This window comes from Antechinus flavipes, chromosome 6 (assembly GCF_016432865.1).
Source record: "Antechinus flavipes isolate AdamAnt ecotype Samford, QLD, Australia chromosome 6, AdamAnt_v2, whole genome shotgun sequence".
Lineage (NCBI taxonomy): Eukaryota > Metazoa > Chordata > Mammalia > Dasyuromorphia > Dasyuridae > Antechinus > Antechinus flavipes.
In genome coordinates, this window is record NC_067403.1 from 198,718,620 (window position 1) to 198,790,708 (window position 72,089).

At 35.7% G+C, this 72,089-nt stretch overlaps 1 protein-coding gene across 1 annotated transcript; it reads left to right on the plus strand.

Annotated features, from left to right (window-relative positions):
- Nucleotides 1-4,249: 4,249 nt before the first annotated feature.
- Nucleotides 4,250-40,348, plus strand: RNF212 (ring finger protein 212). The gene is made up of 12 exons (XM_051965970.1): nucleotides 4,250-4,607; nucleotides 7,789-7,850; nucleotides 9,497-9,571; nucleotides 21,254-21,310; nucleotides 26,438-26,496; nucleotides 29,138-29,202; nucleotides 29,298-29,367; nucleotides 30,065-30,110; nucleotides 32,106-32,169; nucleotides 36,566-36,629; nucleotides 39,515-39,699; nucleotides 40,198-40,348. The coding sequence occupies exons 1-12, from the start codon at nucleotides 4,496-4,498 to the stop codon at nucleotides 40,233-40,235; spliced, it is 897 nt and encodes a 298-aa protein (XP_051821930.1). The 5' UTR covers nucleotides 4,250-4,495; the 3' UTR covers nucleotides 40,236-40,348.
- The last annotated feature ends 31,741 nt before the right edge of the window (nucleotides 40,349-72,089 follow it).

A 72,089-nucleotide genomic window follows, 5' to 3' on the forward strand; every position in this document is an offset into this window, starting at 1 on the left:
GCTGTGTACAACAATCTGGTTCTGCTCATTTCACTTAGCAGCAGTTCATGTAAGTCTCTCCAGGCTTCTCTGAAATCAACCTGCTGATCGTTTCTTATAGAACAGTAATATTTCATAACATTCATATACCATAACTTATTCAGCCATTCTCCAACTGATGGGCATGCACTCAATTTCTAGTTCTTGCCACTACAAAAAGGGCTGCCATAAACACTTTTGCACATGTGAGTCTCTTTCCCTCCTTTAAGATCTCTTTGGTATATAAGCCCAGTAGAAACACTGCTGGAGCAAAGGTTTTGCACAGTTTGATAGCCTTTTGGGTCTAATTCCAAATTGCTCACCAGAATGGCTGAACCAGTTCACAACTCCACCAACAATGGATCAGTGTCCCAGCTTTCCCACAGCCCCTCCAATATAAGTCACTATCTTTTCCTGTCATCTTAGCTCATTTTTTTAAAAAGAACAGATATTAGTGTAAGCACCTCTGATTATGGGATGGGGGGGGGGGGGCTGATGTCTCAAGCTTCCCTTCAGTTCTCCACTCTGATCAGGAACCCCAAATCACCCCACTTTCCTGCAAGTACCTGAAACCAGCAGTGCCTCTGTCCCACTGCTCTGCATTCACCTGGTGCTGGTTTCTTCTCTCCACGGTTGCTATTCCAGATCTCAAACCTGACTCCACAAACAATCAGGGAGGTAAAAGTCTCAGCAGTTTTGGCTGAGGCTTCAGCCTCAACCAGCAAACCCCAGAGGGCCTCACGTGACATTTCTGTAGAGGTAGCTCAAAGGTATTTGCACTTCAAACAGGCTAATCTCCAGCCCAGGCCTTTCTTTAGATCTTCTCAGGTTATCAGGAGAACCCTAGTTCTGCCTCAAGTCTTCTTGATTTTTCAGCAGCCTCTCTTTGCCCTCAGGTGCATATTTGTTCCATTTGTGAGGGAAATCTGGATACCTAGAAATTTGTCAACCTACTCTGCCATCTATCCAGAATCATCCCAGAACAGAGAAGACCAGGGATCATCTTCAGAGGAGGACACTCATTTAAAAAAAAAAAAAAAAAAAAAAAAGCTTCTACTCCAAAGAGTAATATGAAATGTCCAGAGAGAATTTATAGAAGAACTCAAAAAAGAATTCAAAAATCAGTTGAGGGACATTGAGAAAAAACAAAATAAATGAAGACCATCCAAGAAAAACAAATGAAATCATTTGTGATTGTTTAAAGATGGCAGGTGCCCAAGTGGGCAATGGCAGGTACTCAATTTATGGAAGTTATGTTGGAAATATATGTTTAAAATATAAGATTTTGCTGTTTCATACAAATGCAGCTAATGAAGCTAATTAGCTAGCGTACAAAGATTAATTTGCAAGCTTTGACATTTGATGAATTCTACCAGATTTAAGTTATGTATGATTTCTGGTTGCTTTTGGATTTGTGGGTATCAACTTTCACTTTCTTCCCACACATTTCTTTTGTTGAGAATCTTATCCCAAATATTATAGCTATTTCTTAATAAGCACTGCAAAGATTGAATTTGGAAAGCTATTCAAACCAGTTTAAATAACTCCCTAGGTGTTTGGAGACATTCTATGTCAAATTTATTTTGGACTTTGGAAGACAAAAAGAGAAAACTTGGTAAACCAAGTTAAAAAATTTTATCCTATTTCTTCTGCCCATATAAACTTTTTAATAAGAAAAAGAAAACAAAAGAAAAAGATCAATATTCTGATTATCAGAGATCAGAAAACCAACATTTCCTGAATAAAATGAATGGTTTTTAATATCAGGAGACATGATAGTACAAAGGGAAATTTGGATTTGAAGGATTTGAAATCAGTGGATCTGGGGTCAAATCCTTACTCTATTACTTTGTGTGACTAATAGAAAGTTCAAGAGATATAGTTTGTGAGTGATTTGATAATTTTGTTAAGGCCAGCATATTTATTAATAAAAGGATGAGCGTTTGGCTAAGTCTCTCAAACCAAAGAAATACCCCTTATGGTAGTGGGCTCACAGTTTTGATACTCTTTAAAGAGGTATTCCTGAGGGGTGGAAATAAACTCTGATTGGTTAACAACTAATGAGAAAATGAATGTTACAATGAGAAGCTGGGCTATATTACAATGAAGATCTTGGGATAGTGCTTTGAATCATCTAAATCTTGGTCAAAGAGCCGTCAACTTCCATTTCACCTGACAAAAGGAGAGTTAACACTTTCCCCGATTTGTCTGAGTAAACACAAAGAACAGTAATGCACCCATTAGTCTATTCCTTTTATTCCCTTTGATTAGATCTCAGCCATCCTGGATGATTAAATTTCTGCCTAAGATTTTCCGTGTTGGTTGGTTTCTGAATGAGGAAGTAGAAAAGGGGAAAATTTTTGGTCCTAATACAATAATTAAAACACGAGAAAAATACTTATTTCTCATATCTGTCATCCCAGGCAAGCCTCTTTAGTATTTAGGTCCTTATCTTGCAATGGATAAAGTATTCTTGAGTTTAAAGTATGTCTTTGATATTTATGAGCTGTGTGACCTTAATCTCTCTCAGTCTCAATTTCCCTATCTGCTAAAATAGGGATAATATCACCTATTTCACTAGATTGTTATGATCCTCAAATGAAATAGTATATGTTAAGTGTTTGGAAAGTCTTAATGCATGATATAAATGCTATTATTATCTGAAAAATGAGAGTAAATGGCCCATGAGATTTTTTCAGCTCTAAATTTGTGATCTACTAAATTCAACAAATGCAATTGAATAAACATTATATACTAATACTGCTTCCAGCCAGGTAAGCAGAGTTACATACAAAATGTCTGTATTCACATACTCCTTTTCAACTACTGTCTTGCAATATTGCTGGGGCAATAATCTATTTAAACCCATTTCTCACAGCCTCACTCTACACTTATTCCTATCTCTTTACTAAGCCAAATACAAAAACAACAACTACAAAGTAAAGGCATTTAATGAAACAGAATAACAAGTAATAACATGAAATTAAATCGGGTATTAAATTCTGCTAGTTCTCTTTCCCAAATGGCTGCTATCCATCTTCTGACCCTTGGAGGGAGGAGAGGGGGAGAAGAGAATGAATGTCGCTCCCAATTAATCCATCAGCCTTCTCAGCAGAGTGGGAGGAGGCTATATCAGGTGCTCACCACTGGTGTGATGGGCTCCCTCAGCTCCTGCTTCTGCCCACCGGTCTTCTCCTCTCATACCCCATGGTAATTGTTGTATCCGATTTCACCTGCTCAGCTAAGCCCAAACAACCAAGGTCATACATGATAGGTGTGAGTGGCAGATAGTTTCAAAGGGTAAGCAACAGAGGGGGCAGAAAGATCTCTTGAAGAAGGTGGGGATTTCCAAATGACCACAGCAGAAACCTCCAAATGACTTTAAAAGTCATAGAAAAGGTACTGGGATTTTTTTTTTCCTAAGAAGGGAGATGCCAGCCAGAATTTACAAAGATCTCTTGGGAGAGGTTTTGAACTTAGCTTTCAAGGAAACTTGGACTCCTTTTTTATTATGCTGTTTTGATAATAAATTCTAGGTATTTAATGGTTGCCCTAGCTGCTTATTGAGTGACCATGAGCAAGCTACTTAACCTTTGTGCCTCAGTTTCCCCATCTATAAAATGAAAAATCCCAGGTTCTACAATCCCTCTGAATTCCAGTATCTTCCCTCAGCTATTTCTTACTTCTCCTATACTGTATATAATTTATTTAATTGTTGTCTTCCCAAGCATCGAAACATCAGCCCATTGACGGGCGCATAGTAGGTTCTTGTCAATATTGCAGAAATACTTAAAGTTCCTGAACTGGCAGTGTTGCTGGTGGTAATCTGTCAGACTGGAAGCTCCCTGAGAGCAGAACACCTGATTTTAAAAACTAAGCCAAAAAACTTTATAGTAATAAAACCGCAGAATCTCTGTCTTTACCTACCTACGTACTGTCTGTCTGTCGGTCAATCAGTCTGTCTATCTATCTATAGTTATGACGTGTCTTAATTATGTTTGTTTTGACTCCCGCTTCCTCCACCCAACAGGTTAAATATTTCCGTTGTTAAAAAAAAAAAAAAAAAAAATTGGGGCGCTCAGTCTGCCTCTTCAAAGGCTACCGCTTTCCCCCGGGAGGTACCATTATCGAGATGATAGGGGGAGATTCTGTGATAGGACAACATCCGCACGAATCCATTCTACATATATGCTTCGCAAATCGAGCAACAGAATGAAACTAAGAATACATTTATTATCTGTTTTCCCCAAAATAAATTGGGGGGGAGGGATATTATAGTTAGCTTGCTCCAGCTTAACATCCACCCCCTTCGTTTTTCAGTAGGCACGTCCCACTTTAATTTCCCTTTCCCACGGAGGGGAAGGCCAGTAGTGCGCAGGCGCCGCAAGCGCTCGCGCCTCTTTCCCTCCCTTTGTCCCGAGCCCGGGCGCCATTGCGGCGGTGTTGTTCCCGAGGCCTCAGACAGCGGCTTCTAGGCATGGCTGTCCGGGTGTTCTGCAACCACTGCTTCCAGCCTCCCGGCAGGTCCTCCTCGCATTTTAGCTTGACGAGTTGCGGCCACGTGTTTTGCCACCTCTGCCTTCAGAAAGGTAAAAAGAGGAGAGAGGAGGGTGGGGAAGATCAGTGCGATCTACGTAGGCTTCGACGTGGGGGGAGGGCTAACCCAGGTGTCGGAAGTGACGTTCGAGGTCTCGAGGCCTGTAATGATGGGAGCTGTAGCACCTGGTCTCTTAGGCGCCCAACCTGGGGATTCTCCCGCGTTCCTTGCTGGCTCTCACGGCGCAAGTCCAAGCTGTCAATTTCACTCTCCGCTTTTCTGTTACTGCCCCCATCCTGGCGCAAGTCCCGGATTTCTGCACTGGCCTGATGGTTTTAAGGATCTTTTGTGCTCTCTTAGGCAGGGACAAATAGAAGTACCCCCAGGGGCGGGTGCCTTAAGAAAATGAAGATGTAGACCATATGCGATGAGGATCAGTCATAGGAACTAGGAATATTTTTGCCTTCTATCCTTGATCTCATCCCTTGTAGCCTCCTCCTAGACTTTTGTCCCCTTATTCCCTCTTTTATCTGCAGCCTTTCTCTCTACTGGCTCTTTTCTTTCTCTCTTCAAACATTTCTTTAAAAGACCCTATTTTGACAACTAGCCTCTTAAATTGTCTCCAAATCTCTCTTCTTTTCCTTGTGCCAGACAGTCACGCCTCTATATTGTTACCTTTCACTCACCAATTTGTCAACTCTTGTATTTTCTGCCCTCAATTGTCTACTGAAGTGCTGCTTTCAAAGTCACCAATGACCTCTTCTAGACCTCTGCAATATTTTTAGTATTTTTGTTTTTATATCACTTTTATTTCCAAGCATTTGTCTTCCACTTAACCCTACCCGGAGAGCTAATATCTGTAGAAAGAATAAAAAGGGGGAGGAAAAAAGACAGTTGGGCAAAAACTAATCAAACCATAAAATAGATATAGATGTCGATATCTTTCTGTGTATCCATTTAGTTCTCCATTCTCTCTTTTCAGGAATCCACTTCCTCATCTCTGTGGCTTTTGATCCAATCACCTCCTCCTTCTGGATACATTCTTCTCCTTTAGATTCTTTTTTTCTTTTTCTTTTTTATATGGAACCTTCACAAATTTGAGTCTTCCTTGTATCATCCAATTTTAGTATAAGTTCTCAAAGCAAACAGTCTCCTTTTGTTGGCTTTCCTCTTAATAGCTCCTTCTCAGGCTCATCCACTCTTTATTGTTAGTATTCCTCAAGATTCTAGCTTTTGGCATTTTCTCTTCAATGTATTTTATTCACAGAATTGCAACTAATCCTTGTACTTTTAACTGACTAGCAAGTCTCCAATACAACCTGATCGTTGCCTGGAGATCCAGACTTAAGTCTCAGACTACCTTGAGAAACTTCTACTTAAATTTCCCACAAGCCCCTCAAACACAGGAGATCCAAAACTGAATTTCTTATCATTTACTAAAATTTCCCTATTTCTCATTTTCCTTTTTTTGTCAATGGCTGCAACTTTCAGCCATTCATCCATTTTTACACCTTTGAAATTATCTAATTCTTCTCTTCCTTACCTCTCATATCTTTGTTATCGAATTTTATGGATTCTGCTTCCACAATATTTCTTGTCTCCAATTTCTTCTCTAATTCAGGCCCTGTTTACTACCTTCTTGGAGAATTTCCAAGTGGTCTTCCAGATTCATTCTTCTGTCTTCCTTCTCTTTAATCCATTTTTCAGATTTCTGCCAAATGAATTTTCTTTGTGTACAAATATGATTTTGTCACTCCTTTGTCCAAAACCCTTCAGTAGCTATTGCCTATCAAATAAAGTTAATATTCAGTTCAATTCAAAACACTTATTAAACACTTGGTATGGGCAGCTGGATGGTACATTGGATAGAATACAACACCTGACATGGAGTCAGAAAGACATCTTCCTGAGTTCAAATCTGGCTTCAGACATTTACTAGCTGTGTGGCCCTGGATAAGTTACTTAATCATGTTTGCCTCAATTTCCTCACCAATAAAATGAGCTAGAGAAGAAAAGGGCAAACCACTTCAATATCTGCACCCCTCATAGGAGTTATGCAGAATCAGACATGACCGAAATTGCTGAACAACAGTGCGTTATGCACCATGCTAAGTAGGAAAGAACAAAAGGGATAATCCCTGTCTTCAAAGACCTTACAGTTTAACGTGGGAAATACAACATACAAAGAGAGCTTAAAACAGGATCACTACTAGTGGAAGTGGTGTGGGGAGATGGTAGTGTAGGACTTTGGTATTCTGGGAAGTTGAATCCAAGCAGAAATATTGAAGAAAAATGGAGATATTCTTAAAGAATGTGATTTTTCTATAAAGGAAGACTTTGGAAAGAATTTAATGTTCTGCCTTCTAGCCCTCTAATCTGAGGGGAGAGTTTCCAAACCTGAGTTAATATTCCTTAACTTGATATATATCCTTCCTTAAGTATTTTCCCAGTCTTCCCTTCTAGACACTGTGGATACTTGTATGCTTATTCTCTTTTCTTTGATCCTGTCTCCCTTATTCCTTCTATGCCTTTTCCCCACAAATTGTTTTCTAACCCTAAAATCTCTATCTATTGAAATCTTCCTTCTTTAAGGTCTCAGATCAGGTATTATCTCTTCTGTAAATAAATGTTGCTGACAAGAAATAGTGGAGGCTCTGTTTGGATTTAGTCCCGTCTTTTTTTTTTTTTTCCTTGCCAGGTGTTGTCCCTGCCCTCTCAAGAAGATGTCAGGGTACTTGCCCATGTCTGTGTGGAAGAGATATGCACATATTGATTGTAGGATACAAAAAACAAGTCATAGGAACATTGTCAATATTGCTACTTCAGTTGAATTCCAAGTTAGATGAATGACTTTGATCATATTATTCTCACCACTCATGCAGCATTGAAAAGATTGTATTCTTTTTACCCATATTCATAGTGATTTAGAATTAGGGAAGTCAGAAATTAATTCAGCCAATTCCTTAATTTTCTATATGAGGAAACTGAGGTTGTCAGAGGCTAAATGTTGCCAAAGGTCACCTAGGTAATGTTTATTAAAATTGGGATTTTAACTCAGGGCCTCTGACTCAAGAACTGACTAATCAGTTCAAACATGGAGAGTTGATTTTATATGCCATATTCATTTATGAAGAAATTTTGTAAACTCAAATCTAATTTTATATAGTAATGTATACTTAAACTACTAGCCAATTTTATACATACTATTATAAATTTACCTTTTTTAAATATAGGTAAAAAGGAAGAATGTTTGATTTGTAACACTCCTTGCCGCATAATTTTACTTTCAAAACAAGTAAGTTATTAGTTTTGCAATAATGTTTGCTTTTAAATGTGAATATTCTTAGTGACTTGTATATTAGAAACAAATTTATTCTATCAGTTGTACTAAAATATTTTATTAAAATTCTGAGCATCTAAAGTATATACATTAAAAAACCAGGTGATAATTTTTGTCTTATTAAAATGTTTTAATTTATAGTGTAATTAGTCTCCAGGGTATTGAAAATTAGTTGTTTAAATAATTTTCTTTAGAAAACAATTTTTGAAGAGACTTCTGAGATTTATAAAAGTTAAGGTTTTAGGTTTTTTTTTTTTTTTAAATACTTCAGACATAGTTCTTTAAGACATTCCAGAGATTTAGGCTACTTTCCTAGTCCTATATAAAATTAGAGTGTTTATTTTAAACCATCTAAATGTGAGATTAATTATCAGTAAATTATGCCTGATACAGTGATTTTGCTAGGATTATGCTATTTTGTTATAGATGTAAAGTTAATTCTGCATTGTAAAGTAGGTTGGTTATAAGTATAACTTTTTGTGCCCTTACTTAAAAAGTTACTCTTCTTGATGCAAAGCCCTCCTCAGAGAAAGCTTGCGCAGTGTCTTGAGTTTTAAATATATCTATGCAGATATTTATTGTTATAGCATAATGAAATTAAAAGAGAACAAAGTCTGTCAAAGTGAATCTTTTCAGATGATGGCTTTATTTTTGAAGTGGGGAACTCAAAATTTTAAAATGAGTTTGATTTGTGAATAACCATGTGAAATGAGTGTAAAAACTGAGGACCCCACATTCTGCTCAAGTAGCCTAGAAAAACTACCCTATATTGTAATAAGTATTTTAATCCTTGAGGACAATGGGGGGGAAATCATTTTTTAAAATCAAGGATTCTTAACTTTGTTTTTGTTTCAAACAAGTCTGAGAACTGAGAGACAGTCTGAGAGCCTTAATACTACTGTTTTGTTACCTACATTCATAATCAAAGAAAATGACTAATTTCATTGAGATTAGTGAAAAATAAAGATGTAATTTTTTCCCACCTATTTTCATAGAGCTTTTGAAATTTATCCATAGATCAGTTAAGAATCTTATAACAAAATCAGTTTAAAAAAAACAATTTGCAAAATTAAAACTTAAACAACTCTATCATATCCATAGATATAATAATTTTTGTGAAAAACATATTTAACATTTTGTGTCATTCATTTTTATTTTCCAATTTATATAATAGAATCATAGAATTTTTAAAATGGAATGGACTTTTAAGATCATCTGTGTTTATAAACTCAGGTTTTATGTTTGGTTTTCCTAAAGTTTGGTTAATCTGAAAAATGAAGAGTTGCATACTATATTTGTTAGGTCTAAAAGCACCCAGTAGGTAAGAGTAAATTAAGTTTACTTTTTTTAGGTTTGAGATCCCTGATCTACTTAATAGAACTTGCTGATTTTCTAGTTGAGAAATGGAGGCCAAGGGAATTGAAATGACTAGATCAAAGCCATATAACACTAATATTAAAACAAGCAATATATGAAATACTTTTGCTTTTAAATTCAAGCTCTATATATTTTTCTAAAATTTTGAAATAGAATTTTAGTGTCACCCAAGTCCTGTATTAGAAATAGTTACATGTAGATAATCTCTTTGTTTCCTTCTTCAGACTGATTTTAATATTCAGGCATTCTTTATGGGGATAGATGGATTATGCAAGAAATATTCAAAAGAAACATCACAGGTGAGATATAGGAATATTTTCTAAGACTATCAAAATGTATGTACTTTTGGCATAATGAGTCATGACTAATTTTGAGCTGTTATAATAAGATTGCCAATTATGTCTAAAGAGGAAAATCTAATTAAAAGACTGAAAAATTACTTTTATGGAGCTTTATTGCTATTTACTTTGCTCCACTTATAGAAATGAGTGATGTGGTTTTATGTCGATTGTAATTCTATTGATATAATAGAAATTTAGATTTCAGATATTTTTAGAAATTATAATTTTTACTTCCTATGATTATTGATTCATCAGGGACCTCAAATAATTATTCTTTAGTTTACTTTGGTAGTCTCAGAAACTTCCAAATCATAAAAATTAGATTTGAAAAAAATTAGTGGTTAAGAACCTGTATCTGACTCATCAATCTTATATTCAATGTCCCTCCAAAATGTATCTGACAAATGATTTATCTAGAATTCACTAGAATAGACTTCCAGTGATGGCAGCTCATCAGAGACAGAACAATTTTAGTTTTGAATATTTATGAGCTTTTTCTCATTGGGTTGAAATCTGTCTTTGAAACTTGTATACCAGTTCTAGTTCTGGACTCTGAAGACAACTTTCATCCATTTCATCCATCCATATCTTTCTATATAATCCTTCTTCAGACATTTGAAGTCTGAATTTATGTCTCTTCCTACTTTCCTATATTATCAGTCCTTCTACTTAACTGAGTTGTGGTATGATTTTAGTGCTCTGTATATTCCTCATTTTTCAATTTGTCATCTTTCTTAAGAAGTGGTATCCTGAATTGATTATAATATTCTAGATCTGATGTTGCCCCAGACCAGAGCTTGGATAGCTGTTTGTTAGGAAGACTGTTGAGAGAATTCCTGCTTTAAATATAGGCTGTACTACATGGCTTAAGGGATTTTTTTTCTGGAATTTTATGATTTATTGAGGTGTTTTCCCCTAGAAAAATATTACTGGATTATGTGAAATACATTTTTAAAGGGTAGTCTAGGATTTAACAATTTAAAAATTCCTTCACTCTTATAGGCAAACCTTAAATAACATTGTCCTAGGAAAATTACTGTGTAATAACATCCTTGATAGGCCGTAATACAATTCTGTTTAACAATTCAGCACACATTTGTTAAATGTCTACTGTGGGCAGAATAACATTATGTTAGGGGCTGGCGAGAAATAATTTAAAAGTGACAATCTTTTCCTTCAGAAAGATTGCAGTTTGGGGTCAGTGGAGAGTAAGACAGACTTAGAAATGTGATGAGGCAAAGAGTTATTAAAAAAAAAAAGTTTAAAATTTTTGTTTTGTTTTGACCCTAGTCACTTCCCTTTAATACTCCTCCGTTCCACATACATTAAACCTTTCCTGATAACAAAAACATTTAAGCAGAACCAACCAACATAATGATCATCTCTGACAATTTGTATTCCATACCTGTCATCTCCCACTTTTATCTTGAGAGGAGTGTTTCATCACAAATTCTCCATAACTCCTGTGACAATTTGAATTAAATCTTATCCTATTGTCCCTCTTGTTTTGCCAAACCAGCCATCTTTAACTCCCACCATCTGCCTTTGGAAGTCTCAGCCATGTTGACTGGGTTTATTATAAATTCATGCTCTGCAACCCCTAAGCTAAATCCTCACTATAGCCAGGGCAGGCCTTTTATTATACCTTCGATGATATCCTATCTCAATCATCGAAGAAGCTATTTCAGATCTTCTCTTTCTTTCTTAATACTGCTAACCCCCACTTCCTCTTCTTTTCCTCCTCACTTTCAGCTGAGGAGGAAACTTTTCATTAGGAGCTTCTTTGTTCCCTTCACCTCAAAACCATTTGGCACCATCTCTCCCTCTGTGCTCCTTTTTCCCTTTTGATAAAGAAATGACCTTTCTTCTTGCCAAGGCCAACCCTTCTACATGTGTACTTTATCCCACCCCTCCCTTTGTTCATCCTTAATCATCCCCTCTTTCCAATCTTTAGCCTCTTCCAACTTTTTTTTTTCCTTGTTACGTTCAAACATGCCTAAGTCTCCCCTATTTTAAAAAAACTTTCACTAGATTTCACTAGAAAAACATATTTCTCTGTAGTTCTCCCTTTCTCAGTCAAACTCTTTGAAAAATTACCTTTACGTGGTAGGAAAAGATAATGACAAATGTTGAAGGGGATGTGGAAAAACTGGAACACTAATACATTGTTGGTGAAATTGTGAGTGGATCCAGTCATTCTGGAGAACAATTTGGAACTATCTATGCCCAAAGAGCTATCAAACTGCTCATATCCTTTGATCCAGCAGTGTCTCTACTGAGATTATATCCCAAAGAGATCTTAAAGGAGAGAAAGGGACCCACATGTGCAAAAATGTTTGTGGCAGCCCTTTTTGTAGTGACAAGAAACTGGAAACTGAATGGATGCCCATCAGTTGGAGAATGGCTGGATAAGTTATGGTATATGAATGTTATGGAATATTAGTGTTCTGTAAGAAATGACCATTTCAAAAGATTCAAAGGACGATTCAAAGAGGTTTGGAGAGACTTGGATGAACTGATGCTGAGTGAAATGAGGAGAACTAGGAGATCATTGAACAAGGCAACAAGAAGATTATACGAGGATCAATTCTGCTGGGCGTGACTGTTTCCAACAATGACATGATTGAGGTCTGTTCCAATGATCTGTTCCAATGAGAGCCATCTACACCCAGAAAGAAGACTGTGGGTACTGAATGTGGATCACAACATAGTATTATCATTTTTTGTTGTGGTGGTGATTTGCTTGAATTTTATTTTCTTTCTCATTTTTATTTTGATCTGATTTTTCTTGTGCAGCAAGATAATTGTATAAATATGTATGTCTAGTTTGGATTTAACATATATTTTTACCATGTTTAATGTATATTGGATTACATGACATCTAGGGGAGGGAGTGGGGGGAAGGGGAAGAAAAATTGGAATACAAGTTTTTTAAGGGTCAGTGTTGAAAAAAATTATCCTTTCATGTTTTGAAAATAAAAACTTCAATAAAAAAGAAGAAAAATTACCTTTATGCCTTTAAGTGGTATGAAATGAAACCTCAGAGTTTTGATCTGCATTTCTCTTCTTAATAATGTTTTGGAGCAGTTTCCTGTGGTAAATGAAGGTTTATAATTTTCTTTTTTGAAAAGTTTATTCATATTGTTTGACCTCTTATTTATTAGGGAATAGTTTTTTGTCTTAAACATTTTTGTCTTCTCTATGGAGCTCATACAATGTAGGATAAGTTTCTTGGGGGAGACGGGAGTTTAGGAGAGGATAAACAAAAGCATTACTTTGTTTCATATATCTTATTGAAATTCAAGATCATACCTACTTTTCTTTTCACCATCTGTTTTTTTTAGTTTGAAATATATATGTATATATGTGTTTATATATATATACACATTTTTTAAGACATTTTCTGATGACTCTTACTTGGTAAGATCTTAGTTTATGAAAGAAATAGTGTGCTTGGACAGTTTATTTCCTGGTCTTGCTCCATGCCCCTGTGATTATTGTTTGCTTGTCCTCAGGACATCATCTGCTATTTCTGAACATATATCTTTCTGTTCACACTTGATGATGGTACCTGCTGACATGTACTTTTCCTTGTTTGGGACATAGTTCTGAGAAGCTTTATTATTTGGAGAAAGGGGAGCAGTATCTCTTGTGTTATCCAGGCCCCTCTAATAATACGAATTTTGCTCTCCCTCTGCTCACTGTGTAAGTGTACCTAAGTATCCCTTATCTATTTTAAGATATGCTTATTGGTTTCTTAATCCTCCTTCTCTTCCACTATTCTTGCCCTCTGTCCCATATCCCTCCAGGCAAGTCAGAGCTATTATAGAAATCATTTTATCCTATTATTGTTCGGTAAGAAATGATCAGCAGAATGATTTCAGAAAGGCCTGGAGAAACTTACATGAACTGATGCTGAGTGAAATGAGCAGGACAAAGAGATCATTATATACTTCAACAACAATGATATATGATGATCAATTCTGATGGATGTGGCCATCTCCAGCAATGAGATGAACCAAATCATTTCCAATAGAGCAGCAATGAATTGAACCAGCTACATACACCCAGCGAAAGAACTCTGGGAGGTGACTATGAACCATTACATAGAATTCCCAATCCCTATATTTCTGTCCACCTGCATTTTTGATGCTAATTGTACACTATTTCAAAGTCCTATTCTTTTTGTACAGCAAAATAACTGTTAGGACATGTGTACTTATATTGTATTTAATTTATACTTGAACATATTTAACATGTATTGGTCAACCTGTCATGGGGGGGAGGGGATGAGGGGAAGGAGGGGAAAAAATTGAAACAAAAGGTTTGGCAATTGTCAATGCTGTAAAATTACCCATGCATATAACTTGTAAATAAAAAACTATAATTTAATTTAAAAAAAAAGAAAAAATCATTTCATTCTCTCTTCTTCAACTCATGCAGAACAGAAGTATAATTCCAGCTAACTTCTATGATTTGTTTTTCTTCTTGCTTTTTGAATGACTTCTTTTGCATTAATTTCCCTTCCATTCTATAGATTTTGATTGCCTTATGAAATAATGTGGGTTTTAGTATATAGAATGTTAATTCAATTCTTCCTTCTATTTTTCCTCCTAACTAATCCCTCTAATCCCTAAGTGTATGAAGTCAAATATCTTGCTTTTATCTGGTTTGCCTTGGAATAACTACTTTAATGACTTGCATTTTCATTTACATCCTAATCTCCTTGGTTTTTCACAATATCTGATTCCAATCCCTTCTCTGCTTTCTTTTAGATTATCTTGGGCTTTTTGAATTTATTTTCCTTGATAGCTAAAGGCTTTATTTTTGGCTTCTTACAGTATTTATTATTTGACATTGAAATTTTGAAATGCAATGACTGCATTCCTTAATGAATAAAGTTTGGAATCTATGCTGATGATTTGTGGGTTCTGTCACAATAATTTGCTCTCTGTTTTCAGCACTTCTGGTCAATTTTCAAGTATTCTTATAATATTTAGGATTTTCTTATCATATTTTTCTTGAACTCTGTGATCTTAAAATTATTTCTCTGCATACTGTCCTGAAGATCAATATCTCTTCTTGAGATATTGTGTTCTTCACATATTATTTTTTGAAATATTGATATATATAGGGCATTCTTTGAAATTGCTTTGCTAATATTTCTTAAGATCTTCATTTTTGAATTCTACATCTGCCATTCTCAGAGATTCATCTCACAATGTGTTTTGAATCATCTATTTTCTAATATCCAATTAATTTCTCGAAGAGTTCTTAGTTCTACTTTAATTCCTTCCCTAATTTTTATCTTTATTTCCTTTTTAATTTTCTGTTTTCTCTTTTAAACTATTTTGGAGTTTCTTTTTTACAAATTATCAATAAAAACTGGAAAAAGTAATAAATACCATTCAAAATCATGATGAAACTTGGTAAATATAGAGGAATTAACTTATGAAGATATATGTACAAAGTTTATGTAAAGACAGCTATGACACAGCTTACAAAAAATAACAAAGCTATTAAATTTAGTAGGTCAAACTAACCTACTAAAGGTGACATTACTCAAATCAATCTATAGATTTAATGATATATTGATCAAAATGAAATAATAGCATGCTCCAAAGAAGTGGATAGGTAAAAAAAATGCAAAGAAAGAAAAGTTATTGAGAAAATAAAAATTATAAAAAATAAAAAGGAAAAGAGCTATATATTCCCAGATCTAAAAATACACTGTAAAGCAATAATTGTCAAAACTCTTTGGCACTAGACTTTTTAAAAATATAAAATATGTATTAGTGAGATTTTTTAATAATTACAAACTAGAATCAGATTTATATAATAGATTAGTGTTCAATTAATCTAGAATTTCAAAATACTGGAAAAAGTTTTCATTGACAAAAACTGTTGGAAAAATTGGATGGCAATTTGATAGCAGATGAAGGCAGGCCATTATATCATACTGTTACAATAAATTCTAAATTGATCAACAATCTATTTTTTAAATTGAAAAATAAGGCTGGAGAATAATAAATTAGAAGCCAATTTGTTAATTAAATGTGGAAAAAAATTAGAAAAAAAAGGTTAAAAACAAATGCTGATGTACTGAGGAAGTATACTTATTTCCTATATTATGAATTCTCTGATTTCTGGACTACCACAGATATTTAGGCAATAATTTCTCACATTTTTGTAATACTCTGTGGTTTACAAAGCACATGAATGGTTTCATTTTATTCTTTAGAGAATCCTGTGGGAAGAGCAGAGTTGATTGTTTTAATACAATTATGTAATAATAAGTAATTTTTACAATTACCTCTTAGAATCTTTTAGCTTTCTTTAGACCCCAGTTCTGAAATCTGTCCCATATCTGCTATGAAGACTTTATGAGATGGATTGTAGTGGTAGAGCCCTGGACCATGAAGACCTGGATTCAAATTCAGACTCATTTTCTGTGACCTTAGCAGGGCACTTATCCTCCTTCTACCTTAGTTTATTCAACTGAAATAAGAATAATAAAGCACCATGTTGTGAGGATAAAATAAAATCCCATTGGCAAAGCTATTAGCACAGTGCTTGGTACATAGTTGTTGCTACATATTGTTAATATTTACTACTGATATTATTATATAATAACCTCTGTAGTTAGTGCTTTCTCCATCTTGAAGTTGCATTGTATTTATGTATCTGATACATACAGGCTCTTTTTTGTTTGTTTTTTCTTTGGCTATACATTTTTTTTATAAATATAACTTTTTATTGACAGAACCCATGCCTGCGTAATTTTTTACATTATCCCTTGCACTCACTTCTGTTCTGACTTTTCTCCTCCTTCCTTCCATCCCCTCCCCCAGATAGCAAGCAGTCCTATACATGTTAAATATGTCACAGTATATTAGCTAGATACAATATATGTGTGCAAAACCGAACAGTTCTCTTGTTGCACAGGAAGAATTGGATTCAGAAGGTAAAAATAACCTGTGAAGAAAAACAAAAATGCAAATAGTTTACATTCATTTCCCAGTATTCTTTCTTTGGGTGTAGCTGCTTCTGTTCATCATTGATCAATTGAAACTGAGTTAGATCTACGCATAGAGGCTCTTTGAAGACAGAGCTGATTATTCTCTTTGTATCCCTAATGTCTGCTACTGTACCTTGCACTTAGTAGACATTTAATGTTGATTGAGTTGTTGAATTTATTTACTCTTACAGAAATGTTGAATTCTTAGGACTTTGGATTATGATAAATACTACAGCAAATAAGAGTTGAGATTGTATGTTTCAGTAGGGGTAAGGAGATGTCATTTTAATACACATATTGCTCTTTAGGTTATTAGTTTTCTGTTTTCTTCAGACATGGCTACTGTTAAAAGAGCAAAAGATTTTTCAAGACAACTCAAAAAATGAAGGATTAACATGATACTTTTAAAAAGAATGTATAAATAGTCCATACTTGACTTTGAGAAAATAAACTTCTTTTAAAATCTAACTAACTAGACCGTCTGGTCTAAAAAAAATAAAGTGATTTTTATAATGAAGATTATACTTTGTAAAGATGAGCAGAAATATATTAATCTTTGTGATTATGTAATGTAGATGTGCTAGGCAGGTGTACTGGTCTCTGTATTATTTATAAATTCTCTACAGTTTCTGGATCTCCATAGATGTTTGGGCAATACTTCTAAACATTTCTGTAACATTTTATAGTTTATAAAGCACTTTCACATTGTTGAGAATAAAATTTCTGAGAGATAAAATTCCAGGTATTAAATATCAGTTTATTAATTAGTTTGGTCAATAATTGTTTTTTTTTTTAATTGATGATCATCTCAGTAAACATAAAGAGGTCTTTATCATTGAGGGGAGGTAAAACATAGTTTGGGCATGAAGTTCAAGCCCTCTCTAGCCATCTGGGTGCCCCAGTCAGGTCTTCTCTGACTTAGTTTCTCTTCTTAAACCAGGCTTCCCCCAAACTCTAATAAAGGGACTAAGGACACACCAATCTCTCTGGATAATGGTAGGCCCTTCCATTTTGGCTTCTATTTACAAAGTAAACAAAAGCTGGGGTCCCATTTGGGTGGGGCCCAGCCTAAAATAGTTAAAGAGCAGATGCCTTAAGGGCTAGAAATGATCATATTACTCTGTCTTTGTTCTTCAGAAACTGGCCTTTTCAGAAGTGGGGTCTTGACAAAAATAGAGGGAAAAGGAAAGATCACAAATTAATAAATGGTTTTTGATATAATATTAATTTCCTTCAACATGAATGGGTTTATTTTATCTGTAAAACAACCCAGTATAAACAGCAGAAATAATTATTTCAGTTTTTTTTCAGGTGAGGGAATGGTCTCAGAGAGGTTTGTTGTTTTATCTAAGGTTAAATACAAGTCAGAACTAGAACAGGTTTCTCCCAACTCTTCCTTCAGTGCTCTTTTCACTAATATCAATAATAAATAATAATACTATAATAGTATTGGTATATTTACCAACATTTCTATAATGCTTTATGTTTTACAAAGCATTTTATATGTGTTATCTTATTTGATCTACTTTATGTTACCTTCTTAATGGGACATTCTTTTTCAATTACTAATTATTTTACTGCCTTATACGTTAGAATTTCCAAGTCAAATATTGACCCCTAAAAAAATCAAAGTGTCTATCTTAATCATGTATTCCTTATTTTTATCTTTCCTTGGCAGAAGCATTTCTTTTTAAGATTGTTTACATGAATTTCAGATATTATTCCCTTTTCTCTTGAGAACAGATAGTCTATATTCAAATATCAAACATAGAACTTCACCTGTCTCTCTTTGAAATTGGAAGAAAACCTTTCATATTTCTTATTAATAGATAGATCTTGAAAAATAGATAACTCTAAATGGATAAATAATTTCCTGATAAATCCCCAGACAAACTGACATACTTTCAAATATTATTTACAATTATTTGTCAATGTGATCTTAAAATTTAACTCAAACTTATAGTTGAATTTTTGATTTCCATTAAACCCAGCATATATTTGAGTCATCTCTTAAATACAAGGCACTCTACTAAATACAGACTGTAAAGACAAAAATGAAACACTTTCTGTGAGAACCTTTTTTTCTTTGGGAGGAAAATGTCATATATAGAGGTAACTCAATATAAAATAATTTGAGCAGTAAGGGTGCACCAACTATTGGGGACTTTACTGGCTTCAAGGAAAATATCTTCTCTTGAATTTTCGGGTTCTCATAGCGAAGACCAGAAACAAAAGACTTTTGGCAATCTTATGTAGCATGAAACCCCTCCAGAGGCTTTGCTCTGAAAGCCTTTTGGCTTGGAAATGATCCTGATTTCTTGAAGGTTATACCTGTAGGTAGAATTTAGACTGTCAGGTCCTATTGCTGTGTTTGGGATTTAGCAATAAATTATTAGATTGATGTTCAGGCACCAGATGTTGGGGTTTGGTCATGTGAAGAATTCACAATGGCCATTCTCTTTGACAAAAGATAGGTTTATTTAGGAAAAGAGGTTAAAAAACAAAATGAAGAGATTTAATAGACAGCAGGAATGGTAAATATGAAATAGATTTGGGAAAGCAATAGGATTAGACACCATGAGGGGAGAGAAAGGGTGAGGAGAAAGACAACATGAGGCAGAATGCCATGGTGGGCTAACCCTAAAAGAATTAACAAAGATGGCGTGGGCCATGGTCAGATTTATAGGGGAAATTTAATCTGGAGGTTTGACATAATTTGGATTTCTGACAGGACACAAAAAAGTGGACCTACTCATGCTCTCCATAGAAGATGGGACTATATGGATAAACTGATCCCTATTTTGCCCTTTTTGCTTGCCTCAGGGATCATTTTATCAGGCCTTCAGTCCCTCTATGTCAGCCTGACCTAGGGACCCAGAATCACATCACTACCATGCTGGAAGGATGTGAACCTGAGTCCAGCAGCAGCCTCTAAAGGTCTGGCCAGAGATCTGGCTTACTTCCGTGGGGCTATTGATTTAGAGCTAGCAGAGGCCCTGGAGACTTTCTAATCTATTCCCATCGTTTTACAAGGATGCTGTGGGTTCCAGAGATTAAAGAAAATTAGTGGTCAAGGCAGAATATGAACCTAAGTTAGCCACTAACAAGGGGAAAAGGCTGCTAAAATACCCTAAGGGGAATTCTCAAGTAACCAGGGAGAAGGTACCATAACTTGTGGTACGGTTACTTATAGGGGAAAAATCATTTCGAAGATTGACATCATAACTTGGCCTTCTGATTGGATACAGTAACTTTCAGTTCATGATGTTTTTGTCACCTTGGCTGTGAATTCACTGGGGGCTGACTGCAGTAAAAGTCCACTTTAGGATAACAAAAAGTCTAATTAAGATCAAAAGGTCCACTTAAAGAGATAATTGTATTGGAACTCCTTCTTAGTTGCCTCAGGGAATAGTTTGTATTTATAATTCAGACTCATTTCAGTCAATGCCACCCTAGTTACCTAGGACCCAGGACTCCATCCCGTAGTGAGCAAATCTATAGCACTGGTTTAAGTAGACAGAACCCCCTTTTTTTCCAAGTGGGACATTTTCAGATATTAGGGTCACTGACCTTTTATAAACTGGCCTTCCTATGTTTTAAACCAAATGGAAATTGGCTATCCCCTTTTTCTCTAATATCTTGGATTGGTCAATTCTCTGGGATTGCTTCTGTATCTTTTAAGAGAAAACCATCTTTACACCGACTGGCTTATGGGCTTTTTATTATTTCTACTACACTTAGACATCAGAAAAAGATGAATTTTGCTTCCTTAAGAAGACAGAAAATGTCATATTTTAGACAGATTTCCTTTTCAAATGTTCAGTTGTTTGAATTTCAAAGGATTTATAGGATTATAGATTTAGATCTGGAAGGGGACCAACCCCTTTCGTTTTACGAATGAGAAAACTCAGGTCTTGAACAGCTTGAGGTCAGGTTGTGGTAGCTTTTCCCTCTGTACTCTAGCACTTCCATGAATTTGAGTGCTTAAACGTTAAATTTCACTTATTTAGAAAATTGTTAATTGAAGTTAATAATAATAAAATAACATTTATAAACTTTTTAAAGAATTGCACAGTACTTTCTATATGATAAATAATAATAGTAATAACAATAGCTAACGTTTATATTATGTGCAAGTCACTGTGCAGGTCACTTTATAATTATTTCATTTGATTCTCAACTCTGAGAGGAAAGTGCTGTTTTTATGTCCATTTTACAGATAAAGAAACTGAGGCTCAAAGAGATTAAGTAACTTGTCCAGGATCCACAGCTAGTTAGTGTCTACGGCAGGATTTGAACTGGGTCTTCTTGCCTTCAAATTCAGCCCTCTGTGCATAGCATAGCTAGCTGTCTCATAGAATGCCAGATCAATGAGACATTACTGTAATCAGTAAAAATGTCATTGTATTTTAGTCATAGTTAGACTTATGCAAATTGTTCTCAGTGAAGCATACTGAAGCAGTGGGACAATTTTTATTTAAATTTGATGATATTTCATATAAAAATGACTTAAATAGTTTTCTTCAGACCATTTAAAGACTGCTAATAAAAGGATAATACTAATAAAGTAGAAATTTGGGGTAAAAACTTGTCAGAAGCTAAAATTTATATTTTATTTTTAGATTTCAGAATTTCAAGAAAAACACAGAAGGAGGCTGTTGACATTCTATAGAGAAAAGGTAAGTCTGAGTTTGCCTCTGAATGCTAGAGTTGCTATTCAGGATTGTGGTAGGATAAGACTTTGGTGTTGCTTTTTCAGAGTCTCTTACATGGCTCTCCCATAAGCATGGCACGTACTAGTTAGGCTGGGACATGGGCTCACTGTGACTTTTTTCTTTTCTGGAGACTCAGTATAATTAAGCTAAAATAGACCAAATGTTTATAGTTACTAGAAGTGTTGAAAAAGATTCTCATATATAATGTTGTATTACAAAATTGGAATGTGGTAGCACTTTGTATCTATGATACAAGCATCTTGATCTTAAGTAAAACAACAAATGGTTTTTAGAATTTTTATTCTCTATTGCATTGAGTTAGGGCAGGTAAGGAATAGATAGGCTTATATGAATAATGACTGATTGAAAAAAAAATGCCCTGACTTTATGCCAAATACTGTGCTAAGTATTGGGGATACAGATTTTTTTAAAAAGGATTTTTGTTCTCAAATGGTTTACACTCTAATTGGGGAAGAGAACACACATATGTAGGAGAAACATGTAGCTCTTGAGTGGATATAAAGGCTAAGGATCTTAAGAAGTAGGTGGCAGGTGGCAGGAGTCTGAAAGATGTGAGGTGTCTGCTATGGGCCTGAAGCATAAAGGGGATTAATCAGCATCTTTAGGAGGAGAGCAGAGGGCTGAAAAGTTAGAGTAGAACAGACATTCTGGGTTCCTTCTGGTAGAAGTGGGAGTGTCCAGCCAAGAGGGGAAGTAGGGAAGGGATCATTAGCAGGAAAGTTAGGGGTAGAGAGAAAAAGGAAGTACAGGGAGATGGGGGTGGGAGCCAAATAGACCCCAAAGTACTTCAAGAAGGAAAGAGGAGCAGATTATTGTTGAATAGGCTGTGAGTTGGATGTGTCAGCGTTCAACTGTTCTTGTCCTATTCTGCTGTTCACCTGGCTGTGAATGTCAGAGTTAATTACCAGGAGTTATCACTGTCCTTTGAAGTTCTGCAAAACCCTTGTATGCTTTTCTTTTAAGACTTCAAAGTGTATTTTAAAATAAAGCTCTTTTTTCATAGCTTTCTAAAGGTTTTTACTATATATGTGAAGAAATGACTTGGATTTAAGAAATTTACTTTGGAACCTTAGAATCAATTTACATAGCTATCAGCCTTAAAGTCCCTTTGACAGGCCCCAAATTGCCTCATCTTTGTTCTTTTCTTTGAGAAATTAGGCTGCCCCAGTCAGATAGTGCCTCGGTGTTACATTAGAGAGAAGTCTCCATTGGATTCTTATCCAAGTTGATGGAATGAATTAAGGTGACCTGAAGTTCTGAGGCCTGAGACAAAGAGGGGTGTGGATTGGTGAAAAAAGAGAGGTCAGCTTCTGGAAGGGACCACACAGAGAAGAGTATTTGGGATCCCACCTGACAATACCTCAGGACCCTGCTTCACATGATCCTTCACCTTCATTACCCATATATAGATGGCTTTATTTCTTTTAGTGAAATACAACCTGTGTCCTCCATAGCAAAAGCCAGTGATCACTCATGACCCTCAAAGTAGAGGAGGTAGATATGTTATTTCACTCAACATTGTGCAGGGAAAGAAAGCCTTCAGGAATTGTGACTTGCCTAGAAGAGCAGGGTAGTTACAGTAGAAACAAGGCCATAGTATGGGGTGGTGTGGCGAGTCAGTGGCAGTTGAGAGGATGAAGCCCTTAGTTTGTATTCTAAACCCAGATTTTTTTGCCCTTCCGCCCTCATTTTTTTATGGCACTTTGTGGCTGAGGTATCTTGGAAAGAATAGTGTTAATACTGAAACTTTTGAAGTTATTTTGGTAATCATACCCTCTCCTATTCTCTTGTCCTAGAGATTGGGAATTTTAAGATTTTTTTTTAAATATATAGAAGTCCTTGTCTTTTATAAGGGCAATAGTTTTTACACCTGAGTTGTCTCTATCTCATTGCCTAGCTAGCTGATTTGGCAAAGGGCAGTTAGTTTCAGCATCTTTGCCAAGAAAACCTCCAATTGGGTCAAAAGAGTTGGAAACGACTAAAATGACTGAATGACAGGCATTGACTAGCTTTCCAAGTGAAACACAGCTAGGAAGTGCCTGAGGCTGGATTTGAATTTAGGAAGAAGAGTCTTCTTGAATCCAGGTCCTGCACTCCATACATTACACCATCTAGCTATCCTCTAGCTACCCTCACTATAGTGGCTGCTAGGTATTAATAGGGGCACTCAACAATAACAAGGAACTAATCCGTGTGGATTTGACTATGGCCTAGGATTTGAGCTTTCTTATTCCATATCTAGCATTCCTTTCACACTGACCTTTTGACTTATAGCTCATTTATCCAACTCCTATATCATCTATTCAAGTCATTGCCTTGCCCAAAGATCTTTCCTGTTGTAGGAGAATACTTAACCTGATGTTGAACCAGGAAGAAAAGACCTAAGAGGTAATAATAGCTGTCTTCAAGTATTTGGGGGATGGTCATCAGGAGTGGAAGACATGAAATAGGTAAATCTTGAGGTTAGGAAAACTTTATAAAAATTTGATCTCTCAAAAAATGAAATGAGCTACTTCAGGAAGTAGGAAGTTTTCCCTCATTGAAGGTCTTCAAGTCCTTGATCTTGCTAGGCGATTCCCTTTGTGCTTTCTCACTTGCTGAAATATTGATCAACTAACAAGTGAACATGTGTCTGTAGTCTAAGAAATAACACAGATCCACAGAATTTAAGCAACTCAGAGACCATCTAGTCCAACCCATACATGAAAGGCTTTGTCTTGACTTGAGTAGAACACATAGGCTCTTCCATAATTCTTTATTTTAATTTTCTTATTCTGATCCATTTTAGATTTTCTTGATTATTGTTTCATTATTATTTAAATCTTCAGGTCCCATAAAATTATTTTCTTTTATTTCTGAGGATTTTAGAATTTTTTCCCTTCATATAAGAGTAATCATTCATTGTATTATACTCTTTTCTGGATTGAGTTAGTCCATCAGTACAGACTTTGGACAGGCATTGCAGTTGAAAAATTATTTGAGTCCAAAATTCAGATTCTATCAACTTACTATATATCTACTATGTCCTAGGATCTGTACTAATTGGTTGCTAGACAAAGGCTAAAACAAAACAGTCCCTGATCCTAAGGAGCTTCCATGCTATTAAGGGAAACAACATAAAATTAAATCCAAATTTACATAAAAGTAAATCCAAATAAATTCAAAGCAGATGACAAGAAATAGGACAGGGATTCAGGGATAGGAGAGACCAGCAGGTGGAGAAGGACATTTGAAAGAGGGAGAAATTGAGCTGATCCTTGAAGGAAGCAGACAGGTAAGAAGGGAGATCATTCTGTGTCTTGGGAAACATCTGTAACAAAGCCATGAAAATCAGGGGAGGGGATTTTTTTTTTTCCTATTGATAGCAGCTAGGCAGAGTTAGCTGAAATGTTGTATGGGAAGGGGCTCAGTGTGCAATTAACTTGGAAAGTTGGCTGGAAGCAGATTATAAAAGGGCTTTCAAGGTCAAGCTGAGGAATTTGTGTTTGATCTTAGATATTATAGGGGGTCTTTGGAGCTTTCTGAGTAAGGAAGGGACATGGTCAAGCCTGTATTTTAAAAGTATTTGTGGCTGGATTGGATAGAGGAGACAGATAAGGCAGAGATGCTAATTAAAAGGCTGGTGCAGTGTTCCAGGTTAAAAGTTATGAGGGCTTGTATAAGATGGTGAGCATATGAGTAGAGAGAAAGAGATAGTTATTAGAAATGCTATGGAAGTAAATCTGACAGGATTTGGCAAGTAAATTGGATGAATGAGGTCAAGGAAGGTAGAAAGATGAAGATGATTCCAAAGTTATGAATCTGGGTTCTGGAAAGAGAGTGGTTGTGTCCTTTACAGAAACAGAGAAATTAGGAAGAAGGAGTTTAGATAATGAATTCTGTTTTTAAACTGTTGAATTTGTGATGCCTACAGATTATACAGTTGGAATAGGAGGACGGAAGTAGTCATCTTCAGTTTGAGATATATAGCACACTGTATTCAACAACTCTAAACTCTTTCCTGATGAGAAACCCCCTACTTTTTAACTGTAGTATTTTCCTGGTAATGCTTTATGGTTATGAATTCTATAATCCCACAGTCTCCAAAGAGTTTTAATTAAGTCAGGGGCCATAGACAGACTCATGATAGGAGTAAGTAGGTTTAAATAATAACCTCTGTGCAAAAAGTAACATAACATAAGGGATATATCATCATAGAAATATATTATTGAAAAAAATAGTCAAATTAGGTAGTGAGAGCAAGGAATAACAAGTGGATACCTTGAATATTGCATGGATGTTCATAAAAGGTTGAGAACATTGAGGAAAGCCTGGATAAAGTCTGTGTTGGAAGATTTAGAAGAAACCATGGAGAACAGTCTTACATGAAAATTGACAAATAGGTTGGGATCTGCACTGGGAGTATACTCATATTGAAGAGGTCATGGATGTACTGAAGTGTGCAGATGTTATTGTTATTATTAAAATGCCCATTTGTTTAAATCATTATCAAATTCATCAAAAAAGGCATCTTAGGCTTTTCCATCATGTGGGACGTCACTGAAATTTTTTGTTGTTAAGAAATGGTAAATGATAAAAAATAGAGTAGAAACATTGCCCTGGTTAATCTAGTGCTATTTCTAAAAATTATTTGCAATATTAAGATTACTGGAGAGTCTTTTTGATGCTTGAGATGGACTCAGTATTTTTCAAATGAAACTTTCAAATACAAGTTCTAAAGAGCCTGATGTGGTGAATTTTTATTTTGAGCAGATGTTATCTGGATCCTGACCAATTTTTCCTGGAATAATTGATTCAGAGTTAAAATGCCAAAAAGATCTGGACTTTATATTATCTAAACCACTCTCTATAAAATATAATATTTTTCAATTCCTTTTCTTCAAAACAAATGTTTTCTAAATAATTGTAATGTAATTTGTCATTCGTTAAATATGCATATGCATAAATGCTAATTTTATGTAACTTTGGTTTTGTTATATAGTAACAAATTTCATTATCAAAATGTATCTTAAATATTGGTATTGCTGGCATACTCATTTTGATCCATGGGAATCATTTGATTATATTTAGATTTCAAAATTAGAAGAATCTCTCAAAACATTAACACAGCAGATACAGCAGATTCAAAGGTAAGGTGAAATTAAACTTTTAGTAAATCTTCAAAATCAAATAGAAAAAAATGCAGTTATGTAGGACTTTGAAGTTTACAAAATATTTTCTTTATGACCATTCTGTCCTATGAAATAATCAAGGCAAAGCTTATTGAGATAAATAAACTGAAGCTTAGATTATAAGCCCATGTCTGTGCAAGAGTTTGAATCTAGACTCTTGATTGCAAATCCAATACCCTTTACTGTGAATTTTGTATGTTAACTCTGTAATAACAGTAACAAGCATTTCTGTTGTTGAACTAGTATTCATTCACCAACCGTGGCTCTCATATTCCTTATCTTGATGTTACCTTTAACTTTTCCTCTCACTTCTCGTATCAAATTAATTACAGAATTTTATTGAGTTCAGTCTGCCACCATTACATCTCTAAAATCCTCTCTTTCCTTACTACCATCACTCTGGTGAAGATCCTCTCTGATCTGAGCAACCCCATGGGTTATGGCAGTAGCCTTCTCATGGGTCTTCTGCTACTTTATCTTCCAAATCATTCTTCATACCACTGCCAGACTTAATCTTTTTAAATCAATTCTGATGTCACATTTCTATTCAAACCCCTTCAATATTTCCCTTTTGAATACCAAGTAAAATTCAGCTTCTTTGCTTGATGCTCTTCCATTTCCTTTGATCTTCTTCGATGTCTTGATATATTCTAGAGTCTATGCCAGGAGATTTTGCCTGCTCTTTCAAATAGAAATTATTAATCCTTTCTGTGTCATGGACCTCTTTGAATTTTGGTGGTGTCTATGAACCCATTCTTAAGATAATGTTTTTAAATGTATAAAATACATAGAATTTTATAGGAAACCACAAATATTGAAGTACGAATGTCAAAAAAAGTTCAGTGACTCCAGATTAAGAAGCCCTCCTTTCAATCCTGATACAAATGCTTTTTCTTCCAACAGACTTCCTTGTTCCTCCCTTGCAATGATTTTGGATATCAGCTAGCACTTTGTTGTGTGTCTCTCATGTCACTTCATATGTTTTGTTTTCTTCTACAGTCATTCGTGTATGTTCATTCCTTCCACCTATTGGATGATAAGCTTGCTAAGAGCAGACTGTGATATGTCTCAATATTATATCTCCCCAGTGTTTAATATAGTATTTTTTCATACATTATGTAAAATAAAGCCCTACTGAAAGATTTAATTTATGCATATAAATAAATGATTTAGTATTTATATTAGTTTCTCCTGGTATAGTGGAAAGAGTACTGATTTTGAAGTCCGTGGACCCAAGTTCAGATTTTGTCTTTGGTATGCAGCACTTGTTAGTTGTACAGCATAGTTATTTTCCTCGGCTTCACTTTCCTCATCTGTAAAATGAGAAGGTTGAACCAGATGGTTTCTGACACCCTATTCAGCTTATTATCTGTGGTTATGTGGTCGTGAAAAAAAAGCCCTGGAACTGTGTCAGTTGCAACAGCTATAGGATGTTCGCATTGACAGCTCTTTTGATGACACCTAAAAAGTATAGTATGATGGATTAAAAGTAATGATTATTGTCACTTTTTAATTTCATGTGTACCAACCAGTTTGGAAAATAACTATTTATCAGTAATAATAATTATTTGTGTAGCTGTTGCAAACTTTAAAGTTTGCAAAGCATTTACCATCTTCACATATCTGTGAACTCAGTAGTGCAAATATTATCCCCATTTACAGATGAGGAAACTTAGGTCCAGAGGGATGAGCTTCTGAGCTCACAAGTAATTACAATTTGGTAAGTAAGTGAAATCACTAATGATGATATTATTGTGTTTCCCCTCAGTTTTCTAAGTAACCATCATACAAGACAGGGAGACAGAAAAGCATTTTGAAATACTACCTTTGATTTTTTAAGCATGACTTCTATAAATAAAACTTAATTTTCAGAAGTGGTTCTATTTTTTTTTAAATTAAAATGAATTTTTATTTCAAGGAATTCAAGAAGTTTTTTTTTAATTTTATTTTATTTAATAATAACTTTATATTGACACAATCCATGCCAAGGTAATTTTTAACAGCATTATCCCTTGCACTCGCTTCTGTTTCGATTTTTCCCCTCCCTTCCTCCACCCCCTCCCCTAGATGGCAAGCAGTCCTATATATGTTAGATATGTTGCAGTATATCCTAGATACAATATATGTTTGCAGAACCGAACAGTTCTCTTGTTGCACAAGGAGAATTGGATTCAGAAGGTAAAAATAACCTGGGAAGAAAATCAAAAATGCAAATAGTTCATAGTCGTTTCCCAGTGTTCTTTCTTTGGGTGTAGCTGCTTCTGTCCATCATTTATCCATTGAAACTCAGTTAGGTCTCTTTGTCAAAGAAATCCACTTCCATCAGAATACATCCTCATACAATATCGTTGTCGAAGTGTATAATAATCTCCTGGTTCTGCTCATTTCACTTAGCATCAGTTCATGTAAATCTCTCCAAGCCTCTCTGTATTCATCCTGCTGGTCATTCCTTACAGAACAATAATATTCCATAACATTCATATACCACAATTTAAGTGGTTCTATTTTTAATTGTATGGCATTTTATAATTCTTTAAATGAGTCCATTTATAATAAGTTTTAATGTTTTAATTTGTTTTTTTTCCTTACCTCTATTTAGTAAAAGGCCATCTCAACAAACTGGGCAGTTACCTGTTTCTAAGCCAGTAAAAAATTCAGTTTTAAGTAAGTATAACAATTAATAAAGATACATAACTTAAAAATATGTCTTAGAAGTACACTAAGTAACTTTCTGACATTAAGTTTACTGCTTATCATAGCTTCTTCAGCAAAACCACTTGGATATTCATCATATTCATTCTTGCCAGCTTACTCATCGACCTCCCAAATGTATGTATGTATCTACTAAGTCTAAAAATGAATATTTCTCCACAGAGTTGGTAGTGATTCAATTTAGCCTTCCAAAGAATTTGGAAAGAACTTGAATTACCTGAAAAATTTATGTAAGCCCTTTCTTCCTCTTTTTCTCCTAAAGACTGCATACCAGATAACACACTTACTTCACTATCTTCCTTTCCTAAGGTTCCCTATTTCCTTCTTGGGCCATATTTGAATCTTACTTTCTAATTTGGTAGAGAGCCTTAGCATATCCTGTGGTCATCTCTACACCAGAGTAAAACTTCATAGAAGGGCTTTTGTGGATGTTTTGAATTTTAGGCTCAAAAAATCCTTAGATAAAATGGTCCACTAATTCTGGGGCTAGCAACTCTTGGAAAAAGTGTCATTGGTTGACACAAAAGTATTTGTTGACACCATTCTCCATCATCGGGTTACTTTTCTCTTCGATTCCCTTTTGTTTGTCTGTGCTTCCTTTCTTCTTATTCTATGCTCTTATTTTTCTTCTTTTCGGATTTTTCTTTAGACAATCTATGTAACACGTAGGCTAGTTAATTCAGGTTTTTTAATGTCATTGTTAATATATCATTTTGAACTTTTTTTAATAGAGGCTAACTCTGATCCTTCATTGTAGCATGGAGTTAAATGTAATTCAGTGCTGGGGTTAATTCATATGTTGCATATTTACTAGAGTGGAGTCAATGGACATCGATCACTCACCTTCCCAAATGAGAAAAGTAAGTTAATTTATTAGACATCCTTCATACAGTTGTTTGAAAGTTGCAAGCAACTTAATAAACTTCATGAAAATGAATGGTATTTACATACATTTATCCAACTTTGTGATCGACAACATTTTTACCTTGCATTAAGCTGTGTCTGAGGGATTTGTTGGTAGGTTCACAAAATCTCTTCTGTCCTTTAATTATTTTCTTTCCCTTCCATCTTTGCTAAGTGCCTGAGCTGAGATGATAAAATCATCAAAAATTGGTGCTAGTAAATTGTCTGCTTCTGAGAGTGTCACAACTAGTGTTAATAGCCAAAACAGGGGCTTAAGATTTAGCTAAATAAGATTGCCAAAATATTTCAGGTTATGAATGCAAGCAGTTCAGTGGTTGTAAAGTGTAGCTATAGATTACTTTATTTAAACCTTTGCCTCTATGACTTTGCAAAATACTGGTATATTCTCTAGATCAAAAGTGTGCCCTCCCTCTCCCTTCTCTTTACTTGCTTCATTTTTACTCATTCTTTTAAGACTAGTTTCATCTCTGTCATGAAGCCTTCCCTGGTTCCCTGGTCATTTAACTAAAGATGTTGCATCTCAGACCGTCACACAGTACTTTGTACACTTTATAAGTGTATAATAGCTCATGTTGCTGTCTTGTGCCCTGACCCAGTGAAGGTCTTATCTGAAGTTGTAGCTCCCTAGTAATAAGCACTGTGTTTGAATCATCCTTGAGGAAGATTTTTTTTTTTAACTTGACCTGTGATTCCATCTATAAAAGGAGTTCTAGAGAGGCCTTGTTCTGAGTAGTAAAAGAACTCACACAGAGTCCTAGCTGTCATGCATCAGAATTGTCATTTAAATACAGCCACAGCCATATCTACCCATTATGCTGAGCTAGGGCATATGTTATGAAAGTTAATATTCAATTAAGAGTATAGAATTTTAGAGTGGGAAAGGGTCTTCAGTATTTTGTCTAATTATGCAGATAGGGACAGTACCTGTATTTTCATGGGTATAAGGAACTCATAGGTGAGCAAGCTCTTCTTTAGGCAGTTCAGCATCTTCTCTGAAACTTATAGTTGCAGAGAGTTGCCTAAAGCAATGAAAGGAGATTTCATCTAAATGTTCACACAGACAGCACATGTCAGAGACAGGACTTGAACCCAGATCTTCCTAGTTTCTAAGCTAGCTCTGAATCTCCTACACTAGCTTACCTTATGAGGTAATTATAATTAACTCCTTTGTATTTCTCTGCAAAGAAAGTTGGTTATATCCAGGCTAAGAAATTTAGACTGCATTCAGTGTATAATAAGGAGCCATTAAAGTTTTTTGAGCAGGGACATAACATGATTATTTCTGTGTTTGATGGAGCATTTAGCAAAACAAGAAAATGAGGAGGTTATAGTAATAGTTCAGGTATGAGGTGATGAGAGTGTGAAGCAGAAGATTAGGACAAAGCTAGAAATGAAAAAGTACCTAGGAAAAATGTTGGAGACATATACTTAGAAAAGAAGTGAGGGAAACTGGTGAGAGAAAAGAATCCTAGTCTCTTGAGTCATAGCCCACCCTCTTTCCATTATTCTTGGGATGCTAATTTAATGTAAAATCATATTTATAAATTTTCAGTGTATTTAAAAAATAAATCTTATTATCTTTGCTGTAATCACATTCTGATTTGTATTATAGAAGTTTTTAAATATCTTAAAACTGTCATACTTTTTAGATTGTAAAATTCTTAAGATCAAGTACTGTGTTATTTTTCACCTCTATCTTCAGTTCCTAGTATAGTGTTGTGAACATAAAAAGTGCTCAATAAATATTTCCTAAATTGAAAAAGAGACTTTGATTCTGAAATTGTTTTTACTGTCTCTTCAAAAAAATTGTCAATCATCAAGTATATATCAAGTAAAATATTATTCTAATTATGCCGTTGATCTTATTAAAATATTTGTAATGGGCAGTACTAATTTTATAATATTTCAAATTTTATTAATTCCTAACTTAGCCTGAGACAACAGCAGGCCCTGCAAGACTGTCACTGATCAGTCCACCTCAAGATGGACGTATGGGTATGTAAAAATATCATTTTTGCAGCTTTACCATAAATTGTTTCATGTGTATATATAAAGTATGATTCTAACCTGTAGCCATTGCTAAGAACAATTTTGGTACTCCTCTTTTGGATTTTTCTTCAGAGCCAGTTAACAAATCTTACAACAAATTCTAACTCATGATTTTATATTCAAATTGATTTCTTCTATTCTCACCGTTTTGCATCCTTAACCATACCCCATAGCCAGAGCTATGATGGGAAGAAAGTGGTAAACAACTTCTGGGGCTTTATGCTAATGTGGCAAAATGAAAGGATACTGAAAACACTTGCAGGGTTTTTTTTTGTTGTTGTTGTTTGTTTTTTAGCATTTTAGGAACAACTGGACTTTTACTTTAGTTAGTTTGAATAATTACTTAAATTAAGAAACCCCCAGGGTAGTTCCATGTGTCTTTTTTTTTTTTAATTTTTATTTAATAATTACTTTATATTGACAGAATCCATGCCAGGGTAATTTTTTTTACAACATTATCCCTTGCACTCGTTTCTGTTCCGATTTTTTTCCCCTCCCTCCCTCCACCCCCTCCCCTAGATGGCAAGCAGTCCTTTATATGTTAGATATGTTGCAGTATATCCTAGATACAATATATGTTTGCAGAACCGAACAGTTCTCTTGTTGCATAGGGAGAATTGGATTCAGAAGGTATAAATAACCCGGGAAGAAAAACTAAAATGCAGATAGTTCACATTCGTTTCCCAGTGTTCTTTCTTTGGGTGTAGCTGCTTTTGTCCGTCATTTATCAATTGAAACTCAGTCAGGTCTCTTTGTCAAAGAAATCCACTTCCATCAAAATATGTCCTCATACAATATCGTTGTCAAAGTGTATAATGATCTCCTGGTTCTGCTCATTTCACTTAGCATCAGTTCATGTAAGTCTCGCCAGTCCTCTCTGTATTCATCCTGCTGGTCATTTCTTACAGAACAATAATATTCCATAACATTCATATACCACAATTTACCCAGCCATTCTCCAATTGATGGGCATCCATTCATTTTCCAGTTTCTAGCCACTACAAATAGGGCTGCTACAAACATTTTGACACATACAGATCCCTTTCCCTTCTTTAGTATTTCTTTGGGATATAAGCCCAATAGAAACACTGCTGGATCAAAGGGTATGCACAGTTTGATAATTTTTTGGGCATAATTCCAGATTGCTCTCCAGAATGGTTGGATTCGTTCACAGCTCCACCAACAATGCATTAGTGTCCCAGTTTTCCCACATCCCCTCCAACATTCATCATTATTTTTTCCTGTCATCTTAGCGAATCTGACAGGTGTGTAGTGATAGTTCCATGTGTCTTAACTTCCCTCTGGCACACCCCTCCCAAATAAACTCCTTCTTGGGTCTCTTACTTCCTTTCTCTTCATTTAATATTTTCCCAAGATCCTACCTAATTCCCACTCCTTTTCATAATGCATATCACAAACATGTAGTGTCCTGCTTGCTTTTCATTTTAAAAGTTGCAAGTTTTTGTTTTGCTTATAGTAGTAATTTTTAGTTCCAGGAACCCCTATCAACAACAAAACAATAACAAAATGTGCTGTGAATCTCTAGAGTAATTTAATATTCCACTCACAGTATTTTTAGATTTATTCATTAAATTCTTACAATAAGTACAAAGATGACTTTTGATCACAAAAATTCCAAATTTAAAATTTAGATTATGTAATTATAATAGAATATAAATATTTCCTGTCTAACAATTTAAAATTAAATATAAAATTATAAAATATCATGAATATTTTATTTCCACAAGAAATAAAAGAAATATTACAGCCAGATCTTGTATCTTTATTATAGTGATGTGTAACACTTCAAATTTTGTTAAACATAAATGGCCTTTTAATGTAATAAATTGTATCTTAGAAGGTATTTAACATACTATAATAATCATAGTAAACTTAGTTTTGATAGACTTTTTGGTTTGAGCCAAAGTTTGCAATATCTGACAATAATAGAAAGTCTTAGATCTAGTTTTTCATTAAGTTTAATTCTGTATCTTCTTTTGAAACCAGAATAAAATAAAAATGATCATTTATACAAACATATAGGGGAAAGTAGTATGAAAATTTTACAAGTTATCTTGTGAGAAATAACTAGATGGAAGTTATTTTATTTTTAGCCAAAGATGTATATGACTGTCAATTTTGAATGGTGTTTGTAATCCAAATCCATTGAAAATATTGAAAGTTTTCTTTTTTATCCATTGTCAGTTCATCAGCCTGAGACATAAAAGACATGTCAAATGGTTGTGATTCCAATTTAATTTACTGGAAACTTTTGGAAAATATTCATTGAAAGTCACTTGTAAAAATTTCAGGTGATTACAAATGTTTTTCCTGATTTGAGGTTAGTTCCAAGATAGTTCCAAGAGATCTAAAGCTCCAAGGACAGTTTATTTTGTAATGAGAAATTATGTAATATCACAAAGTACACAATACAATTTCCAATTATGTATTTCTAAAATTTTAGTTTATTAATCATACCTTTTACCTTGATCATTGAAAGTTTTACATTTGGACCTTTTGATGATGTGGTGAGTTCATTAATTTTTTAAAAATGTATCTGTTAATGAGGACATATTTTGATGGAAGTGGATTTCTTTGACAAAGAGACCTAACTGAGTTTCAATTGATAAATGACGGACAAAAGCAGCTACACCCAAAGAAAGAACACTGGGAAACGAATGTGAACTATCTGCATTTTAGTTTTTCTTCCCGGGTTATTTATACCTTCTGAATCCAATTCTCTCTATGCAACAAGAGAACTGTTCAGTTCTGCAAACATATATTGTATCTAGGATATACTGCAACATATCCAACATATAAAGGACTGCTTGCCATCTAGGGGAGGGGGTGGAGGGAGGGAGGGGGAAAAAAACCGGAAAAGCAACGAGTGCAAGGGATAATGTTGTCAATATAAAGTAATCATTAAATAAAAATTTTTTAAAAAAAAAAGTATCAAAGGAAAAAAAAATGTATCTGTTAAACATAATGATCTTCATGGTCATATCACATTACTTGTACATTCAGGTGAAAAGGATGACCAGTGGATGTAACAACTAACTTGTCTTTCACATGAGTTCAGCTAGAGGAAAGCCACTTGTGTGTTAGAAGAAAACATGCTTGCTACCAGTGTCTTCACAAAAAATGATAAATACTCAAAAGTAGGGTTGGATTTTATAAAATCAGTTATTTTGGCAGCATCACATAATACTCCTGGTGTTTGTGACAATTTCTTTGATGCAAGCACTTGTTTGTATATGCTGCAAAGTGTCCATACTATATTTTCATTAATTTTTTCAGTATGTGAAATAGCATCCCTAAATTGCTAAGTCATCAATTGTGTTCTATCTGTACACATTCCACAACAAAATAACCAACTGATTTGTTTTCCTTCAAAGTGTGAATTAAATTAAACATGTTTTTTTTCCCTTCTCTTAACTGATGGCAATATAGCATATTTTCTTCTACCATCTTGCAAATAAATATAACTTACAAATATAATTGAAATTGCTGGGTTACAAATATCAGCTGTTTCATCTAATTGCAGAGCATCAATGTTCTTTTTGCAGGTCTTTCTTCAATTACTTTTTCAACATCACTAGATATATCATATATTCTACAAAACATTGTGCTGTTAGAAATGGGTATCATCTCTAACTTTTTAATGCAAAAGTATCCAAATATAAGCTTGACAGTTGCTTTGGCAATTGCCAGAATTAAATTTTTCTGTAATAGTATGAACTTTGTTGTTTATTTTTTTACAATTTAGTAACTTGCTAAATATGAATTCAATTGCTTTTTCTACTTGTTTATCCACAGAAAAAATGAATAAATATTGTGTTTTCAAATCTTGTTCTTTCCACTTTTAAAAAAATCAAGAGACTCATCAACATTGCTTTCATGTTTTCATTATAAATGTTGAGCCAGAAGGGAAGGTCTTATTCTATATATAAGAACATCACAAATTATACATTGTGATCATGGCTATTCATTACATCCAATAAATTTTCTATATACATATTTTCTGGATACATACTTATATACATACATACATTGTGCACGTGCATAGTTTATCCATATTTATATATATTCAAATTTATATATACATATACATACGTGTGTGTGTGTGAGAGAGAGAGAGAGAGAGAGAGAGGTGGGGGGGAGGAATTGGATGCTTGGGCTTTGTAGGGCAAGAAAAGTGTGTCTTAAATATTAATACATTTAAGCAACATTTATTTGAGGGAAAAGAATGATAAATTTAAGTAAAATCAGAGCAAATAATTTATCTTTCTAAAAATTTCTCATTGAAATGAAAAGTATAATATTTGAAAACATTATTTCACAGGAAGTGTTTCTTACAGAGGGCCCCAACTAGTTGGACTTAACTCAAGTCAGAACAGTATTTCAAGGTCTGTATGATGATTTATGTGTACAATATAGTTTTAAGAAGGAGAATGTATTATATATTTGATGATGTCTTTTAATAGTTTTGTTAGGAAATTGTTTACTTTGTATTTTTCCTTATTGAATATATTACAATATCTAGATTTATTTATTGGTTCTTATAATGTTAAGAAATGTTGAGTTACCATCTTAGAGTTGTCTAGAACAGGGCTGTGTGAGTAGAAATGGGGTTCACAGAACGATCATCCATAAGGATCCCTGGAGAAACAGAATGATTTATAAAATCACATGGGTGTGTGTGCATGTGTGTGAGTGTGATATACTTACAAATGTTACTATACTATATGAGTAACTATATGTATACATAGACACTTATACAATGACTATTATAATTATGTGCACATGACAGCAGAGAGGAGAGTCATCTTCATTGGGCGTAGGCCGTCCATTAGAGTGTTAAGTGGGCTGCTGAGAGGGGAAGCAGTTTGTTCCAGATTTCACAGCCATTGGGTGACAGAGGCATGATTGGAACCTGGCTTCAGGCTATCCCTAACCCTTGTATCTATCATATGATTAATAAATATTTTCTGAATTAAATTAACATTTCTTGTTAATGATGCTCTATATTTGCTGCTTCCCCTTCTTAGTCTCTTTTTGAAGGGTCATTTATTTCCTGAGTAATGCAGGGGAAAAAAATGCTGGATTTGGAGAGGACCTGGGTTCAATTCCTACCTGTACCACTTATTGCCTCGGTGACCTTGATTGAGCCATATCACTTCCTCAGATATGAAGGGAATGAGTTGGAATGATGACCTCGAAGGTCTCTTCTAGTTCCATAGTTAAGAAATCGACATTAACTGTTAATGATAATCCTTTAGGCAGGCCATTCACCCAGTTACAAAACCCCCAATTTTCTTGTCCATTATCCTATACATCTTTCTCTTTTCCACAAGAAGCGTAGCAAGATTTTTTTGTCAAAAGCTTCGTTAAAAAAATTAGGTAAATTATGTGGCAGACATTCCTTCGTTCTACCAGTCTAACAATGCTATTAAAAAAGTAGTAAGGTTATTTTGGCATGACCAGCTAATACAAAGTAGGTGTTTAATAAAGGCTCACTTGATTGCTTGACTTGTTTGACTTGTTCTTGATGACTCTGTGCTGGTTTTCTCTATAATCTAGCTTTACGTCTTCTTATTTTTGTGCATATGTAGTTACCATTTTAAAATTGAGGTCTGAGGCTTTACATTTATCACTGTTAAGTTTTATTTTGTTAGATTTGCTCATCATTCTAGTCTTAGAGGAATAAGAATGATTATGAATAGCCTAATTTCATGGACTTGAGGGAGCCTCCTTGTTCTCTTTGGACCTCTTGGTGTTTGCAGGTGACCTGAAGCTGGGAGAGGCAGCTAAAATTTTGGGTGACATAGCCAGAGCCAAAAAGAACTCAATAGAGGAAATCACTCTTTATTCTATCCATACTATACAATAGCTCAGACATCTTCTGTGCTGGATGGCATATTTTAGAATGGGTTTTGTTAAGCTGGAGGACCTCCAAAGCAAAGCTAAAACCCAGCGAATGATCTTAAAACTGACACACAATGGTTTGGTGACACATAATGTGGAAAATAGAAAATGTAAGGGGTATACACATGATCAGTAGCTCCTAAAATGCTCGAAGGAAAGAGGATTACATTTGTTCTATTTGGCTTCAAAGGAAGCAACTAGGACCAGTAGATGGAAATTCAAGGTATCAATTTTAGGCTGAATGTAAGGAAAAGCTTTATAACAATTAGAACTACCTAAAAGTAAGATTTTTAGGCTGCTCGGAGTAATGGATTCCCCTTCAGTTGAATTCTTTAAACAAAAAATCATTCCTGGTCCTCTTGTTGAGGATGTTGGTAAAGGGGATTTCAGGTATAGGTTGAAGCAGATGGCTTTTGAGATTGAGATTCTGTAGTCCTCTGTTCTTTATTCACTTTTATATAGTACCCAAACTCCCCAAAGTATACAATTCTCTTTTTTAAAAAATGGTTCTTAACAGCATAAGAATAATAAGTTCTCAATTCAATGATATCATTTTGCAGAGGTATAAAAGTTTCAGATTCTTTTTTATTCTAGTCTTTAAAAGTTTATTATGGTATGATAAAATATTATACAGTTATTTGAGAAAAAGATGAAAACATTAAATCTGATTGATTTTAAATTGTTTGATAAGCAAGATCCTAGACAGTAAACCACTTAACCACTCAGTGATCTATGAAATTCTTTAAGACTCTAAGTTGCACAGAAGGTATAAATTTGCATTATTTTTCCTCATTAGAGAATTCTCTATCCCTGAAATCACAGTCTAGTTCTTGTTCCTTATTAGAGAGGAGGTTGTAGGAGTCTGTTGTCTTTTTTTTTCTTCCTTTCTTTTCTTCAAGACAGTTAAGGTTAAGTAATTTGCCAGAAACACAACAGGTAGTAAGTGTAAACTCCAGTTTTCCTTATTTCAGGGCCAATTCTCTGTCCACTATGCCATCTAGTTGTCCCCCTGAGTTTGTTATCTGTTAGATCAACTTTCAGCATATTCTGTGTCTCATATTTTTGTATAATATGTTTCATCGTTATAGGAACCATTAGTAAAACTTTGATTGCATAATCATGCATTATGTGTATTAATAGTAATTGTACTATGCAAAAATTGTATGTAAATCATGCACTTTGATAAGTAATATTATATTAAGAAAACCGTGAGGAAGGCAAATTGCCAAAGATAAATTTTAAAACCAAATTTAAAAGACTTGGTTTATCTACAAATTTATTTCATCTTTTAACATGCATAATTAATAGCTGAATATCATGTTGTTAAAATAATTGTATTAACGGTTTTATTGGGTTGTGTTAATAGGATACCACCATCACAAATGCCTTATAGTGGACCTTCACATGTTCTGTCATCTTCCTTGCAAAATAGAATAGGAATGTGGGATACTTCTGGCTTCAGAATTCCTCAGTTTACACCTCCTGCATCCCAGTCTTCAGCGCCAAGACAGCCAATTAGCATATCCAATCTTCTACAGAGGCAATGTTTAGGCAAGTGAATGATCTAATTTTAAAAATTAATTAACTAGAAAAATACTTTAGTTTTGTAAGATACAGCATGAATTCACTTGTATTCAAGAACTGTATTTGTGAGAGAACTTATTTTAAAGATAGGTAAGCTACCAGTTGAGAAAATTGTGAATATTCATAGGAATTCTGTTTATAATCCTTCATGCAGATAATGTAGCATAAAAATTATTATTGATTCTTTGTAAGAGACTTTTTTTTAAGTACTCTGGTTTTTTGGTGAACACCAGGAATGGAAAATCTAAATTTTAAAAAATGTGTCTTCCAGTGTGTGTTCCCTGTACTTCCTTAGAAAATGTTTATTTGAATTTACAGAGACTAATTTTATTTCTATTCTTTTCAACTACACCAAATTTCAAGCTTGCTTTAAGTAACTATATGTTTTATGTGTACTTAACTATCTCTAATGCATATGGATACAGCAGATGAATATATTTCATTTATATTCATTCTTTGTTATAGGTTCTCCTCTTCTTGGAAGAAACACACTAGGAAGATGATTGTTGTTTTTGTGATGATTACTTTCCATTAATTTTTACATGAATCCCTCTTATCAACATTTACCTCTTTATCTATTGAATGTGCCCATTTTCTCTGATGCTACAATTAAGTGGATGACAACATTGAATAAAGAATATTTTTCTTATTTCTCGGAGGAACAAACTTCTTTTTAAAAAAACAACTTTATACCCCTTTAAAAGATAAGTCTTGAACAAATTTAATTGTTTAATACTTACCTTACAATCTCTCTTGCTCTCTTCACACACACACACACACACACACACACACACACTCACTCTTCTGTGTGTTTTTCATTTTGAGGAAGCATGATTTGATCTTTCTGCAACCTTACCAAAAATGGCTATTCCCATTTTTTGTCATCTTTGCTAGTTTGCTGGTTATAACATCACACATTTGAAACATATTTATTGACTTGGACTAGAACAAAAAGAATACAGTTGTTGTCCGAAGAGTCAGATTCTAATCCTGACTCTTATTTGGTACCTCTCTATTCTAGGGCAAGTAGTCATCTAATTCCCCACATATTTGTTGCCTCCTTTTGTAATATAAGACTCTAGATTATCTATAAGGTCACTTCCAAATTCTAAATATTTTAAGCTGTAAGTCAATTATAAAATGAAAAGGGAATTTGTTTTTGTTGGTTGAATCTATCTGGAAAGAATGCTAAAGATAAAAAGGGTGATTTTGATGCATTTGTGGCGATTTGTTGCATACGTAGTCATCAGCGAACAGTTCTTAAAAGAATTGCAAACTGCTTAAAACCATATGAAATAAAGCTCTAAGTCACTATTAATAAGAGAAATGCAAATCAATATAGGCTTGAAGTTTCTGTAGTATAATAGCAAATTGACAAAGATGATAAAAATTGGGAATCGTCATTGTTATTAAGTACCTACATGCTGAGCACTATGATAGGCATTGGGGATAGAAGAATAAAGAATGAAAGAATCCCTGCTTTTAAGATTCTCAAGTTTCCATTATTTAAGGGATAGTGAAATTTATATTTAATGCACTGTGAGAGTTTTAAAGCTTCAAATATGTTATTTTGCTCATCTGTTAAAAACCAGATTAAATTGTTATAAGACAGACCTCATGAAAGGATGGTTAATAATAATGCAGGCACTGAAATATAAAAAATTCTTAAATTTTAGTGCAGCTTAAATGTATCCTCAATTGTCATGTAAAGCAAAAGCTGAAACCCAGTTATATTAACTGTTCCATAGACAAGCTGATTCTTCCAGTTTCTTTCCCAGAAAGAAAATTTATAGTATATCCGTGGTACACTAGAGGGTGCTCTATCTCCAGTAAACCACCTGTAGGAAAAATTGAATTTTATTCTAAAATAAAAAGCTTATCTACAGTTATTGCTTTTGTCACTATTTATAACGGAAATAGACAGCATGGATGCATATTAAGTACTAAGAAGATTCAATATTATTGTCCTGGGCAAGTAACTGTGAGACAGAAGAAGAGAGCTTTGAGTCAAACAAACTGACCAACAATCTATACCCACATAGACCTATGCACACATAGCCATCTGTCATAGATAGCAACTAGCTGGGGCGCTGGATGAATGGCTGGCTCTGGAATCTGAGATCCTGCCTCAGACACAGCTCTATGACCTTACGTACTCCTCTTTACCTCTTAGTTTCACTGCCTCAGTTTCCTCAGCTGTCAGTTGGGGATAATAATCACGCATCTCTCCCAGGGTTGTTGTGAGGATTAAATAATATCGTATTTGCAAAAGTGCTTGGCACAGGGCCTGTCAGCTAGAAGGCTCTATATAAATGCCAACTGTTATTATTATCCTTTTATACTCTAAGGAATGTAAATAAATCATTATTGCTTGCTATTGAATATATACATACATATACAATTTATGCATAGTAATATTTATAACTGAGGCTTTTCTTACTTCTTAGGACTTTTATGTATTGGAAGTTATTCCTTCTCCCTTATAGAAACTGAGTTAATTTGTCACATCAGCAATCTCAAGAGAGAAAAACCATAGCACCCTAAAATCTAGGAGGCTTTTGATTTGAAAAATGCAACCAAAGGCCCCTTTCCTAGCACTTGCCAGAAAATGGGCATATATTCTGTGAATATTATTCATTCTTTGCTCTCTCCTCTCCACTGAAACCAGTGAGATATATCCCTTTTCCCCTCAATAACGTGATAAAATATCTAGCTAAGTCCTGATGACCCCATAGAACCTGATATCATAGACAACATCCTTCACATCACTCTTGTTAGCTTTGGATGAATCAGGAACTTGTAAAGTGAGGAGATGTTCATTATCTAAACAGGAGTTTATGACAAGCTATTCCTTTAAAAAAAAGTTATTTGCTATTTCACTCCAAAATAATATTGATATCATCATCATATGAGGAATTATTTTAAATGATTTCAATGAAGGGCTAGATTCTGAGAATAAAAGGTAAATAAAAATTGTAACTGGTATATTGCTGCTAGCCATAAAATAATCCTCCACAATGACTTGTTCTTTTTAAATATTCAAAAACATTAGTACTTAGAAGACATATCAAGAACTTAAGCAGCTCTATGAGCTCATATGGAGGGAGTTTCATAAACATTAGTTAGTGGTTCAGTTACACATAAGAGACTTCCAAAAAGGAAAATTAATTTTCATGGTTAATATGCTTCTATTTCAAAAATATAATTAGAACCGATATCATTTTAAAATTTTTCATCAAAAACTGGTCAACATTTGGGACTCACCAAAGTTCCTAGAAATTACTTATGTAAATGATGTGCCAAAATGTTTCTATTTAAAAGGAAGTTATCTTTTTAATATTGGTTTTCTACTGATATACGGCTGCAAATTATCCATCACAACTATCTTACAAGAACAAAAATTATAGAAGACCCAAAAGAAAATGAAAAAATTCATGGCTGTGGACTATTACAAATAATCACTCTGTGACAAATGTTAGAAATCTAGAATCAGAAAGAGTTGGGTGCTGGTTATGTAGCCACAGTGACCAGAGTGACCAGAACAGATAGACTTTCTGAGGGCTGTTGATATCCATCAAATAATAATAATAAAAAGTAGGAAAAAAAAAGAAGCCTCAATGTAGAGTATCCATTGAGAATATCCCAGATCATATTCAGTGTGTTAAGGAAATAATCTCCTAATAGTAGAGCTTTTCTCTTTAAAGTGCTGAGAGGATCAATAAAAAATGCTATAGTTTTTGAAACATCTTTGGAAAGTGGCTGCAAGTTGACTTAGGTAACTATGGAAACTATACTACTCTATCCACTTTCAGTGACTCAATACTAGTTCAGATAATATTTTCTTATAAATCTTTTTGGGTAGGGTTAGGGTTATTTAATAATATCAATGTGACTTGGATTATAATATGTACAGATTTTTTTTTATAACAACTTATGGAAACATCTTTGATTTCACTTAAGCGCTAGATCTTTGTTGTCACTTAAAGTTTGTACTAATTTTTCTTAAAAGATGTATTGACCATGTATGGTATTTGGAAGAGTACATGTAAGAAGTCAGCTGTTAACTTGTTTAGTCTCTTAGCTACAGTATTTAAATCATCACTTGCCAAATAGCATTCTTTGCATTCAAAATAATTAAGCTGCCAATTGCTACTTGTTCACTTCTGCACTTGGGTTCTGAGGCTGATGGAGGACACTCATCACGCATACCATCAGGAAGGCATTTAGATATAATGCAGCAATCTATGTTCCAACATTCTTGCTCCTCATTTGTCACTTCAAAGCAATGTGAGACTCAATGGATCCTGCCATTTGGCAGAATATGGTTTCAGTCTTAGAACCACCATGGATAAAAGGAAGATCAGTCAAGGACAGTGAGGGGAGAGGGAAATATTTTTCCTTATCAGTCCTGCCTTGGCCCAGGATTTGTTGGAAACTCCATACTCTTTGCTTCTTCAAAGTGTGGGATTATCTAACTATTTTGCCAATGTTAAGTGAAGTATTTTATTAACAAAAGATTCAACTAAATAAATTACCATCAGATAATTTACTCAAACAAATTTGTAATCTTGTGAATTTAGAAAGTGCCTCCAAGGACTCATTCTGCAACTCATCCAGAGTTGTGACTCTCCAAGAGAGTTACCTGTCTTGTGTAATTCCTCGTGTCCTCCTATGAAGAACATGATAATAGTATTCTAGAATATTTCACTCATTTATTTATAGTGCATGTGGGACAGAACCAATAAAACTTTTAACTGCTACAATGTTTTCTATAATCTCTGCTCTCTTTAGAGGTATATATCTTGATTTAAGTAAATGAGTAAGGATATGGTTTTGCTTCCTAGAATTATATTACTGCAGATATTCTCTTAGGCAATTTAGATGACATCACAATGGATCTACTGAACATGTCAGAGGTCCTCTTTATTTTCTTCCAGCTTTGGAACGTATCAACAATTCTCTCTCATCCATTCAGTATTAGAAAGAATTCAACAGTCTGTTTCACTATATTTCTTCCTAACTCATCACTTCAAGGCCATGTTAGAAGATTTGCCCAAACTGAGTTCAAGAGAGAAAACATTGGTTAGCAGTAGCTGCTTGTGTATAAACTTATTTTTCATGTAACAGTGATTACTTAGAACTTGTCCAAATTAGGTATCTTATAAGTCATAAATCCTTAATGAAATTTATGATGAGAAAAAAAATGAGATTCTTAGGAAAATTTATGATGAAAAATGAGATTATTCTCATATTTATACAGAATTGACATCAGGTAGATTAAATATTTGGAAAATGTTTTGAAAAATAAGGAAAGTGGTATGATTTATTGTAATCGAGGAAGAGGGAGTTCTTATCTGTTTAACAAATAGAAAAAAATATTGAAATCAAAACAGATTTGATTACATAATAAGAATTTTTGCATATTGAAAAGCAATGCATCCAAAATAAAAAAGAAACAGATTGGAAAAATATTTCTAATTACATTTTTTATATATGTGTGCATATTTATGATACAGATGTGATAACTGAAATCTTTAAGGTATTCACATATATTTATAAGCACAAAATCCAGTCTTCCAGTGGATAGTCAAAAGAAGATGAATAAGCAGTCCTCAAACAATGAAATGCAGATTATTAATAACCACCCGAAAAGTTTTTACTCTCTAATCAGAGAAATACATATTAAAAGAACTGTGAGATACTTACTAATTTGGCAAAAGTAGATTAAAAATAACATTGATGAGAGGAAGAAATAGATTGATAGGGCTATGAATTGATCTTTTTTCAGATTTTTGTTCACTATTTATTAATTAACATCAACATCCATATATAAATAAGAGCAGAAAAAAAGATGATTATATGTGAAATCATGGCATGTTTTTAATGTATATTTAATTTTAATACCATAATTATTAAACTGACCTAGTTGTCTATGTCCCTTTTAAAAACTCCTTTTCCCTTCTATGTATTTTTAAAATGTTTCATTGATCCTCATCTTTTTAAAATTTTCCATCAATGTTCCTCTTCCCTCATTCTCACTCTTTCCTCTCCCAAAGTAAAAGACCCTCCTTGTCTATGGACAATCTTCTTTTAAAGCAGCAGGACAATATTCAAGGGCTAACCCTTTCTACCCCCTTTCCCTCCCCTCCTCCCCCGGGGCAAAAAACTCCAAAACTTTTCATACCTTTTGACATAGGGAGCTTACAACCACTAAAATTATGTCCTTAGAGTGTTATTGAAAAGGGGAAAAAAAGCTTCGCTAACAAAAATATTCATAGCAACTCTTCATAATACCAAAATACTGGAAGCAACCCATATGTAGAGTTATTGAGAAATATATGAATAAATTGTTGTACATTAACATAATGGAATACTGCCCCATAAAAAGTGTCATGAGTACCGAAAAAGGGGAAGATATATGAAGTGCTACTGCATGTACAAAGTAGGATCAGACCAATAATATACATATCTGTTATGGCTACATAAAATTAATAGCAAAAAAATTATTTAAAATACATAAAAGGGAGAATCTAAAAGAAGATGAAGAAGAAATGGGATGTTTTTGTTACATAGTTTACATAATTATAAATAATTTGTAATTCATGACTTTATGTCTTGGCATTCTTATTTTGTTGACATGTTTGTTTTTGTCAGTGAGTATTAACTTTGGAAATTTTTTGTCAAGTATAGAATCTTAAACCTGAAAAGGATCTTGCTAGTTTACTGCAAGTAGCACTGCACTAAAGCATGAATCCCATGCAAAACATCCCCACATACAATTGTTCAATCTCCATTTGAAGATCTCTGTGTTGGGGATCTCAATATCTTTTGAGTACTTCTTGTAGTTTTTGCTCATCACTGATAAGGAAGTCCTTTCATTTATTGAGCCCAAATCTTTTCCCCTGCGAATTAGGTCCTATGGGTCCTAATTCTGCCACCAGTGGCATGGAAAACAGGTCTAACACCTCTTCTGTGTGACAATTTTTCAAATTTTTAAAGATGGTGCTTATGGCATGGCCCGTAGCATTATCATGTCTTTTCTTTATTGGCCTAAACATCCACAGTTCTTATCCATGAAAAAAATTTGAATTGTCTCATCATTCTGAATGCCTTCCAACTTATAACGTAGTGATCAGAACTAAATATAACCTTACATTTTGGGTCAGTTCAGTATAGAGTATTTAATGAGATTGTAATTTTTCTTCTTCTGGACAGTTTCTGTTAATGCAGGCTAATTAGGGTTTATTTGGTTGTTTTTGGTGACTGTCTCTCACCTGGATTAAATTTGCAGTCCAAAATCTCCAGTTCTTTTCCTCTCCTTAATTTTCTAATCATATTTCCTTTATCTTACATTTGAACAAATGCTTTTGGATCCAATTTCTCCCTATTAAATGTCATCTTATTCCATATGATCTATTTCTTTAGCTTTTCTGGATCCTTTTGTCATTTTTACAGTAAGAAAATTTCTCCCAGTATCCTTCTTTCTCAACCTTCCCAGAGAGCCATCCCATTTAATAATAATAATATCTAGCACTTATATATGCCAGGCTTTGTGCTAAAAGCTTTGAATAAAAAGAACTTTAAATGTAAAAATAAATAATTTTTTTAAAGAAAAAGAAACCATCCAAACCAATCAATACTTTGGAAAATTCTGAAAATATATGCAGGGAGGGTTTTTATCATATTTTAACTTTTTTAAATTTCGTAATATTTACTTTTGATTGTCATATGATTCTGTTTATAATTTTAATCATTGTGTATATTGTTTTCTTGACTGTGTTGCATCAGTTTAAGTAAGTCTTTCTATGCTTCTGCAGTCTCATGATGTGAAAGTCTATTAACCTTGTCAGAAAATAAAGTGAAGTTAGTAAGATGAATTATTTTTAAAATAATAGCTTTTTATTTTCAAAATATATGCAGATAGTTTTCAACATTCACCCTTGTAAAGCCTTATGTTCCAAAATTTTCTCCCTCCCTTCTCCCCAACCCCTCCCCTAGACAGCAAGAAATCCAATATGTTAAACATGTGCAATTCTTCTGTGCATATTTCCACATTTATCAAGCTGCACAAGAAAAATCAGATCAAAAAGAAAAAATGAGAAAAAAAAAACAAAAAGCAAACAAATAGCAGAAAGGTGAAAATACTATGTTGTGATTCACTTTCAGTTCCCACAATCCTCTCTCTGGAGGATGATGCAGATGGCTGTTTCCATCACAAGTCTGTTGGAATTTGGCCTGGATCACCTCACTATTGAAAAGAGCCATCTCCATCAGAATTGATCTTTGCATAATTTTGTTTTTGCTGGGACACATTATTTTTTAAAATCAATTTTAATAATGTCTTTTGGCTTTTTACTTTATCAAAATTTTCCCCAGTATCCCCAATCCCAGAGAATGATCCCATGTAACAAATTGTATTTAAAAAAGAGAAAGAAATAGCAAAACCGTTCAATGAATCAAGTAAGTCAGATAATAGGTGCAATGTAGCACACTTATGTATCTTCTACAAAGAAACAGGATTGGAGTGTTGTTCTGTGTAATTTTTCAACATTTTACTTTTGATCATTTTGTAGTGGCACTGAAAAGAGCCATTTACTCTTGTTGGAATCATTAAAATACTCTCTGTCTCTGTATGTATATATCTACATATACATACACACACACACACACATATGTAATTTGCGAGGCAGTTGGGGCTAACATCACATAGCTAGTAAGTGTTATATGTCTGAGTCTAGATTTGAACTTGGGTCCTCCTGATTTGAGGGCCAGTGCTCTATCCACTGTGCTATCTAGCTGCCCCTGAAATACAATATCCTTAATGAATTTATATTGGCTTTTAATGATCACTAAAAAGGACAGCCAGGTAGCACAAGGGATAGAATACTAAGCTGGGAGTCAGGAAGTCTCGTCTTCCTAAATTCAAATCCTTCTCTAGACCATGACTAGCTGGGTGATCCTGAGCAAACTGCTTAATCCTGTTTGCTTCAGTTATCTCATCTATGTGATCTGGAGAAGAAAATGGCAAACCACTCTCCTCTCTCTGCCAAAAAACCCAAAACAAAATGGGGTCACGAAGAGTGTCTACATCGTGTCTACAACTTAAATGACTCAACAACAAAATTGACACTGCTTTTTAAGAAAATGGAGGTCAATTCATCAGCCTTTGGTTTGAAATATTTACTCTTTTTTGAAAATCGAATCATTTGCCCACCTCCTGTCCTAAGGTATCTCCTCATCTCTGGCCCAGAGTTTCTCAAATATACTGGACAGTAATTCAGCAGTCATCCTTAAATATTCAGTACTGTGGAATATAATTTGCGTAAATCAGTGGGCTTGGATTCATTGAGGACTGGAGACTGCATGTTGTTTGGTGGAAAGAACAGTGATTAAATTGGGAATTTTAAAAGAGTGTGGTTGAGTCATGGCTCAAATCACTTAATCTGTTATAACTCATTTTCTTTGTATGGAAGGTGATTGGATTATATAATCCCTATTGTGCCTTCCAGCTCCATACTCTGGATCTTTCTTCACATCACCTTACTTATCTTGGGTTTCACTTTCCTTTAAACCTGATGTTCTTAAATTTTTTGTGTGTCTTGGACCTCTCAGGAATTCTGTTGAAGCATATGAGTCCCCTTGTCAGAATAATGTTTTTCAATGCATAGAATAAAAAGACAGGAAGATCTGAATTCAAATCCAGCCTCAAATACTTATTAACTGTATGACCCCTGAGCGAATCACTTAATCGCTGTTTGTCTGTTTCCTTATAAATATCAATTAAAACAGGCAAATTAAAATATCTCCCAGGGTTTATGTAAGGATTAAATGAAATAACATAAAGTACTTGTACAGTTTTGGGCACATAGTAAGTACTATATAAGTACTAATAATTCTTATTAAGTCCCTGGGTTTACAAAGGAAACCAATCACATTGAAATAAAAATGTAACTTTTTCTCATCCAAGTTCTAGCACCCTCTAAAATCTATTCTTGGAGCCCAGGTCAAGAACTCTTGCTTTAAACTCATTTTTGATTCATCTTTTGTTGTCTGAGGATTGTTTCTGATAAAGAATTGAGGCAAAATTGTTGAGCAGTTTCTTTCTCTCCTAACAATTGCTACCTTTGCTATGCCTTTTTTCCTTTTTGCTCCTAGAGTCCCCCCCCCCCGAGGCAATTGGGGTTAAGTGACTTGCCCAGGGTCACACAGCTGGGAAGTGTTAAGTGTCTGAGGCCAAATTTGAACTCAGGTCCTGACTTCAGGACTGGTGCTCTATCCACTGAGCCACCTAGCTGCCCCTCTCCTAATATGGTTTTAAAAAGGAAAACCTTGGATTACCTTTTGTTCTTCAAGAGTTATTTAGTTCATATCAACTAGATTTGATCACTAGATGTGAAAACTAGATTTCACATTATTCTTACTGGGCTGTGATCACCTTCATATTTGGATTCAAGGGTTCCTTCTCCCTGTTGTCTCTTCAAAGATCAATACGGCTTCCAAAAAGCATCATGTTATTCAACTTGGTATAGCTTATAGTAAACTATAAATATTTTTCATTCATTCATGATTTCTTGTGAGCGTGCTAACTTGTGATAAGGGCGCAGTTTGATACCATGGAAAGGACGCCATATTCAGAATCAGAAGATCTCTGTGACTTTGAACAAGGCCTTTTGGAACCCCCAGTCTCCTGTTAAATAAAACAAATTGAACTAGCCCCCAGCCCTGAAGTTAGGAGTTTCTGCTCTGATTAGCCTCTTCCTTACACCTCATGTTTGCTATTGTTGCTTTTCTTATTAACTCTCCAGTGAGAAAGGACCAGCTTTCTCTTCTCAGCTAAATCTATGATAGTAAAAGCATTTAAAACAAAACAAAAAGTGCCATGTGCCACACTGTGCTAAGTGCTGAGGATGCAAAGACAAAACAAAAAGTCTCCACCCTTCAGGAGCTTATTTTATTAGAATTAAATAAATTCTAAATAGTTTTGCGGCGGGAGAGAGCATTAACAACTGGTGGGATCCGGAAGGCTTCTCCTAGGAGGTAGCATCTGAGATTAGGGCCCCTCGGGAGCCTTTTTTTCTTCTTCTCTAAAATGGAGTAAGAACTTAAACCATCTGCTTCCCGGCCTTGTTGTAAATGAAAGAGCGTGAAAATAAATGCTTTGTGAACTTTAAAAAGCCATCCCGTTTCAATTAGCTTAGCAAACATTCATTAAGCACCTGCTGTCTTCAGATCATTTTGATAGTCCCAGAAAACAATGTTACTCTCCTGTCTTGGTAGGGAAGGTGTTTGAGACGGTGCATTAATTCACTCAGGCCAGTAGGGGACTGTACAGGTTCACAAAAACCTATCAACAACAAAAAGGCCATGTACAAAGAGGGCTTTACTGATTCACAGTCACTAGGGTGGTATACATGCTTAATATTTGTTGGTTTTTTTCCTACTGATGGGATTGATTTTTCAGTGCTTCTGTGCTGATGTTCCTCAAATCGACTTCTCCTGCCCCAAATTCTCTGCTGATTTCCAGTCTCACATCTCCAACTGGGTATACAATCTCCATTTTAATTCAGTGTATTCAAAATTGAGCTCATTATCTTTCCCCCTTCACCCTCCCCCCTTTCCAAACTTCCTTGTTACTGTGGAGGGCATCTCCCTCTCCCATTCTCCCAGGCTCACTATCTTGGGATCATTCTGCTCTTCTCACGGTCATTCTCTCCCCCCCAATCTCCAGTCTGCTTCGAGGACTTGTCGAAGTCCCTGTTCGGTTATCTCTCCTACTAGCCTGCTGGAAGGTCTGCTCTCCCTTCTCCAAACCACCAAAGTGGTTTCCCTAAAATACAGGTTCATGTTGACCTTCTCCTCCATAAACTGCACCTCTGGGATCCAATACAAAATCGTGTTTGATACCCAAGCCCCATCCTAACCCCGCCCCCTCCTACCTGTCCGGGCTTCTCACACCTGACTCCCTGACTCTGAACCAGACACTGGCCCCCTGGCTGCTCCCGCACAAGAGACTCCAACCAATCATCGATCATCTGTTAACATTTATTAAGTGCCTCACATGTGCCCAGCACTGTGCTGAGTGCTAGGATTCCGTGGTGGGAAACAGCAGAACTGGGATTAAAACTCACTCACCCCAAGACCTCATCGCCTCATTTTGCAGATTCAGAAATGGAGAATCGGACCAATGTAAGAGACTTGCTCAGGACCGCTCGGCTCATGAGGATAGAGCTGAGGCGACAGCTGTTTCCCCCACTAGGGACTCGCTGGTGGAAGAAGGACTCATCTGGGCTTGAGCCCAGAGTGGAACAGACTTTCCCAGAAAGGGGGATTTGAGGCAAAATCTGGATGAGGGAATCTTGCTCAGTCATGGGTTGGCTTCTGAGGCCTTGCGAAATCCAAGATTCTGAGACAAGCCCCAGACCAGCAAGGAAAGTGTCTGTGAAGCCTTGAAGGCAGTTTCTGCCTTTCACCAGCAGACTTTCTTCTTCCTAAAGTCCCATTTCCCCAGCCTTCCGCTGGGATCTCTGACCTCCCCACCCTGGTCATTTACATCCACTGATTGACCATTGTTATTTTTATAGTTGCTCATTCACACTGAAGTGTTACCTGGGACAAGCTGTTTGCATTTTAAAACGTTCCTCCCTAATTGTGGAATGAGGACTTTCCCTTATTTATGGTAATTCAGGCACTCGGTTTAGCAGGTAGAGATTTTGTTGTTAGGTTGGAAATAAGGGAGGCTCCAATAACATCCTACCTAGGCCTAGTGATTTAGCTCAAAAGGTGAAACAGATAAAGTCCTTTAGAGCGAGATTTCCTCACTTTTGTTTGTATCGGGGCACTCTTTGGCAGTCTGATGGAGCCTGGGGATCCCTTCCCAGAGTAATGTTTGTGACCTACATTCGTAATCAAAGAAAATGCTAAATTTCAGGTAAAGTTAACAAAAATAAAGGCCTAGTTTTCTTCCCTATCCAAGTTCACGAACCCCCTGAAATCTATCTGCTGATCCCAGAGGAGTAGATCCATAGTTAAAAATCTCTGCTTTAGAGTGATTGGGGTATGAGGCAGAAGGGGTAGTCTCTCCCCAAGAGTGGTTCCCTGATTTTCCTTCCAGATTTCTAGAGAAGTTTAAACTGGGTGGGGTATTGCTAGGGACAGGGGAACCTCTGCCCCTTATTATCGGTTTATTTTAAAACTCTGCCTCAGCACAGGCCTGCCGGCAGACCTTGGATTTTGTCTGAGCACAGTTTAGTCTCAGGCTATGGGTGCCTTCCCTCCCCACCCCCTCCACTGTGGGTGATGGAGATAACATATGGCCGCCTGGTCCCTCACCTAATAATCTTGTCGTTTCTGCGGTTTCCTTATCATTTCTTCTTCCTCATTTTGGGTTGATCCTTATCTTTTGATACAACAGCCAGTAATTCTCATTTTGACCTATAGGATGTCCCAGGCCAACTGGTGGCGTCCATCTCTGTATGGGGAAGGGGTGAGATGAGGTTCTATAGCTGCAGAATCGAGCAGGAGAGGTTGGGGTCTCACCCTGCCAGGGAGTGGCCCCTTTCGACTGGGGATGTCTTAGAAGACAAGAGGCCGGGAGCTGCATGTAGATCATCATCTGGCAACTGTATCTACAACTCACAGATAGTTTCCCCTGGATATCGAGATTTCTTCCCACAGGACTATGTCCCCTGCTGGAGTTTTTGTTTGTTTTAATTTTCAACATTCACTTTTATAAAAATTTTCTCTCTTCTTCCCTTCCCCAGATAGCAAGCAATCTGATATAGGTTCCCTTCCCCAGATAGCAAGCAATCTGATATAGGTTCCCTTCCCTTCCCCAGATCCCCAGATAGCAAGCAATCTGATATAGGATATATATATATATATACATATATATGTACACATATACATATATACAGTCATATTAAACACATATACATATATATATACAGTCATATTAAACATATTTCCAAATAGGTCATGTTAAAAATCAGAACAAAAGGGAAAACCACAAGAAAGAAAAAAGCAACCAGCAAAAATAAAGTGAAAGGACTACGCTTCGATCCACGCTCAGTCTCCATAGTTCTTTCTCTGCAACTGGATGGAATTCTCCATTCCAAGTCGGTTGGAACTGTCTTGCATCACTATATTGCTGAGAAAAGCGAAGTCTGTCATGGTTGATCATCAGACAATCTTGCTGTTACTGTGTACAGTGTTCTCCTGGTTCTGCCCACTTCACTCAGCATCAGTTCATTTCAAGTCTTTCCAGGTTTTTCTGAAATCAGCCTGTTCATCATTTCTTATAGAGCAATAGTATTCCATAACATTCCTACACTCTACATTTCTATCTTCCAAGACTTCAAAGCACAGATCAACAGATAACCTTGACTTTCATCTAGTTATCAATAGCCAGACATGGGATAAAGCCTGTGACATTATTCTTTTTTTTTTTAAATTGGTCTTAAATGAAACTTAAATTTCCTCATTCTAATTTCACTCATTTATTTTATTATTTCTATGACATTATTCTTGCTGGCTACTTGTATTCATGGCTACTTATGGACTCAGCTGAACTCACATCTCAGGGTCCTCAGACCAGTAGTTAAAATGTTCTAACTGTTGGACTTCTTGAAAATGGTAAGATTTTTGTATTTGATTTCTGCAAAGACTAGAAGTGCCTTGAGAAGCTTGCCCTCAATATATCCATATCTCTGACATTCAACCCCTTTTCTTTTTTTTAAATTAAAGCTTTTTATCTTCAAGACATATGTATGGATAATTTTTCAACATTAATCTTTTCCAATTGTGTTCCAATTCCCTCCCTTCCTTCATCCCCTCCCCTAGATGGCAAGTAATCCAATATATGCTAAACATGGTAGAAATATGTTAAATCCAATATGTGCATACATGTTTATACAAATCAAACAGGAAAGAAAAATGAGAAATAAAATCAAATACAAGCAAACAACAACAATAAAAAAGTGAAAATATTATGTATGTTGTGAACCACACAAGTCCTCTCTCTGTCAACCCCTTTTCTCCACTCTCATAGCTACCATCTTAGTTCAAGCCCTTATCCCCTCTTGTCTAGATTATTGCAACAGACTTCTAAATGATCTCCCTGCCTCAGGGCTTTCTCCTTGCTCCAATTCTTCCCGTTCACCACCACCAAAATATTTTCCCTAAGTATAGATCTGACTTCCTTGCTCGGCCAATTCTAGTGGCTTCCTCTTGCCTCTGGGATAGTAAACTCCTCTGTATAACTTTGAAAACCACCCAATCTGGCATTTGGGGCTTCAGGATAAGCAGTTTTAGTTGTTTAATGGATTAGACCTGTCATAACTAACAGTAATAGTGGAGAGCAAGGTACAGATTCCTTGCTCCTCCATGTCATGCCTTTAGTCCCTTGCTGATGCTCCTTCTAGCACCAAGAGGCTTTTGTTTTTATTCTCATTTGTCCTCATAGGAGCCCAGGACCTAGGAAGTTCTCTCACAATGGAAAGATGGATCCATGAAATTTCAAATTTGAGATTAACCGCAAATCCTTAGTCTGATAGACTTCCTCCTCTTCTTGGATTAGCACTCTGGATTCCAGGATCATGTGACCCAGAAATTTTCCCTTCTCTTGCATGAATTCTAGATTCGGGAACTCTGAAACTTGGGGTTGCTAGGGAAGGAACCTTTGAAAAATCTACCATTCATCTGGTAGATTTCTACCATCAATTCACCATACCATCTCCTAAACTAGGAGAGACAACTCTCAAGTTTCTTGGCTTTGGTCTGTGCTGCAAAAAGGAAGAAGGGGAAGAGAAGAAGGCAAAAAGCAAGGAAGAATTAGGGTCCGGACCTTCCTCTTGGGAAATGTATATCTTTGCCATATGTCTTTCCAGGGCTTCTTGATGGTCTGTTTCTACCCTAGCTTCTGCTATATCTTTGAGCTGATTTAGTCTGCTCTCAACCTGACATGTTCAGAAAGAGAAAAAAGGAAAAAAAAAAAAAAAGCAGCCGGAATTTAAGATACAAGAATTCCTCTCTCAAGTCATACAATTTACCATATGCCTTTTCCCCAAGCTTCTGTTAATGGCTCCCAGGGGAATGGAACAAGTGGTATCCATACTTTGCTACCAGGCTATCTGCGGAGATCAGGAAAAGGGGAGGAAAGAGACGCCAAATGGTGTCTATATCCTCTCTTTTATAGACTAGTGAAAAGGCCTTATCCTTCTCCAAATAACACACCCCACAAGTGTGATAGTCAGTCACTTCATTTTATGGGCACCCCATTATGAAACCAGGTCCAACATAACTAATTCAACTTGGGCATCAGCCCCAGTCTCTGAGATTTAATCAGGAGATGTCCTTTAGCAAGATGCTGTTGGACATATCCACACTCACCATTGGGAAATGTCTTCAGAAATCTCATTCAAAAGCTCCCAACTCGTAAGCTCAGCAAGTCAATGTGGGAACTCTCTTCGCCAACCCCAACTCTTGCTTTTTAAACCCATCTACTGCCATAAGGAATATGTTCACATTACCTCCAGACTTTTCTCTTGGCCTAAGCATCCAGTATGATCATGGAATTCTTTTATAACCAGGGATCAGTAGACTTGAGAATTTCCTTGCCAACTCTCCTAGCTAATACTTCTTGAATGACAGCCTGTCCATTGGTCTGAGCCAAAATCCATATTGCTAGTGAACGACTTCCTAAAGAGGAAGGTGATGTGCTGGATCATTGGCTACTGGAAAGTGGACTCTACCCAGAAGACCTTTTGCTTTACCATTAGTCCACCATAAGGGTTTTTAACTTTCTCTCCATCTCTTGGTCAAGAGTGGAGAGCTTAGTAATGAATTTCCAAGTCTTCTCCATCCCATCCCTAGTTTTGTTTCTGTGATTTTGATATTCCCTGATACTTTTAGGCAGTTCACACAACACAGCAATAACATTGTCTTCCTTCTTGCATGTTTTACTCTGTATTTTACATGCCTTCAGAGATTCCAGATGGGCATCAAATCCCTCAGCACTTCCTAATGAAGCTCTAGTCCTACCCCTGAGTATTAGTTCTTCAGTATCTCAATAGTTATTTTCCAATAGTTTTCAATAGTTAGTTTTTCATCCCAGAATATAAATATCCAATAGTGCTTCAATACACACTTTAGTAATGGATTTCTGCACGTATGGCATATATAGCAAGGGATTGCGATTAGCCAAAGAGACTAATCCTTATCTGTATGTGCAGCATGAATAAGAATCAAATTTAATGGATTGTCAGGGAGGAGTTCATAGAATAAGCTGTTTCCTAAACTAGCAGTTTAGACCGTATTTTCATAGTATAAGTTCCAAATGTTAATGGACCTACACTTTTAAAAATCAGTGGATCCATACAAGGCTAGAAAAAATGAGTCTTAGATTGGATATTCCATGAGCATCCTTAAATAATCAGTTAACAATCCATAACAAATTTATAAAGATCCTAGAAAAGTAGCCAATTTGTCAGCTAGCACCAGGCTTTTGTGGACTTTGGCTCATGTTTTGGGGTGGCATTTTCTGGTAAGTATAGCTTGAGCTCCCACTCCCATAAGAAACTGGGAACCCCGAAACTCAGTTCTAGACATTCAGTTGTTGCTGTGCTTGCAGAACTCTAAACAAACAATAGGATAGAAATGGCGAAAAGGCTTTTCCTTGTAACAGAAAAGGAATTTTTAAAAAATAGCCCGAGAAATACTCTCAGCAACCATTCTCCAAATGTCAGTGTAATCTGAAGAAGCTCCCCCCTCCCCACACCCTGTCCTAGCATGCTGCCCAACAACTGGGGAGAACTCTATAGCATCTTGGCAACCTCGAGCACCTGCTGCTCTTAGCTCTTAGCCTGTCATTCTCCGTAGTCTCTACACACCCCAGGCAGACCCTAAATGTTTCTGAGGCTTAGCCAGCTCACCACCTCATAACTCAGTCCGCAGCCTCCTTGCCTGGTCATTTTTTAGTTCCAGTCCTGGTCAATTCTACTCCCTACTGCTTTTGTCCGCTTGCTATGACAACCGCCATCCCTTACTGATGTTCCATCATCCCTGAGAATTTGCAGTCTTTGTCTTTGACTCTTGAGGCTGGGGAAGTCACAGGAAAGTAATTACTAATCATGTGATCATTTACTTATTGTGTGGTACTCTAGGCAAGGGGAACTTCTTACAGTAACTGTCAAAGGAGGGTAAAATCATAGACTGAGTCTCACCATTAGAAAAGATCCCAAGGACCATGTAAATCAGTCTGAACACAGATCCTCTCCACACCATTCTTAAGAGATGGTCATCCTGCTTCCTGCTTCCACTTGAAAACTTTCAGTTTTCACACCAGTTTTGACCATCTCACTTTTCCAATAATTCTAATTGTTAGAAACCAGAAATCCATCTCTAACATCTTCCCTTTGGTTCTTTCCTTTGTGGCAAAGCAAAACAAGTCTCTTCCATCTTTCTCATAGTAAGCCCAAAAATATTTCAACATAATATCTAAAAACTTAGAGATAGAAGGAACCTGCTTTTATGGATGAGCAAACCAAGGGCTTGAGAGGTTAAATCATTTGCCCAAAGCCACTCAAAGAGCATGAGGCAGAATTGGGATTTTAATATATTTCCTCCTGTTACAGACTCCAGAAGACAGTGACTTGAGGCTTCCTTCAAAATTGTCTCTCTTTCAGACTAAACATCTTCACATCATCCAAACCATACTACCACTTGGGATCCTTACATTTTTGTTTCCTTGTTGTGTTTTAACAAAGAACTGAATTCTTTTAAGGCCAGTTCCTCTTATTGTTTCTAGTTCTGCCCTCTGGGGCTGAACTGAGTGAGTCTCCTTGTTCTTCACCACAGTCCCTCACATAATCAAAGGCAACAAATCATACCCCTTTGGAAAAAATTTAAAAAAGCTATTTGCATTTTCCTCTTCACGGTCCTTTTTACTTAAACCCATGAAAGGTTTGTTTTTTTTTTTTTTTAAATGTTTACAAGGAATCTCTGACATCAAAAGATGTTTTTGGTCATCCCAATAGCATTTGGAAACGCATATTCCATTTGATAACATTGGCCAATCATGAGTGGGATTATTTTTTTTTTCTCTTTGAGAATAACTTGCAGCCTTGAAATGCTTCCATATGCTAGAAATTGGTCTCACCATTTTGCTGAGGGGGAAAAAAGGAAAAAAAAAATGTGGTTTAGTGGCTAGTTTGCTCATAAACATTAATCAACAGATTTAGTAATGGCGTCACCTCAGGATTGCCTGGGAAAACTTTCCAGCCCTGTGGGCCTCACCTCATTTTTAAGGTTGAATGTGGGATTTTGCCACAAAACAGCCCATTAATAGGAATCCATGATGTCCATAGGCTATGAAAATATGGGAATGTGGCTAAAATAGGTTAGTATTTTCAATTCACATATATATTCAAACACCTTCCAATAAGGAAATGGGCTTCCTTTCTATTTTTTCTTGCAAATCTTAAATCATAAATACCAAGAGGAACAAGAGAGCTGCTTTCCTCCAAACCCAGAAACTTTACCTTTATCATCACTCTTGTACATCTGGATACTTTTGAGCTATCAGGACATTTATCATGACTGTAATTTCTACCAAAATAAATGAAGGTTATGACAAGAAATAAGAAAGATGAGAAGAAAGAAATGAAGTGGAAAAGATGATAAATTCAGTTCAGGACATATTAATTTGAGATACTTGTGGGAAATCTAGTTGCAGTTACCTAGCAGGCAAATGAAGATATGGAACTATGGGAAGGTTGTTCAAGATATAAATTCGAATCCATTTGCACAGAAGTGATAATTCAACTCCAAGTGAACTGGTAAGATACCTAAAGGAGAAAAGATTTTAAAAAGGACCAGGACAACTTTTAGTGGTCTGTTAATCCACTTAGTGGATTTAGGTGTTGAGGGTGTGAGGGAAACAAAGGTAACTGAGAAGAAATGGCCAGATAAATGGGAACATGAAGAGAGAAAAAATTCTTGGAAGCAAAGCAAGAAGAGAGTATCTTTGGGGCAGATGAACGTATGAGGTCTTTAAAGGTAATAGAGGTCAAGGATGGACACTGAGAAAAAGCCAATGAACTTAGCTTCATTGGCAATATCTTCTTGCCAATATAAATCAACTTATCACTAAAAATATCTAAATGGCAACAATGAACATTCTCAGTTGTATAATGTAGTTAGGAGATCATGAGATATGTAGTTGGAAGGAAATTTAGAGATCATATAGCAAATCTCCATTGACTGGCAAACGTTAAGAGTTACATCACCTCTTGATCAAATCCTACATCATACTCCGTAGATGGCTGCTTTTCTGCAGGTTGTACGGCAATGAATCAGATGAAGTTGCCAATGCTTCTGCAGCTCCAGCAGGTATACACTTAACTCACACCAATTGCCATGAGGGTTTACTATCTCTTATGAGAAAGAACCCATAACCTCTAGAGGCATTCTATTCATTTCTTGTACAGCTCTACTCGTCCTTGCCGCAATTTCTTTGCAATTCAGCCTTTATTGTTCCTACTTATACTCTCTGGGGTGAAACAGAATAAATCAAAACCTTTTTCCTTGTAATAGACATTTGGATATGTGAAGAGAGCTCAATCCTGTTTTCCTTGTTTTCTGTTCTCTGATTTAAACATCTCCAATTCTTTTGACTGGTCCTTATTTATGGCATGAACTCAGTCTTTTGTTTTCCTAATTGCCCTCCTTGGACACTCCAATTTATCTGTGCCTTTCCTAAAATATGATGTCTGTGGTCAGACCAGAGCAGAGGAGAATGGTATTATCTATCACCTCCTTATTCTTGGATGCTGTGTCCCCTAATGCAAAGGAAGGTTGTGAACTCTCTGGGCTGCTCTCTTATGATCCACTAAAACTCCTAGGGGCATCTAGCTGTTGCAATGAATAGAACCTGGGTTTGGTGTCAGGAAAACCTGAGTTCAAATCTTGCCTCAGACACTTACTAGCTGTATGACTCTATGAAAGTCACTTGACCCTATTTATTTCAGTTTACTCTTCTGTATAATGGGAAGAAAATGGCAAATCACTCCAGCATTTTTGCCAAGAAAGTCCCCAGTGGGATCATAAAGAGTTGAACATGACTGGGAAAAAATGACTGAACAACAGCAACAGTCCTCATAGTCCTCATTTTCAAATCAGTTGTTATCCCACGTTGCTTCCTTCTCCTATTATTTTGCTCTTGCTCTTGTTGATTCTTTTGAATCCAAGTGTAAAGTTTTGAAATAATCCCTATTAAGACTGATTGAATTGGATCAATGTTATAGATGTAGATCTTTTTGAGGGACTAGAAAATTTGGCTAAATTTAAATTTTAAAAAAGTTAACATGTTTTAACATATATTGGATTATTTGCCATCTAGGGGAGGGGGTGGAGGGAAGGAGGGGAAAATTTGGAACACAAGGTTTTGCAAGTTTGAAAAATTATCCATGCATATGTTTTGAAAATAAAAAGCTTTCATCAAAAAAAAATAATAAAGTTAATTTACACCATTACTTCATCTTTAAAATCAGAAAACAGGAATTTGAGTTCAGATTGTACTAGTTGTACCAAAGATTACAGGCTGTGTGACCATCAAGTTACTAAACTCTCTGTGCCTCAATAATCTCTATAAAATTTAGTTCTATCCACTTCTATTCAATAAGCATTTATTAAGTGTCTACTATGTGCTTGGCACTATGTTAGACAATGGGGATAAAAAATAAACATGAAACTTTCTCTGCCCTTAATGAGTTTAGAGTCTCCTGGAAATGGAAATAATAATCTCTATGCTACTTAAAATAGAGCACTGGGCTAGAGTCAGAAAGACTTGAATTCAAATTCAGTCTCAAACACTTACTATCTGTGTGACCCTGGGCAAGTCACTCAATTCTGTTTGCCTCAGTTTCCTAATCTGTAAAATGAGCTGGAGAAGGAAATGGCAAACCAACCACTCTAGTATGTTTGCCTAAAAAATCCAAAATAAGGTTAAGAAAAAAAGTCAGACCTTATTGAAATGACTGAAAAACTACAATAAATGCTACTTAGCTCTCAGGGTTGTTGTGTGAATCATATGAAATAAAGGGTATAATAATGTGCTTCATGACTATTGAAGGCATTCTCTCTCTGTGTCTCTGTTTCTCTCTTTTCCTTTCTCTCTCTTCCCCACAAATATACATGTATATATAACAATTATTTTATTCATTACCTGAACTATATTGTTCATTAGACTGATTTGACTCACCTTTTGGGGGGTTTGCTTTAGCTATTGTTGATAATATATGAATAATATAGTTACTATTTTATAATAGTTTAAAGTAAGGCAAAATGTTTTACATATACTATTTCATTGATAAACTGAGGTTACACAAAGCTCTCAGCACCAGTTTTAGCTAGAAGAAAATGAAAAGATACTAAATGTTGCGCTAAATGCCCAATATAGGAGAATTTTATACTATCAGAATTTTATTGCCTGCACCCCCCAAAATTTATGCAACATATTCTATAATTGCTAGCATTTCAATAGTAAAGGGACCTCTCTCAATTTAAATGTTACTTTTTAAAAATGCATTCTCCAAAAGGAAATTATATTCAACTTAAAAAACCCCCACAAAACTCTGATAGTGCATCTCAGAAGCAATTATAATTTAAAAATAAAAGCTATTGAGAAATAGGAAGATGAGTTCTTATAATAAGCTCTCCATGAGATAAAGTGATGGGAGCAATTTTCAATATGAAATTACATAGGCTAGAGACAAAAGAGATTTCATCTACATGGCAAAGACTTTTAAAAGTAACTTGTCATCAGCTAAGATATTAAGTTCAGACCAAAAGAGCTAATAGACTAAAGGAATAATAAGACCTAGGTGATGTCCTTGTATTTCCCCTCCCTCCCCCCAAATCCAAACCATCAGGTGATTTCCAACCACCTTTTATTAGTTTCAATTTTCTTTTCTAAAATACTACCAAAGCAAAAGATAGCATTTTTTAAAAGGCTTCTTTAAATGCTGTCCCTGAGTTCTTGTAAATTACAGTATCAAAACTAATTAGAGTCACATTCTCCTCTCAGTCACTCTGGTCCAAATCCCACTGATGTCAATGGGAGTTACAGAACTCTATCTGGGGAAATTAGGTTTTGATGGAAAGTTGCAGCCCGCTGAAATGATCTCTTACATAGCAAACATTGTCTTGAAAGTGAGCCTAAGAAAAATCCCGTAGTTAAAAATAAATCAGCTTTAAAATATGCTGTTGAGGTAGCGCCAGGATTTCTAAATTGGTTATTAAAATGGCAACTGAATGTGAGAGCGGTGGGGGGGTGGTAGTGGGAGGGAGTGGAGAGAGGAAATAGCTTTTACAAGACTTATTGTAGGGCCTGTCAGAAGTGTTTCAAGAGTCATAGTTCTGGCTAGGCAATAAACTGGAGTCCCTGCTGGGTTTCATTTAGGCTTCCAAATTCATAGGAACAACCCAGTTCCAAAAAGTTTAATTTAGATCATGAATAAAACAAAATTTCAATAACATGCTTTAAGGCTCTTCTGGAAAATGCTAATTTGGGTCCTGTTTTGCATAAATTCTTTCGTTAATTTTTTTTTTTTTTATAATGGAAGCTATATGAATGTGCTAATGGGGTGGTTGGAAGAGGCAAAGTGAAAACCTAGAATGAAACATTTCACAGCCTTGGTGTGTAGGATTACTGGGGTTCCCCTTTAGTTTTGAACTAACATGTGGGAGAGGGGAAGGGGATATAGGGAAGTTTATTTCTCCTGTGATAATAGAAACACACAAATTAGATCCTGAGTCATGCTATGATGTGTAACTCATAGGAACTCATTTATACAGATGCTAATTTATCTCTGTTCAAAAGGTCTATATAATTTGAGATCGAATTTTTAAAAATAGAACTCCTCAGCCATGAGCCTTAATGTTGTTTCACCTCCTGAAATCTACCAGTAATGCCTCATTGGAGCCATCTTTAAAATGAAATAGCTAGACAGTCTCAGGAGCATTAAGGAGCTGCAAAAGTGTGTTGTCTCTGGCTAGGAGAAAGGCATCACATATTTTTCCATCATTAGCCCCCCAAATCACTTTCACTGATGCCTGAAGTTCTACTAAGAATAATTCATTTCTTTGGTCTCAGGAAATCCTCTTCAGTAAAGATCTTTGAACAAGGGTTGATTGACCACTTAAGACTATATGATCCTAAATATTTAGAACTGGAAAGGATCTTAGAGAATGCTGAGCTCAAACCTTCTGAGAAATATTGTGGAACAGGTTTCTTGTTCTAGTGTGGGTGACTTCAGTTGACCCCGTGTCTCAGTTTGAGAGTCTGTGGCATCCTTTGGGGTTTAGAATCACCCTGATGTCCACTCTTATCATGGCCCCAGGAATGGTAATATATTCAATCCTAAACAACTACATATGGATTAGTTTGTTATGTATAATCTTTTTACCCCTACAGTAAAGGAGGAAATTCACTGGCTTCCTAATTACCCAAGTTTACCACCTTAACATCATCCTTGACACTTCTCCTTCTTCAGATCTCTTAATTCAAACAATTTTCAAGTCTTCTGATTCTACTCTATCTTAATCTCTATAACCACCCCTTTGTCTCTCCTCACAACATCCTCTAAATTTGTTCAGGCTCTTACCATCCTTTGCTTGTTCTAAAGCAATAAAATCCTAATTCATCTTCTTACTATTGGTCCCTTTCCTTTCCAATCCATTCTCTACAAAAATGCCAAGAAAATCTCCCTAAGACACAGATTTGACCATGTTTCCCCTCAGCTCAGAAATATTCCATGGCTCCCTATTATCTCCAACATAAAATAGAGCTCTGGTAGGCATTTAAATCCCTTCCCAAAATAAAATGGATAACTTTGATTATATTAAATTAAAAAGGGTTTGCACAAACAAAGCCAATGTGGCCATGATTAAAAGAAAAGCAGGAAATTGGGGTGGAACTTTAATAGCAAATTTCTCTTATAAAGACCTCGTTACAATATCAAAAGTAATTAAAGTCACATTCTCCTCTCAGTCACTCTGGTCCATATCCCATTGATGTCAATGGGAATTACAGACCTCTATCTGAGGAAATGAGGTTTCAATGGAAATAGTACAAGTTATTCCCCAGTTCATAAATGGTTGAAGGATACAAACAGGAGATTTTCAGATGAAGAAACCAAAACTATTTGTAGTTCTATGATAGCTATCTACCACCTCACACCTATCAGATTGACTAACCTAATAGAAAAGAAAAATGAGAAATGTTAGAAGGAAAATGGAAAAATTGAGACAGTTGATGCACTCTTGGTGGACTTGTGAACTGATCTGACATTTTGAAGAAAAATTTGGAATTATATCCAAAGGACTTTATAGCCCTTGACCCAGCCATTAGATCTATATCCCAAAGAGATCAAAGAAAAAGAAAAATGGCCTATATATAAAAACTATAGCAGCTCTTTTTGTGGTGGCAAATAATCAGAAATTGAGGGGATGCCTGCCAGCTGATAAATGGATGAACAAATTATAGAATATGATTGCCATATAATACTATTGTGCTCTAAGAAATGACAAGAAGGATGGTTTCCAAAAAGCCTGGGAAGATTTACATGAACTGATACAAAGTGAAATGAGTGGAATCAGGAGAACAATGTATACAATAACAGCAATATTATATGATGATCAATTTTGGTTGATTCAGCTATTCTGATCAATACAGTAATCCAATGAAGAACTTAGGATAAAAAATGCTATTCACTCCAGAAAGAGAATTATGGAATCTAGTAGAGAAGATAACAAAATGTCTAGAAATTTTCAGGTGCAAGTCAGTTGGAAAGTCCGTGGTTTTTAAGGTACAACAGCAAAGCAGATAGTAATGATGTGGAATGCATTTGACAATAGCAAGGATTTTGGTGACAGAACTTATTTCTCTCCATCTTCATCAGATGTGGCTGCTGAGGAAACAGCACCCATAGAGGTGGTCAGCCACTGATCTAGTCTTTCTTGGCAGTAGCTGAAAGGGCTGGTCTGCGGGCAGTTGGTAAGCATTGATGTTATTGAGCCCCTTCTTCACAAAGGTGGTTCTTCTTGATGATGGCTGCAGGAGTCTAGGCTGCTAGGGGTCTGAGGAATTTTTCTGTCCCTTGGGTTCTTGGGCTAAGGATATTGAGCTATATATTATGGAGTCTGAGGGGAAGTAGTGATTGGGGTATTTCAGATTTATAGTCACATATGAGCATGGGAGCATAAACCTAGAGTTGAATAGAACCTTAGGGTTTGGGTCTACCAAATTATTTGGTTAACTCCTCTCATTTTACAATTGAGGAAACAGCCTCAAGGTATTTAAGTGACTTGTTCAAGATCACACAGAGAGTGAGTGCTGGGGATAGAAATTTGATCCCAAGTTCTTTGACCCAAGGGACAGAGCTCTTGCCACTGCACCATGTTCTTGCTCAGAATCACTGAGCTAGTCCATCAGCACCAATATGAATGCTTCACAGATAAATAATAAGCTAGGTCTATACTTGACAAGGAGGAGAAGATTGAGCTGTATTGAATTTGGGAAATTTTATGGTACCTTCAACAATCCTGAACTGCTACCTGCCATCAAGGACTGCCTTCTTTTAAATACAAATATTCCAGCAATGCATCTTTCAGCCCACAAATCTACTAACATGTCAAAAGCATTTTCGTAAATCCGTGGTTTCAATAGTATATGCATTCTTTGCAAAAATGTTCGTGGCAATCTCTTAGCACCTAATAGACAAACTTGATGAAATGTTGTACTAGAAAATAACTTAACACCTTGTATGGCCAGCCTTCTGATCAATCTCCTCTCTCCTCTCAGAAAAGCTGATTCTTGGGATAGAGACAGAGGAAACCTCAACTTTTCCATCCTGATAAGACTCCCCTGGCATGATCTCCAAGTACCCAAAGTCAGCCTGGACTGCTTGCACATATAAGCTCTGCAGATGGCAAAAGAGAGAGAAACAGAAAGAAAAAGAGATGACAGAGATAGATTAAGATGGCAGAGCGGGAAAGAGAGACAGACAGACAGGCAGAGACAGAGACACAGAAACAGACAAAGACAGAGAGATAGAAACAGAGACAGACAGAGAGAGATACAGAGACAGACAAAGACAGAGAGATAGAGACAGAGACAGACAGAGAGAGATACAGAGACAGACAAAGACAGAGAGATAGAGACAGAGACAGACAGAGAAACAGAGACAGAGACAAAGACAAACACAGAAAGAAACACAGAGACAGAGAAATGAGACGGAATGGAAGAGGAACAGACAGACATAAGTGGATGCCTTGGGCTCAGAGGGCTGCCTAATTAAATAGAGAAAACATGTCCAGGTTGGAAACAGAATGGGTCAAAGTTCTTTCATCAATCAGTGTGAGTGGTCACTGCACATCCAGCCAGGGTAAATAAGGATTCTCAACAAAAACAAACCAGTTCACCTAGTTACCTCAATGAGCAATCAAAGTGAGTTTTAGTAGAGAAATTTTATTTTCCAAAGATATTATTCCTACTCCCCATTAAAGTACTTTATTCATTTCCAGAGCCAGATTTTCAATTTCTCATGTGAAGTGAGAAAACACACATCCTACAAATGGATTTATTTGAGCCTTTTAATGACTCACTGATTCTAACGACTGAATTTTTTCCGTCCCCTCCTGTGTCTCGGCAGCCAATGGATACTCTTTCCCTCTGGGGGAAATGCATGTAGTATTTTTAAAAAGTCAGTGTTGGAATTAATTTCTCATGTTAATCTCTTAGGATTTCCATTCCTTGTTGCTGAGCCTCTCAGGTGTAGTGTTAGTCATTGATTGTGTGTTCAAACAACCCCTCTTACCCTGCAAGCTTCACAATTTGCACTAATGTGGAAAAGTACTGAGGGAATATTGTTCCTCTTGGGCTCTGTTCTAAAATGGGGACATCTGCCCCACTCATTCTCTTGTTTAGAAGAATCAGTCAACTGGGATCTGGTTTTTTCCTCACATGTCATACAACAATGCAATTCCATAACATCAGATTTTTCATGTTTATTTCTTCATCCAATTTGTTTTCTAGCCACACACACATTCAAGAACATTTATTTTTAAGCAGCATCTGAATGTTTGTCATAAAAGGAAAGGAATGGAGTGATGGCAAAAAACAAAAATGGATTCATTGATGTCTGTTTCAAAAAGATATTTGTACATCAGTCCTTTGTAACATGTAATCATAGATTTGGACGATTGAGAGGAGTTTTGGGAGGTTATTCTTGCTGGTTCCTCTTCTTCCCTCCCCCCTAAAACAAAAGCATTCTCCAAGACTCTGTCTTTGGCTTTCTTTGCTATGTAGCCGCCCTTGTGGATCTTCCCCACTGCCAGGAAGGAAGGAGGAACAATCCTCTTGGCTACCTTCTGCCATTTAGATACAGGCGCTGCTGCCATCACTCAATAATCCCTTCTCCTTTGAAGACTGGTGCATTCTGGGACACCCTTTCACTGCTCTCCAGCCTTCAGCAGATGGATCACAGATTTCTTTTTCATTCCAGCTGTTTCTGTCATATTTGATGTTTCAATATTCATATTGAAGACTCTTTTTACACATTGGTCTCTCAATTCATTGACCTCCCATCTCATCACCTCTGCCACGTTTGTATTTCATTCATCCATAAGGACTAAGGTCGCACAGCTCAGACCTCGTCATTGCCTGACATTTGTTCCACTTACAAGATCCAGACATCAGAAATTCTCCTCTTGAATCAGTCATCTTCATTCAAGCCATTTTCCAATCGATAAATGATCAAAAGCTATGAATAGACAATTTTCGGATGAATAAATTAAAACTATTTCTAGTCATATGAAAAGATGCTCCAAATCACTACTGATAAGAGACATGCAAATTAAGACAACTCTGATATATAAGACTGCTTGCCATCTTGGGGGTGGGGGGTGGAGGGAGGGAGGGGAAAAAACGAAACATAAGCGAGTGTAAGGGATGATGTTGTAAAAAATTACCCTGGCATGGATTCTGTCAATACAAAGTTATTATTAAATAAAATTAAATTAAAATTTAAAAAAAGACAACTCTGAGGTATCGCTACACATCTGTCAGATTGGCTAAGATGACAGGAAAAGATAATGACAAATGTTGGAGAGGATGTGGGAAAACTGGGACACTGATACATTGTTGGTGGAGTTGTGAACTAATTCAACCAAACTGGAACTATACCCAAAGAGCTGTCAAACTGTACCTACCCTTTAATCCAGCAGCGTTTCTATTGGACTTATATCCCAAAGAGTTCATAAAAAAGGGAAAGGGACCCACATGTGCAAAAATGTTCATGGCAGCCCTTTTTGTAGTGGAAAAAAACTGGAAACTGAATGGATGTCCATCAGTTGGAGAATGGCTGGATAAGTTACGATATATGAATGTTATGGAATATTATTGTTCTGTAAGAAATAATCGGCAGGATGATTTCAAAGAGACCTGGAGAGACTTACATGAATTGATGCTGAGTGAAGCGAGTAGATCATTTTATATGGCAACAGCTAAATTATATGATGTTCAAATCCAATGGACATGGCTCTTGTCAACAATGAGGTGATTCAGACCAGTTGCAATGATCTTGTGATGAAGAGAGTCATCTACACCCAGAGAAAGGACCATGGGAACTGAGTGTGGATCACAATTTACCATTTTCACTCTTTTTTGTTGTTATCTGCTTGCTTTTTGTTTTCTTTCTCATTTTTTTCCCTTTTGGATCTGATTTTTCTTGTGCAGCATGATATTTGTGGAAATATGTATTGAGGAATTGCACATGTTTAACATATATTGGGATCACTTGCCACCTGGGGGAGGGGAGAAAAGGAGGGGGAGAAATTAAAACACAGGATTTTGTAGGAGTGAATGTTAAAAATTATCCATCTATATATTTTGAAAATAAAAAGCTATAATTTTAAAAATAAAATAATATATGTAACTATGCCAAAAAATAAAATAAAATGAAATAAAATAAAATAAAATAAAAAAGAATCAGTCCTCTTCTTTGATTTCAGTGAAATAAGCTTTATTTTCTTGGTTCTTCATCTACCTCTTTGACCACTTCTTTTGTCTCCTTCTTCTTAAATCCTACTCCTGAAAGTGAGTGTGTTTCTCAGGATTATATCATTGGTCCTCTTCTCTCTCTGCTTTCTGTCTCTTCGCAATCTCATCCACTCCCACAGCTTCAACTATTGTTTATATGCAGCTGAATCCCATATCTCTAACTCAAGTCCTTATCCTCTCTGGCTCTAGGCTAATCTATGCAAATTTTTTGTTATTCAATCACCCTCGACTCTTCCAGATCCCCTTTGGGATTTTCTTGCCAAAGATCCTGGAGTGGTTCATTTTACAGATGAGGAAACTGAGGTAAACGGGGTCACACAGCTAGGAAATACCGGAGGTCAGATTTGAACTCATTTTCCTGATTTCAGGCTTGGTGCTGTATACACTAAGCCCCCTAGCTACCTACAGGAATCAAGATTCCTCACCACTATTTCAAACTTAATGCATTCCAAACTGAGCTGACTCCCTCCTTCCTGTTAAATCCATATCCAGCCTTTCAAATGTAATACACATGCAATATCATTTCTCCAGGGAGCCTGGAATGCATTCCTGCCTCTTGGAGACCTTGTTTCCTTTAAACTCTGCTCAAGAGCGCCTCCCCCAACTCCCCCCAAAAGGCTGAGTTATAAAATTTATCGCTGTCTGTTTTCTAGCTTTATACCAATCCTGTCTCTCCTTCAGGCCTCTAAGTTGAGGACAGGAATCATCTTTTTTTTTTTTTTTTTTTTTTTTTTTTGATAAATAGTATTTTATTTTTTCAAATACATGCAAAGATAGTTTTCAATTTTCACCTTTGCAAAACCTTCATTTTTGTATTTTGCACAGAATCATAGATCCTTTATAAATGTGTATCTAATGATATTATCTGATTTGTCCCAGTAATTTAGCTTCTTGGCTTCTTTTTTGCATCCTAATTCATCATCCAATGTGTTTTCCATCCCACCCAGCTTTGTGTCATCAACACATTTTATCAACATCTAATTATGTCTTTTTCCAAGTCATTGATAAAAGTGTTAAACAGCTCGGATCCCCAGGGCATTGCTCTGGAGACCTCCTGCCAAGCTAATAGCAAACTCAGCGCTTCCAGCCATTGACCCAGTTTCAAATCCACCTAACTTTACTTGTCATCTTGTCTCCGTTTCTCTTTCTTTCCAAAAAACAGCACGAGTGGCTTTGTTCATTGCTTTGACAGAGCTTTAGAATCCTTTTAGAGTAAGTGCCTAGGACAGGTCCCCAACACCAAGTAGTAAGTGTGACTTTTAGTTCCACGCCCCACACTGCAGAGCGGAGACTTTGAGTTTGTGGCTGTATCCTGACAAGTCAGCCAGTCTACCTGAGTTACAGAGTCTTCCTCTGCAAAAACAGAGATCTTGAAATGTCTGTCACCTCCCTTTTGCAACAAATTGGATTGGCAAATCCTCCAAATGTTTTAGAAATGTCAGCCATTACAACTATCATTATCCTCAATATGGGTGAGATAAAACAACTTAAATAATCTTGAACTAAGAATATCTGAGTCCTCCTTGCGGTTACTCTCCTTGGATAATTAATGACTGTGAACTTTCAGGCAAAATCTACTGCCTTCTGATTCTCCGGGAGTACTTCTTCATTAAAAAAAAAAAAAAAAAAAAAAGATACGGCATGTTAAGGAGTAATAAAAATTGTTATGCTAAAGTTTTAATCGAATGATGATTGCATTTAGTTATTTTGACATATTTAATAGCAGAATCCTCCATTTTGGTACAGTAGCCACAAACCTTGGGATTGGATGTAATACTTTATCCAGAAGTTATAATTGTGACATGTGGGAACACTATGTACGGCTCCTGCCTTTGAGAGTTTAAAAGCCTACCTTTAGCATGGACCCACACTTAACACCATATACCAAGATAAGATCAAAATGGGTCCATGACCTAGGCATAAAGAACGAGATTATAAATAAATTAGAGGAACATAGGATAGTTTATTTCTCAGACTTGTGGAGGAGAAAGAAATTTGTGTCCAAAGATGAACTAGAGACCATTACTGATCACAAAATAGAAAATTTTGATTATATCAAGTTAAAAAGCCTTTGTACAAACAAAACTAATGCAAACAAGATTAGAAGGGAAGCAACAAACTGGGAAAACATCTTCACAGTTAAAGGTTCTGATAAAGGCCTCATTTCCAAAATATATAGAGAACTGACTCAAATTTATAAGAAATCAAGCCATTCTCCAATTGATAAATGGTCAAAGGATAT

What these genes read in the sequence shown, in the direction of transcription:
- RNF212 (XM_051965970.1), top strand. Translation starts at nt 4,496, where the DNA reads ATGGCTGTCCGGGTGTTCTGCAACCACTGCTTCCAGCCTCCCGGCAGG. An exon ending in TAATTTTACTTTCAAAACAA is followed by an intron (nt 7,851 to 9,496) that starts GTAAGTTATTAG and finishes TTCCTTCTTCAG; the next exon opens with ACTGATTTTAATATTCAGGC. An exon ending in TACTCATCGACCTCCCAAAT is followed by an intron (nt 29,368 to 30,064) that starts GTATGTATGTAT and finishes CATATTTACTAG; the next exon opens with AGTGGAGTCAATGGACATCG.